At 36.5% G+C, this 70569-nt stretch overlaps 7 protein-coding genes across 7 annotated transcripts; 6 read left to right on the plus strand and 1 right to left on the minus strand.

Moving 5' to 3' along the window:
• The first annotated feature begins 4539 nt into the window (after window positions 1-4539).
• LOC143557899 (uncharacterized) lies at window positions 4540-10833 on the plus strand. Its single transcript, XM_077046861.1, has 10 exons — window positions 4540-4962; window positions 6250-6387; window positions 6956-7144; window positions 7231-7368; window positions 7717-7838; window positions 7928-8060; window positions 9124-9253; window positions 9323-9402; window positions 9482-9616; window positions 10358-10833. The coding sequence occupies exons 1-10, from the start codon at window positions 4540-4542 to the stop codon at window positions 10595-10597; spliced, it is 1728 nt and encodes a 575-aa protein (XP_076902976.1). The 3' UTR covers window positions 10598-10833.
• Window positions 10834-10918: 85 nt separating this feature from the next.
• On the minus strand, window positions 10919-25450 carry LOC143557908 (NAD(P)H-quinone oxidoreductase subunit L, chloroplastic-like). The gene is made up of 4 exons (XM_077046870.1): window positions 25238-25450; window positions 25047-25160; window positions 24863-24957; window positions 10919-11141 (listed from the first exon to the last, which is right to left on the minus strand). The coding sequence occupies exons 1-4, from the start codon at window positions 25448-25450 to the stop codon at window positions 10991-10993; spliced, it is 573 nt and encodes a 190-aa protein (XP_076902985.1). The 3' UTR covers window positions 10919-10990.
• A 2132-nt stretch (window positions 25451-27582) lies between these two features.
• LOC143557907 (uncharacterized) lies at window positions 27583-35020 on the plus strand. Its single transcript, XM_077046869.1, has 9 exons — window positions 27583-27865; window positions 28845-29189; window positions 29271-29486; window positions 31248-31900; window positions 32783-32879; window positions 32959-33012; window positions 33091-33167; window positions 33290-33498; window positions 34249-35020. Exons 1-9 carry the CDS (start codon window positions 27626-27628, stop codon window positions 34896-34898), a joined length of 2541 nt encoding a protein of 846 aa, XP_076902984.1. The 5' UTR covers window positions 27583-27625; the 3' UTR covers window positions 34899-35020.
• Window positions 35021-36792: 1772 nt separating this feature from the next.
• On the plus strand, window positions 36793-38896 carry LOC143557904 (putative NAD(P)H dehydrogenase subunit CRR3, chloroplastic). Its single transcript, XM_077046865.1, has 3 exons — window positions 36793-37031; window positions 37856-37995; window positions 38759-38896. Exons 1-3 carry the CDS (start codon window positions 36799-36801, stop codon window positions 38881-38883), a joined length of 498 nt encoding a protein of 165 aa, XP_076902980.1. The 5' UTR covers window positions 36793-36798; the 3' UTR covers window positions 38884-38896.
• A 2608-nt stretch (window positions 38897-41504) lies between these two features.
• On the plus strand, window positions 41505-46445 carry LOC143557909 (putative clathrin assembly protein At2g01600). Its single transcript, XM_077046871.1, has 14 exons — window positions 41505-41683; window positions 41807-41876; window positions 41957-42054; window positions 42540-42678; window positions 42755-42885; window positions 43725-43817; window positions 43904-44020; window positions 44117-44182; window positions 44271-44351; window positions 44448-44528; window positions 44605-44799; window positions 44879-44957; window positions 45032-45150; window positions 45775-46445. The coding sequence occupies exons 1-14, from the start codon at window positions 41594-41596 to the stop codon at window positions 46114-46116; spliced, it is 1701 nt and encodes a 566-aa protein (XP_076902986.1). The 5' UTR covers window positions 41505-41593; the 3' UTR covers window positions 46117-46445.
• A 5067-nt stretch (window positions 46446-51512) lies between these two features.
• LOC143557910 (myosin-binding protein 3-like) lies at window positions 51513-54593 on the plus strand. The gene is made up of 5 exons (XM_077046872.1): window positions 51513-52332; window positions 52737-52895; window positions 53031-53085; window positions 53166-53327; window positions 53415-54593. The coding sequence occupies exons 1-5, from the start codon at window positions 51601-51603 to the stop codon at window positions 54557-54559; spliced, it is 2253 nt and encodes a 750-aa protein (XP_076902987.1). The 5' UTR covers window positions 51513-51600; the 3' UTR covers window positions 54560-54593.
• An 8325-nt stretch (window positions 54594-62918) lies between these two features.
• On the plus strand, window positions 62919-63923 carry LOC143557900 (uncharacterized). Its single transcript, XM_077046862.1, has 3 exons — window positions 62919-62978; window positions 63054-63462; window positions 63694-63923. Exons 1-3 carry the CDS (start codon window positions 62919-62921, stop codon window positions 63921-63923), a joined length of 699 nt encoding a protein of 232 aa, XP_076902977.1.
• The last annotated feature ends 6646 nt before the right edge of the window (window positions 63924-70569 follow it).

Here is a 70569-nt window from a genome sequence, read left to right on the forward strand (position 1 = left end):
TTTAAATTGATAGGTCATAAAACTAAATTAATATTAGTGAAACATGGAAAAAGATGTATTAGGAACAAAAAATCATAATATATAAACATAATTTTAAGTAACAAACATATTAAAAATCATATTGATTAACCGATAATTTAAAAAAATGATACCTTTAAACCCTAAAAAGATTAAAACATAAATCGATTAATAGGAATATTAAAATATCAAATCTATTAATCGTTAGTATAAAAAATCATGCAGTTAAACCCTAAATCCAATAACAGTGAATCAAGTTGATGTTATTCTTCACAAAAATCGATTAAACACTAAAATATAAATCATACCTGATAATTGCAAACGATAAACATATTTGATGTTGTTTGGATTATGAAACCGACGAATCATGAAGAACCGGTTATAGATGAAACGAAGAATCTGGTTACAAACGATGGGGAGCGTTATGATTTTTGAACGAAGCATGTGCCTTTTAAAAAAGAAACGATGAACAATTTAAACCTAGTAAATTTAATAAGTTTTATAATTCTAACAATAATTAGGATAATTAATATCATAATTACATTAATAAGTTACAAAAATATGAAAGTTAATACCATTGATTAAAATTTTATTGTGAATACGTGGAAAATAGATTTATGGAAGGTTAAAGACATGGAAGACTATGTGGACAACTTAGGTGAAGGACATGTGGACAAAATTATGTTGCTTTAATATATTAGTTAGATTAGATTAGATGTGGTTCTTCACAAAAACTGATTAAACACTAAAATATAAATCATGCCTGATAATTGCAAACGATGAACATATTTGATGTTGTTTGGATTATGAAACCGATGAATCATGAAGAACCGGTTATAGATGAAACGAAGAATCTGGTTACAAACGATGGGGAGCGTTATGATTTTTGAACGAAGCATGTGCCTTTTAAAAAAGAAACGATGAACAATTTAAACTTAGTAAATTTAATAAGTTTTATAATTCTAACAATAATTAGGATAATTAATATCATAATTACATAAATAAGTTACAAAAATATAAAAGTCAATACCATTGATTCAAATTTTATTATGAATATGTGGAAAATAGATTTATGGAAGGTTAACTGACATGGGAGACTATGTGGACAACTTAGGTGAAGGACATGTAGACAAAATTATGTTGCTTTAATATATTAGTTAGATTAGATTAGATGTGGTTCTTCACAAAAACTGATTAAACACTAAAATATAAATCATGCCTGATAATTGCAAACGATGAACATATTTGATGTTGTTTGGATTATAAAATCGACAAATCATGAAGAACCGGTTATACATGAGGCGAAGAATCTTGTTACAAACGATGGGGAGCGTTATGTTTTTTGAACGAAGCATGTGCCTTTTAAAGAAGAAACGATGAAAAATTAAACCTAGTAAATTTAATAAGTTTTATAATTCTAACAATAATTAGAATAATTAATATCATAATTATATAAAGAAGTTACAAAAATATAAAAGTCAATACCATTGATTAAAATTTTATTATGAATATATGGAAAATAGATTTATGGAAGGTTAATGACATGAAAGACTATGTGGACAACTTAGATGAAGGACATGTGGACAAAATTATGTTGTTTTAATATATTAGTTAGATTAGATTAGATGTTGTTCTTCACAAAAATCGATTAAACACTAAAATATAAATCATCCCTGATAATTGCAAACGATGAACATATTTGATGTTGTTTGGATTATGAAACTGACAAATCATGAAGAACCGGTTATAGATGAGGCGAAGAATCTGGTTACCAACGATAGGGAGCGTTATATTTTTTGAACGAAGCATGTGTCTTTTAAAGAATAAACGATGAACAATTTAAACCTAGTAAATTTAATAAATTTTATAGCTCTAACAATAATTAGAATAATTAATATCATAATTACATAAATAAGTTACAAAAATATAAAAGTTAATACCATTTATTAAAATTTTATTGTGAATATGTTGAAAATAGATTTATGAAAGGTTAATGACATGAAAGACTACGTGGACAACTTAAAAGAATGACATGTGGATAAAATTATGTTGCTTTAATATATTATGGATATATATGATGCTACATGCGTGTAAGCAAAGAAGAAGGAAACTTAAAAGGAGTGACTTATCCTATTTATTGTATTAATTTATTATACTTTAGTAACGGATAGGAAATTTTGAATAATTCCTTTTTAGTGCTTGCGATGCTATGAGTGGTATGCAACAAACACATAAACCTTATGATTTCACCTTACTAATTTTGTTTAAGCTACAAAAAGGTAACATCATTATAAAACATTTTATGAAATTCACATATTTTATAAATTTTAGAGATCCAAACTTTGATTTAGAATTTTATTTTCAATCTCTTCAATTATGATGATAGCATATGGTACAGTAGAAACTCGATAAATTAATACTCGATTATTTAATAAACTCTCTAAGATAATATTTTTTGTCGGTCCCGACTCGGGGATAGGGTGCTAAATTAATAATTCGTTAAAATTATAAGATAATACATTTTTGATAATTTATTTAGACCCCACATAAAATATAAATTAATAATTCCTTATATATAGCATATTACATGAATGATTTATGAAGATTTCTTGAAAAATAACTAAATTGTCTTTTGTTTTTTATTGAAATCAATTTCTCCTTGAATCTCGTCTCTAATTTTCCTTAGCATGGTAAGAACTTCTGGTGTTGTTTTCTCATAGCTCAACAAGAAATTGTTCAATGTGATTGCCGCTTTAATAGCTTCGTTTCGCGAAGGGGGCTCCATTGTAGAACTTTCATCATCTTATTCATCGATATCATCTTTATTAATTCCAATAACGCTTTCAATAATTTATTCATCAGTCAACAACTGTGTAACTACATTTTCTTCTGGGTGAGTCAGAACATTCTACTATAAATTAATAAAATATTAATTAATAAATTTTGGTGGTCCCAAGTGTATTATTTTATAGAGTTTCTACTGTACTTGGTTTTATTTGTATTGAGATTGAACCTACCATTGTTTGGATAGGTCTACTTGTTTGCTCATTTTCATTCTATTTAAATAGCTATATACACATAATTTCAATAACCAAATGCATACCAATTACTAAATTACGCATCTCGCATCTTTATCCTACCTAGATCCGACTCCTTAAAGATCCGCACCCCATAAACATCAACAAAAGGCACGCCACACAACGTTTTACACTCTTCATTGACGTAACAATCACACATATGAAATAAAAATGAACACGACATCACAATGCGTACCATATTTCCCATGAAAACCTATTAACGATCATTAGAAACATGCCATTGCAAATAAACAACGAATTCCACATAAAACTCTAACAATTATTATTAGAAGATACATAGGCATGCTTACATCTTTACAAAGCCGTTGCCGACTAAAAAAATCACGTTTTTACGCTCCAAGCTACAACCATTCCTTGCATGTAGCTTGCAACTTGTGCGTGGCTATATCATATTTTGATTAATAACATCAACACTTAGTATTCTTACGTAAATAAGTTTTCATATATAACCCCATTTTTGTAACCCTATTTTAATCACAATCATCAACACATAGTCTTTGGATTTACTTCAACCGAACAAAGAACTAGGGATGAGCAAAAAATAGGTATTGGTACATATTTGATACCGTTAGTCACATTTCGAGTTTCGGCACTGGTACGATACATGCATTTCAATTCAGTACCAAGAAATTTCAAATTTCGGGATCATACCAGTTGGTAGTCGATACCAGTACCAGTATTTACCGAACATTTTGATATTGTTACCACGGATTTTCAAATTTCGGGATCGTATCGATCGATAACGTCCTAAATCCCAATACAAATAACCATAAACCCAATGCTTTTAAAACCGGACTGAACCGGGCATTTTGACAGGTGCGATCGGGATTCGATCCACTACCGGTCCGGTTTTGTGTAGTTTGTTCGGCTCCCGGAGAACCGGCCGGTCCAAACGAAAAACCAGACCGGTTGAGCTGGTTTACTATCAAAAAAATATTTTTTCTTGAAATTTTTTTTTCCCGCCATACACCAAAGTTGTTCGACCAGTCGCTTGTCCGATTTGTTGTCCGATCAGGTTACGAAACATCGCAAAAACCTTACAACACATATTGCAACTATGAATTCACACCTCAATTTCGTCCACAAACATCCCATCAAATGGTTTCCAAGCTTTTACAAACTGTATTACAATAAATTTCGTCTCAAGCACCACCAAATTAGTTATCAGATCAAAGTTACCATTACAATCACACACAAACACGCGTCTATCCATACCCAAAGTACACCTTCCTCTCCACAACGTACAAGTCCTCTCGCCAATCAACCACGACTGCCGCACCTAGCCACAGTCAACGACTAAACTCCATTCCGTCTATAAATTACTCTGAAAGCCCACCCATTGCATCACCTCCATCGTATTCACCGTCAAATAATAACAACAATAATAATATCCCGATCTCCCTCACCAACTAACCAACCAACCATGGACTCCGAATCCATCACCGAAGACATCAACAGCAATCACGGCTGGCAGAAGGTCAGTTACGCGAAGAAACAACGCAAAGCTCCGTCAAACAAGCACGTTCCGGCACCGGCTAACGGATCTTCAATCTCCGCCGGCGAGAGCGTGTTCACGGCGATAGAGAAGAAGGCGGAGGAACGGCGGAAGGCGATTGAGGCTGAGCGATTAGCGAATGCGGTGGTGGATCCGGTGGTTAGGTCAACGGCGAAGAGGAACGGCTACTCGGATTATGATGAGAGTGATGAGGAGGTTGGTGAGGCGAATGGAGCGGTGGTTGAGAAGAAGGTGAAGGCGAAGAAGGTGAAGAAGGTGAAGGTTACGGTGCAGGAAGAGGCGGTGAAGATTGACGCGGCGGATGTGGCTAGTTTTCTAGCGGATGTCACTGTGAGTGATTTTGATTTTAATATTAAATCGATCTGAATTGATTTATATAATTGTTAATTAGTGATTACTGTTTTGAATTTAGGTATTCTGTGTGATTGAATGTGATGATCTGTTTATACCTGTTATAACACTATTAACCTGTACAGTTAAGTTTAGGTTATATATGTGGATCTGTTTATTTGTGCATGCAGCTGATTCGGATAGGTTTTTTGCTGGTGTCACTGTGAGTGGTTTCGATTTGATGATTAATTGATCTGAATTGATTTGTGTTGTTATTAGTTAGCAATTAGTGATTGTTGTTTGAATATTGTGAAATGAGTTTTGGAGATTTGATTAGAGGTGGATTTAGGTATTCTGTGTGATTAAATTTGATGATCTGATTCTACTTGTATAATTTTAGGAATTTGATCTGGAATTGTGACTGTAAATCACATGCAGGGATTAGTTGATCTGAGTTGATTAGTTTGTTATTATTTGTATGATCTCATGAAATTGATCTGGAATTGTGGTTGTTTATAACAGGAAGGTACTGTTAGCTTGTACAGTTAGGTTTAGGTTATAGATTATGTTCTAATTAGTTGAGTTTTTTGTTGAAATTTTGGGAATATGTGGATCTGTTTATTTGTGCATGCAGCTGGTTTGGCTAGTTTTTTTTCTGTCTGATGTGACGGTGAGTGAATTATTGATATTTTGATTGGTAGTTTTAGCGAGCTGAATGGATTCTTATAATCATGAATTACTGATTATTGTTTTGAATTTTATGAAATGCGTTTTGGAGATATGATTAGAGCTGGATTTAGGTCTTCTGTGTGATTGAGTTTGATGATCCGTTACTACTTCTTATATAATTTCATGAAATTGATCTCGAATTGGGCTTAGTACATTACAGTATAACACTATTAGCCTGTACAGTTAAGTTTAGGTTATAGATTATGCTAAATATATATGTGGATCAGTTTATTTGTGCATGCAGCTGATTTGGCTAGTTTCCTGTTGGATGTGACGGTGAGTGAATTGTTTAATTTCGATTCGTAAATTCTAGCAATCTGAATGGATTCGTGTTACTATGAGTTACTGATTATTGTTTTGAGTTTTGTGAAATGCGTTATAGAGATCTGATCATCTGATTAGAGCTGTTGTCAACTTATTAGGTATTCTGTGTGATTGAACGCTATAATCTGGTCCTATTTGTATAATTTCAGGAAATTGATCTGGAATTGTGAGTTTATTTGTTGAATTTGTGGGAATAAATGCTCATTCATGTGGATTATTTATATATGCATGCAGGCTTCATATGAGACACAACAAGATATACAGTTAATGAGGTTTGCTGATTACTTTGGAAGAGCATTTTCTAAAGTCAGCGCTTCACAGTTTCCATGGGTGAAGTTATTAAGAGAATCTCCTGTTGCAAAAGTTGCAGATGTAAGTTCTTTTCAGATTAAAACTTACAACGAATCTGTATTTCCATTCGCAATTGTCTTATAAACTAGTTGTGAAATTTAAAGAACTGGTGTCTTTAGCATTTAAGTTCCCAAACTCTACTTTGATGCATAATATCTATCCAAACACAGTGCTCAATTTTTATATCTGATGTGACCGAGGGAGTGTGACAATAAAGATCTCTACGTGAATGCTAGAAAGAGCTTCAATAACATAAAGGGATAATATGTAGTTTGTTGCACTTACTGATATGGATGATGATGATTTGTGATAATGATAAAGATCTCTACTTGGATGTTATGGTTATCTTTGTTTTAATATATAATTTATGGTTTTTATCTTATTTTGTTTCTTCAATTGATTGAAAGTATGGTACATTTTACTTTTCATGTGCACTTGTAAACTTAAAACGAGGTTGCATTTTGTTTTAACCAAATGTATTTTGGAGCTTACTACTTCAGTACATTAACTTGCTTATAATCTGTGATCTGGTCCATTTGTGAAAGGTATCAATTTTGACTCAAAATTCATTTTTTGGTACATTTTGTAGAATCCAGTGTCACACATCCCTGAAGCTGTTTACAAGACGTCTGTTGATTGGATCAACAACAGATCTTTGGAATCCCTTGGATCTTTTGTTTTATGGTCCTTAGACAGCATTCTTGTTGACTTTGCAAGTCAACAAGGCCCTGCAAAGGGATCCAAAAAAGTTACCCCAAAACCATTCTCAAAATCCCAGGTAAGATTATGGGATCTCCCAACATCCTCTTTGACCCTGTACGTGATTCGAGTGATGAATATTATTAAACATAGAATTGCTTTCAGGTTGGTATCTTTGTAGCACTAGCAATGGTATTAAGAAGGAAACCAGATGCATTAATAAGTGTATTGCCAACCATAAGGGATACTTCCAAGTATCAAGGACAAGATAAGCTTCCAATTATTGTGTGGATGGTAGCTCAGGTGATTCCATCACCCGATAATCTTTTTTTCTTCCCAAAATGAAGCATTATATTTTTTTTGTTAAGGGTGTGCACGTGTCAGTTTGGGTTCAAACCGTACCAAAAACCGAAAATTCGGTTTTAGAGGTTTTGAAAAGTGTTTGGTTTCGGTTTGTCTTTTTTTGGTTTTACATTTGATTATCATACATATACATTTGAGCTAAAATATTTGTTTACTAAAACATAAAACCAAACCGTCGGTTTTTGTATGGGTTCGCTTATTTCAGTTTGTTATTTTCCTGTTATGCATCAGTATTTTGGTTTACACGTACACCAATTTATATGCTAAAATTAATTTTAATTTATATAGGCATCACATGGAGATCTGGCGGTTGGTTTGTATACATGGTCACATCTAATATTACCAATTGTTGGTGGCAAATCGGGATCTAATCCTCAAACCCGGGATCTAATATTGCAATCGGTCGAAAGGTTTATATGATTATTAGCCCTTTTTGTTTCTTGACTCTATTTTTACCGAACAAACGTGTGACATGTTTTTTATTTTTTGATTTTTTAAGAATACTATCGGCTCCAAAGGCTAGGACTTTTTTGGTAAATGGTGCGGTGCGGAAAGGAGAGCGGTTAATGCCACCATCAGCACTTGACCTGCTACTAAGAGTCACCTTTCCTTCATCTTCAGCTCGTGTTAAGGTAAAAGAAGCTAACAAACTTGAACGGAGCATATTCCTATTTGTTTCTTAATTTAACCGAACAGAGGATTGAATGTGAACAGTTAAACAAAGAGGGTTTTCTTGTTTAGTTGTTTGTGTTCATTTGTTAAGAAGATGAACGCGCGTTTATGTCTGTTCGTTAACTGTATAAACGAACTGTTCGCGAACGTAAACGGATGAGCATAGATGAACTGACATTAATTAAAACTAGAGTATGTTGTAATGGCAAAAAGCTTTAAATGATTATCTTATGAACAGCCTTAAACAAACATAGACCAAAGAACATAGTCTAATCTAGATGTATGAATGTAAAGGAACATTCACGAACATAAATGAACGAATGAGATGTGCTCATGTTCGTTTGTTAAAATGAATATTTTAACAGAAGAACTCGTACATACACACACAAACGATGATTATTTTAATGAACGATTTTAAACAAACATAAACCAACGAATTTAGACTAATTTAGATGTATGAACGTAAAGGAACATTCACGAACATAATAATGAGACGAGCTCATGTTCGTTTGCTAAAATGAATATTTTAACGGAAGAACTCAAAACATACATAAACTAACAAACACAAACAAACGAATTTGGATGTATGAATGCAAAGAAATGTTCAAGAACATAAATGAACGAACGAGACATGTGCTCATATTCGTTCATCTAAATGAATATTTTAACGAATATCTAAGGAAAATAAACGAGTTTAGATGAACAGACATAATTAAAGGAACATAAATGAGCGAAGTCATGAGCGACACATGTGTTCATGTTCGTTCCTTTTACTAAAGGAACACATTTTTTTGTTCATGCTTGTTTGTTTACTGAATAGACGAGCGTAAACAAACTTCCAACGAACAGTTCATGAATTCTTCATTGAACATCCAGTTCGTTTAAATCTAACGGTTGCAAGACAGATCAAGTTGGTTTGACCCAGGAAACATCTTTGTTGTTTAAAAAAACATTAAGAGCCGACTCGTTTGTAAATTAACGGGTTTAAAGTATGCTTAATTGCGTGATTGTGTTATGTTGCAGGCAACTGAAAGGTTTGAAGCTGTATATCCCACACTTAAGGAGGTGGCTCTTGCAGGGTCCACTGGAAGCAAAGCCATGAAACAGGTTTCTCAACAAATTTTGACCGTTGCTTTAAAAGCTTCTGGTGAAGGTAAACTTTTTAAAGTTAGTTAAAAATTTCAACTTCTAGAAGTTTCTAACAGATTCAGTTTTCTTGTAGGAATCCCTGAGCTATCAAAAGAAGCATCCGGTATCTTTGTTTGGTGCTTAACTGAAAATCCTGATTGTTATAAGCAATGGGTGAGTTTTGTTATCTGTTTTGTGTTTATTTAATTTTGGATAGGTTATATTTAATGTTTATAAGTGTATTTTATTTTAGGAAAAGGTGTATGTGGATAATCTAGAAGCAAGTGTTGTGGTTCTGAGAAGGCTTATGGATCAGTGGAAGGACGTGTCTGTAAAACAGTCTTCGCTTGATGCTCTCGGTGAAACTGTCAGGCGTTTCAAGAACTTGGTAATTTACATATCTACCTTACTTTCATGTACTAAGGGTGTAAGTGAGGCAAGCCGAGCCTGAGCTTTACTAGGCTTGAGCTTGGCTCGTTTTGAGCTCTATATTTAAAGTTTTAAACCTCGAGCTTGGCTTGTAAGTAGTTTTAAGCTTGACTCGTTTATTTTGTGATTAAATAATTTATGCACATCTATAATTATTAATTATAGTTTTTATGTATGGCGTAATATATATTTTTAGTTACTCTTATCATTACTTTATACATAATTTTAATAATTTTATAAATATACATTTAATATGTTATATAAAAGTTATATAAATAATAAGCTCGTAACTTATTTGGTCTTGCGAGCCAGCTCGACTTCGACAAATGAAGCTTGGGTTCAGGCTCATTTACTAAACAAGCTTATTTTTAAGCTCGAGCTTGTTTAAGTTCGGCTCAATTCAAGCTTTAGTGAGCCGATCTCGAGTCCCACAAATGGGTTGAGTCGTTTACAACTCTGTCTGATTATCCGAACACGTTTGTGCGAATCAAATCTTAGTGTAATAATTAATATATTACATAAACTTGACAAGTTATCTGTTGTATGTACTATGTAGAAATTGTTAGAAGTTAAAAGTTATTAAAACTATATAGTTGCTATTGATAATTTAAGTATGCCTTATAGGTGAATTTATTAATTTCATGTACAAATTTTATATTATTACAATAATAATGTGTTTTTTTTTAACGTTTGTGCACAGAATGAGAAAGCGCTGACAGGCGGAAAAATATCTGTTGGTGAACAATCAACCTACAAAGAAGCAGACAAATACTGTAAAGTGTTACTAGGAAGATTGTCACATGGTTGGGGATGTGTCAAAGGTTTGGGTCTGGTTCTCATCGCGATCGGTTTAGGAATCGCTTTAGTTCCTCCAACCGCATTGGAGTCTTTGGATTTGACCAAGTTAGCTGAATTAGTCAACTTCCCGCAATCCGTTTGAATAAACGGTTGGTTAGTTTGAATGAATCTCTAACATCCAGCTAGCTGACCAGTCAAAAGGGTTATAAGAAAGAGAATGTTTCAACTAAAAGTAGATGGTCTTTAAGCGGTTTTGTTTCTTGTTTTTTTTTTTCGCTTATTTTCGTTTTCGGATCTGTTTTCTTTTTCTTACTTTTTCGTTGAGATAATGTGATGGATGTTTTCGTTTAACTTTCGGGTTTATCCTTTGAGTTTATCAAGATTAAAAATATGTTATATTAAAATAATATAATTTTAGTATGCGACTGTTTAGCCGGTTAGATATAAACATAATCACAATCACAATCATTATATATCAAGGACAATGAAGCATGGCTTTGTGAATACAAGAGATGTGTAATGTGTTGTTTAGACTTTAGACTTCATAATCATCAATGGTAGCCCAAGGGAACTTTAGGTAAGAGTTGCGGATTTTCGAGGGATCTTCAGGGACAGACCAAGGGTACTTCATGTCTGGATCTCTTGGAAACTTTCTGAAGTTCAAAAATGGAGCCCAAAGCAGCACACTGCACAATACAAAATATCTGCCCTGTTAGTCTCTGTTATTTGTGCCTCGGATTGAACCGGGTAAAAATTTCTGCACAATCAAAACTGAAGACTGAACCAAAGATAGCGGGTTGGTGTTGTTGGTTCAAACCTATTATGAACTTTTAAGCTAAAATGTTTTATATTGTGGTTGCCTGGACCAAACCAGAATTCACCCTCAAAATTGAAGACATTAAAACCGAATATGCTTAATCGGTCCACTCTCGGGTTGTGTATTTGAGTCACCTTTGTCGGTTTAGTCTTGGGTTGGGTATCTAAGTTATCTGGTCCAACCTAAACCTGCTTAGCCCTACTTGTAAACTATTCGAAATTGGGTCGTTGCACGCTTATTAGATATTCAGGTCCGGTCTAAATCAACTTAGAAAGCTCATTTAATGGATAGGCTCGAGTTCATATTTAATATATTGAGCTTGGCTATAGCTTTGTAGTTGTTAAGTCTATAATTTATATAAATATAATGTCTTTACTTTACACAACAATTATATACTCACAATAAATATTATTGTCGAAACATGAAACGAATCTGACCTGATCCATGACGATGTTTCCACGGATTTCGAGATGAACGAACCACGTCTTGATCTTCGCCTCCAGCTGCTTGCGACCTGCAATGGCTTTTCGGGGGTGTGGAGGTGACTGCTAAGAAATCTCAAGGATCTCTTGTTTACAGACACAAAAATATGGTGGTGGCTCTTATTGAGCATGACCCCTTAACAAGGAGGTGGAGACCTCCTTATATAGAGAGCCTCATGGCCACCATCATGGTACCCTAATGGGCCTAGCCCAGTTAGGGTTACCTCCACAAAACCCACTCAGCCCAATAACATTGTATTAGTCCATATAATAAAATAAGCCAAACATAATAAATTTAGGGTCGTAAAACCGGGTTTAGTACCATACCCCTACAAGCCCCCCAAGTCCAGCGTTGCTCCTGGGCGCGCAAGCGTTTAGGTGGAGCGCTGGACTTTATGAGGTGTGTTAGGCCATGAGGCGGTTATTTCCCTTTTCTTCGGCCTTGTCTTTATTGTCTTTGAGTTTTGGGAGGTTTTCTTCATGATGGTGACATGTTGTGGTCCTTATGATAATGATGGTGCCCTGGCATGAATAAGATATAGCACGCATCATAACAATAGTGGCGCGAGGCCTGATAAAAGGTAGAGCGCGCATCTTAATAATAATGTAACATAACTTGCGCGCGAGGCAGCTTACGAGCTATGAGAATAATAAAGCCTGCGCGCGAGGCGGCTTACGGATCTATGAGAATAATAAAGCCTGCGCGCGAGGCGACTTACGGGCTATAAGAATAATAAAGCCTGCGCGCGAGGCGACTTACGGGCTATAAGAATAATAAAGCCTGCGCGCGAGAGGCGACTTACGAGCTATAAGAATAATGAAGCTTGCGCGCAAGGCGACTTACGAGCTATAAAAATAATGAAGCTTGTGCGTGAGGAAGCTTGTGCGTGAGGCGACTTACGAGCTATAAAAATAATGAAGCTTGCGCGTGAGGCGACTTACGAGCTATAAGAATAATGAAGCTTGCGCGTGAGGCGACTTACGAGCTATAAAAATAATGAAGCTTGCGCGAGTTGCGGCTTATGAGCTATAATATGATGATAATGACTGGCCCACAAGGGCCTCTTCTACGCAGGATGACTATCCCGGCTTGTCTTCAAAATAATAATGGAGGCACAAACAGCCAGATAGTAATAATGTTATAGGTGCTTGTGCGACTCGTAGCCGAACATTGGCGCGTGGCCGTTTGGGATATTGTTAGGCTCTCGCCCTAAGATTCGGATGTCTTCCATCGCAATAATGCAGTGGTGGTATACCACGATAGTCCCCTAGTTCATTGCTGCTAAATAAGGTTGTCCTTATCCTGATTTGGATTAGACTCCTCATTTGTTGTGTCGCTTGCGCATAGGCTTTGGCTTTGTGTCATGCGCCACGCGCAGTTGTTGCATGCGCGTGCGCGTAGGCTGTGCCATGCGCCACGCGCAGATGTTGCATGCGCGTGCGCGTAGGCTGTGCCATGCGCCACGCGCAGATGTTGCATGCGCGTGCGCGTAGGCTGTGCCATGCGCCACGCGCAGATGTTGCATGCGTGTGTGCGTAGGCTGTGTGTCATGCGCAGATGTTTCATGCGCTTGCGCATAGGCTTTGGCTTTGTGATGCGCAGATGTTTCATGCGCAGATGTGATATGCGCAAGCATATGTAATATGCGCCACGCGCGGATGCGATATACGTGAGCATATATGATGCGTGAGCATGTGATATGTGCCACGCGCAGATGTGATATGCGTGAGCATATATGGTGCGTGAGCATGTGATACGCGTGGGCATATGTGATATGCGTGAGCATGTGATGCGTAAGCATATGTAATATGCGTGAGCATATGTGGTGCATGAGCATGTGGTGCATGAGCATGTGGTGCATGAGAATGTGGTGCATGAGCATGTGATATGCGACTGCGCTCAAGCATCATGGTGGTGCGCATGTAGAATGGCGGAATGGTTGATCCGCGGTGGTGTGCATGTGACGTGGCTTGTGTTAATAGGTTTAATTATAACGGCGTTTTGAACGGAGCGGAGCCGCGTTCGGTCTTGTATTCGGCGCGAAGCCGTATGGGTTTATGAGGATTCCCAACCTTTAAGTTTGGCACTTGGCCTTATGGGTTTGAGGATTCCCAACCTTTAAGTTTGGCGCTTGGCCTTATGGGTTTATGAGGATTCCCAACCTTTAAGTTTGGCACTTGGCCTTATGGGTTTGAGGATTCCCAACCTTTAAGTTTGGCGCTTGGCCTGATGGGTTTATGAGGATTCCCAACCTTTAAGTTTGGCGCGTGGCCTTATGGGTTTATGAGGATTCCCAACCTTTAAGTTTGGCGCTTGGCCTGATGGGTTTATGAGGATTCCCAACCTTTAAGTTTGGCGCGTGGCCTTATGGGTTTATGAGGATTCCCAACCTTTAAGTTTGGCGCTTGGCCTGATGGGTTTATGAGGATTCCCAACCTTTAAGTTTGGCGCGTGGCCTTATGGGTTTATGAGGATTCCCAACCTTTAAGTTTGGCGCTTGGCCTGATGGGTTTATAAGGATTCCCAACCTTTAAGTTTGGCGCGTGGCCTTATGGGTTTATGAGGATTCCCAACCTTTAAGTTTGGCACTTGGCCTTATGGGTTTGAGGATTCCCAACCTTTAAGTTTGGCGCTTGGCCTGTGTGACATCTGCCCTGATCCGACCCGACCCAGGTACCCGTTTCTCTGACCCGATCTCTTTCTTTTATGATTTGATATTTATTTATACTTATATTTTACTTTTAATAATAATATATAATTTCCTTCCCGCCTCTTTCTCTCTCTTTCTTTCCCCCGTCCCGTCCCTCTCCTTCTCTCTTTCCGCCTTCTTTTCCCTCTTGTCGCCGTCCCGCCCTTAAGCCTTGAACCTCTGTCCTTTGTTCCTTCCCGCCTAAGGTTGTCTGCGCAGCTCCACGCGCCAGACTCTTTACAAGGAAGCCTGCGTGAAGACCACCTGTTACTGCGATACGCGAGACGAACTGTCCCCGCAGCGCGCTAAGGATTTTAGTTCTTCCCGCGGCGCGCTATGGATACTGTTCTTCCCGCGACGCGCTAAGGAATATAGTTCTTCTCGCGACGCGCTTAGAATTGAAGTTCTTCCCGCGGCGCGCTTAGAAATATAATTCTTCCCGCGACGCGTTAAGGTTGGTTCTGTCTGCCTTCGCGCTCGCGCACTTTTGCCTTCGCGCTCGATGCCTTCTCACGTTTAACCCTTTGAGTTTTCTTCTGTTTAATCTAGCCGTTTGCTTTTGTGTTGTCTTATCTTTTGTGCTGTTGACCTAATCTGCTTTATGTCTGAAAAGTTACTTTCGGCGCAGCATGCGCACCAACCCCATTGGTTGGCAGAAAAAGTGACTGACATTATCTTTTGAGATCTGCTTTTGCCATGCTTGACCAGTACCTTTATCTGATCCGCCCATGCTTTTTACTGTTCCCTGTCAGCTTTATCTTGCCCCCTGCAGCTGCCATATCTTTTGATATCTTTTGCTTTTGGAATCTTTTACTTTTTGAGATCTTTTTCCCCTTTTCTAGGGATTGTGTTCCCTAGGGTTTCTCTATAAATAATAATCTTATTTTTTCTTAACACTACACACACAAACACTTAATTTAACCTCCTCCTTCCTCTCTGCCTCCGTCTTCCTTTCTATTCTGCCCTGCTTTCCGGTAATATATATATTATATATAATAATTTACTTATGCAAACTTATAATCAAGACATTAAAACAAATCGTTAAAACAATAATCTTTAATTATAGGTTAACTTTGCTTGTTTGGTTCTTGCTTTACCTATCTTCACACCGATTATCAAGTGAGTAATCTCGTACCTAATCCCTTTTTTGCTTTTAATGTTTTGGGATGTTCATGTGTTCATACAAACTTAGAGTCTTAAACTTGTTTATGAACTTTAGTCGCGCAGTATCCCATGTGTTGAGGACGTAGACTTGGCTGTTTATTTGTATGTGTGGATCATTAACCGTCTTGTCGGTCTATTCCGCAGTTCTCATGGTACCATTAGATGAACACGGGAGAACTATCGTTTATGATTTTCTCTTTTGTTTACACATGCACAGTTTGTCTTGTTTGTGAGCTCAATTGTGAGCACTGGCAGTCTATGAATCTTAGAGTTGGTCCCGATCAGATTACACCCTTGTTGAAAACCAGACATACACATGTTGCGCGCAGATTTATTGTTATCTATGTATTAACTATTAAACTTGATTTCTCACCAACACGCAAGTGTTTGACGTTTATTTTAACACATGTTCAGGTTTGCAGTAGCTGTTTTGGAGCTTGTGGACACATAGGAAGTTTTCTTTATTTTGGACCTAGATTAAAATATATCAAGACAAGTTTTTGCTGTTCGAATATTATGATTTTTAATATATTGATTTATGATGATCTATGTTATCTTATGTCTACTTTGCGCGTGCGCGAATGAATGTATTTAATAAATATTGACACCCAATAGTGTCACGAGTAATGAAACAATATGTGGCGCCCCGATGTATAATCCGCCTTTGGTCGGGGTGTTACAGATTGGTATCAGAGCTCGTTGACTTTAGGATAGGTGGTTAGACGTAACGGCCTAGAATACCTAAGAGTCCCTTCTCGCGCATGAGAGAAATCTCATGTTTGTGCGCTTATTGTTAATTACTCGTTATTTATGAATATGCTCGCGCTTGCGCAGTATATGATTTTATGTTTTATTTCGCGATATTTCGATTTTTGTTGAATTTCGATTTTTATTGATTTTTCTTACATATTCGTTTGTTGGGTTTGAAAATCCGAAAAGTCATGGTGATACATGAATAGTTGATTTTCAATTTCCATTTACGATTATGTTCTGAGGTCGGAGACTTGAAAAGTCATGGTGATACATGAATTGTCAACCTCCAATACTCATTTTCTTGTGTATTTTATATTGAAGATTGAAAAGTCATGGTGATACATGAATCGTCAATCTCCAATACTCGTTTGCTCGTATATTTTAAATTGGGAATTCGGAAAGTCATGGTGATACATGAATTGTCGATTCTTGATTCGAATTTGTTACCTTTATTAAGTCTGCATTTAGGGTCATTTATTTTACTTTAACTTTTGACAGTAACTGACTCCGCGAAACCAAGCTTTATAAGATTAAAACTTTGCGCTAAAACCAAGATATTAACTAAAATTAAAATTTTTATAGAATGCCTCCGCTATCTCGCCGATTTCAGAGAAGAGAAGCCTCGCGCATGCGTAGACAGCAACGTTCCCAGGAAATGGCCGCCGCGATAGCCCAAGCCTTGAGCCAAAATAATACCTCCAGTTATAACATTAAATCCTTCAACGCGGGTAACCCTCCAAAGTTCACAGGTCTTGAAGGAGCCACCGTGATGCTCCAGTGGCTTGAGAAGATAGAAAACACTTTCCTCCACACCCAATGCCCCTCAGACAGACGAACCCTATATGCTTCCAGTGTCCTGGAATCCAGAGCGCTTACATGGTGGAATGGAGTAGCTCATGCGCGTGGCGCAGAGGCTGCTTCTAGCATGACATGGGAGGAATTCAAGGAAATTCTTACGCGAGAATTCTGCCCTCCCAACGAAGTTAAGCGCCTGGAGGAAGAATTCTGGAACTTGAAGCAATACAGCGGTGAAGCGCGCGAGTACGCGACGCGCTTCCATGAACTAAGCCTGCTTGTCCCTCACCTTGTTACCCCTTCCCGCCGAGCCATAGAGAAATTCCTTGGGGGTCTCCCCATGGAAATTCAAGATTCTGTATGGGCTAGAAACCCAGTTACCCTCTCTGACGCCATCGAGTTGGCCGCTGTGCTCAGCGACAACCATGTCAGAGCAGGAACCCTGTTCCTGCGGGGATCTGAGAAGACCAAACTCACCAAGACTGTCCCTGAACCAACAGAAACCAAACCAGAACCCTCAAACCATAACCAGAAACGTAGGCGCAGACAAGCTTACGCGCTTACCAGCCCACCCATAGTCCAGCAACCCGCATACCAACCTCCAGTTTATGCGCCTAACCCACTGTCAGCCTACCCAACACCTCCTGTAGTCCACAACTATGCCTTAACCAATCCAGCACTCCCTGCCCCGCCAACTAAGAAACCTTACACAGGAAACCACCCCTTTTGCCCAACCTGTAGACTCCACCACCCACCTCAAGTCCCATGTCGACTTTGTATCCGATGTGGCCGCGCTGGTCACCTTGCAGAAAACTGTAGAGTCCTTCCCGCCAATCCAATTGCGCCAACACCACCAGTCTACCCGCAAAACCCTCAACCAACCTACCAAAACCCACGACCCAGATCGTGCTTTAACTGCGGTGATCCCAGTCATTTCCGGAACGCGTGCCCGAGACTACAAGTGCAAATCACGCAAGCGAATCCGGTGAACCAGATTTCAAACCAAGTGACGCGTGGACGAGCTTTTAACATAACCGCGCACCAAGCGCAAGCGAATAATGACGTAGTGAATGGTACATTTTTGCTCAACGGATTTTATGCTTCTATACTTTTTGATACTGGCGCCGATCGAAGTTTTATCTCTCGCGCCTTCGAGCAGAAGCTTGCGCGACCGCGCAGCGACTTAAAAGAAAGTTTTTTCAGTTGAATTGGCTAACGGTGAAACTGTTTTAATTAACTCAGTGATTAAAGATTGCACGCTTAACCTTAACGAAAACGATTTTCTGATCGACCTCATCCCCATGCCTCTTGGGAGCTTTGATGTTATCATTGGTATGGACTGGCTCTCGCATAATCACGCCGAAGTTATTTGCGCCAAGAAGATGATTCGCATACCTCGAGAAAATGGTGATCTTCATATCTACGGCGAAAAACCCTCCAGTGGTCTTAAGCTTATGTCTTGCGCCGAAGCCCGAAGACTCATGCGAATAAGGTGTATTGCATTTTTAGCCCATGTGGTTAAACCTGCTGAAGAAAAGAAGAAGCTTCGCGATATCCCTGTTGTGCGTGATTTCCCTGAAGTTTTTCCTGATGATCTTCCTGGTATCCCTCCCGCTCGTGAAGTCGAGTTCCGTATTGATCTTGTCCCTGGTGCTTCCCCCGTAGCTAAATCCCCTTATCGTCTTGCACCCGCTGAGATGCAAGAATTGGCAAGCCAACTTCAAGAGTTGACAGCTAAAGGATTCATTCGCCCTAGCTCTTCGCCCTGGGGTGCTCCGGTGTTGTTCGTTAAAAAGAAAGATGGATCGTTTCGCATGTGTATTGATTACCGCGAGTTGAACAAACTCACCATTAAAAACCGGTATCCCTTACCGCGTATTGACGACCTCTTTGATCAACTCCAAGGTGCCTCTTGTTTCTCGAAGATTGATCTCCGCTCTGGCTATCACCAGTTGCGCATCCGCGATGAAGATGTTCCGAAGACTGCTTTTCGAACTCGTTATGGCCATTTTGAATTCTTGGTCATGTCCTTCGGTTTAACCAACGCACCCGCCGTTTTCATGGATCTAATGAATCGGGTGTGTAGGCCTTTCTTGGACCGTTTCGTGATTGTGTTTATCGATGATGTTCTGGTGTATTCTAAGACCAAGGCCGAGCATGAGCAACATCTCCGGTTGGTGTTGCAAAAGCTTCGAACCGAGCAGCTCTATGCTAAGCTTTCCAAGTGTGAATTCTGGTCGGATGAAGTACAGTTTCTTGGCCATGTTGTGAACAAGATGGGTATTCATGTCGACCCATCCAAAATTGAAGCAATCAAGAACTGGATTACGCCATCCTCTCCTTCCGAGATCCGTTCCTTTTTGGGCTTAGCTGGTTATTACCGGCGCTTCATTTCGAACTTCTCGAAGATCGCTTTGCCTTTAACAGCTCTAACGCACAAAGGTAAACCGTATATTTGGGGCTCGAAGCAAGAAGAAGCCTTTCTGACGCTCAAGCGTTTGTTGTGTGAAGCTCCTGTTCTTGCGCTACCTGAGGGTAATGATGATTTTGTCGTGTACTGCGATGCCTCCAACCAAGGTCTCGGTTGTGTTCTTATGCAACGAGGCAAGGTTATCGCTTACGCATCAAGGCAACTTAAGGTTCATGAAAGGAATTATACAACTCACGACCTCGAACTTGGTGCAGTTGTTTTTGCCTTGAAGATCTGGAGACACTACCTTTATGGTACTAAGTGTATCCTTTACACTGACCATAAAAGCCTTCAGCATATCTTTGATCAAAAGGAACTCAACATGAGGCAACGCCGATGGAACGAACTCATCAGCGATTACGATTGTGAGATCCGGTATCATCCTGGTAAGGCTAATGTGGTAGCCGATGCGCTCAGCCGAAAACCCTGCCAGCTTAACTGTATTTTGCCGCGCACGCATCTTCACTTTGCGCCGATTCAAAGCAACCTTGAATCGCGTATTCGTGACGCGCAGCGCGCATCCATCAGTAATGGTAACCTTCGCGCCGAGTTAGCGTGTGGCGCGGAAGCGCACTTTGTCCCTAATCTGAGTGGAATCTCTGCTATCTTAATCGCATCTGGATTCCTTGTGATGAGAATCTTCGCGCTGATATCCTGAGTGAAGCGCATAAATCTCGGTATTCCGTTCATCCCGGCGCTGATAAGATGTACAAGGATTTGCGCATTACTTATTGGTGGCTCGGTATGAAAAAGGATATTGCCGTGTTCGTAGCTAAATGTCTGACTTGTTCTAAAGTGAAAGCTGAACACCAACGCCCATCTGGTTTGCTCGAACAACCAGAAATTCCTACGTGGAAATGGGAATGTGTAGCGATGGACTTTATTACCAAGTTACCTTTGACAGCAAGCAAACATGATAGCATTTGGGTAATAGTGGATCGTTTGACTAAGTCTGCTCACTTTCTGCCCATTCGTGAAAACTACCGTGTTGAGCAACTCGCGCAGCTTTATGCAAGGAAATTGTCTGCCGCCATGGTACTCCTTTGAGCATCATATCCGATCGCGATGGCCGTTTTATATCTCGCTTTTGGAAATCTCTCCAATCTGCGCTAGGAACTCGCTTGGACATGAGTACGGCATATCATCCCCAGACTGACGGTCAGTCTGAGCGAACTATTCAAACTCTTGAGGATATGCTCCGATCTTGTGTTCTTGATTTTGGAGGTAATTGGGATTCGCACCTGCCTTTGATCGAGTTCTCTTATAATAACAGCTATCATTCCAGTATCGGTATGGCCCCATTTGAAGCACTTTACGGTCGTAAGTGCCGCTCCCCGATTTGTTGGAGCGAAGTGGGTGAAACTCAAATCACAGGACCCGAACTTGTTCAAGAGACAACCGATAAAATCGCCAAGATCCGTGATCATCTGCTGACTGCCCGAAGCCGACAGAAGAGTTACGCAGATCGTAGGCGGAAGCCTCTCGAATTTCAAGTTGGTGATCTTGTTCTTCTCAAAGTGTCGCCCTGGAAGGGTGTTGTCCGCTTTGGGAAGAAAGGTAAGCTTGCTCCTCGATATGTTGGACCATTTAAGATTCTCGCGCGTGTGGGAAAAGTTGCCTACAGACTTGACCTGCCGCCCGCGCTCAGTAATGTGCATCCAACGTTCCATGTATCCAATCTCAAGAAGTGTTTAGCTGACGAGAACCTTCACATTCCACTTGATGAAGTTCAAGTTGATGAAACTATGCATTTCGTTGAGAAGCCTGTTGAGATTATGGATCGCGAGGTAAAGCAAACCAAGCGCAGTCGTATCCCTATCGTGAAAGTTCGCTGGGAGTCCAAGCGCGGAGCCGAGTTTACATGGGAAAGGGAAGATCAAATGAAGATCAAGTACCCGCACCTGTTCTCTGCACAACCTACTTCGAGATAAATTTCGGGACGAAATTTCTTAAAGTAGGGGAGACTGTGACATCTGCCCTGATCCGACCCGACCCAGGTACCCGTTTCTCTGACCCGATCTCTTTCTTTTATGATTTGATATTTATTTATACTTATATTTTACTTTTAATAATAATATATAATTTCCTTCCCGCCTCTTTCTCTCTCTTTCTTTCCCCCGTCCCGTCCCTCTCCTTCTCTCTTTCCGCCTTCTTTTCCCTCTTGTCGCCGTCCCGCCCTTAAGCCTTGAACCTCTGTCCTTTGTTCCTTCCCGCCTAAGGTTGTCTGCGCAGCTCCACGCGCCAGACTCTTTACAAGGAAGCCTGCGTGAAGACCACCTGTTACTGCGATACGCGAGACGAACTGTCCCCGCAGCGCGCTAAGGATTTTAGTTCTTCCCGCGGCGCGCTATGGATACTGTTCTTCCCGCGACGCGCTAAGGAATATAGTTCTTCTCGCGACGCGCTTAGAATTGAAGTTCTTCCCGCGGCGCGCTTAGAAATATAATTCTTCCCGCGACGCGTTAAGGTTGGTTCTGTCTGCCTTCGCGCTCGCGCACTTTTGCCTTCGCGCTCGATGCCTTCTCACGTTTAACCCTTTGAGTTTTCTTCTGTTTAATCTAGCCGTTTGCTTTTGTGTTGTCTTATCTTTTGTGCTGTTGACCTAATCTGCTTTATGTCTGAAAAGTTACTTTCGGCGCAGCATGCGCACCAACCCCATTGGTTGGCAGAAAAAGTGACTGACATTATCTTTTGAGATCTGCTTTTGCCATGCTTGACCAGTACCTTTATCTGATCCGCCCATGCTTTTTACTGTTCCCTGTCAGCTTTATCTTGCCCCCTGCAGCTGCCATATCTTTTGATATCTTTTGCTTTTGGAATCTTTTACTTTTTGAGATCTTTTTCCCCTTTTCTAGGGATTGTGTTCCCTAGGGTTTCTCTATAAATAATAATCTTATTTTTTCTTAACACTACACACACAAACACTTAATTTAACCTCCTCCTTCCTCTCTGCCTCCGTCTTCCTTTCTATTCTGCCCTGCTTTCCGGTAATATATATATTATATATAATAATTTACTTATGCAAACTTATAATCAAGACATTAAAACAAATCGTTAAAACAATAATCTTTAATTATAGGTTAACTTTGCTTGTTTGGTTCTTGCTTTACCTATCTTCACACCGATTATCAAGTGAGTAATCTCGTACCTAATCCCTTTTTTGCTTTTAATGTTTTGGGATGTTCATGTGTTCATACAAACTTAGAGTCTTAAACTTGTTTATGAACTTTAGTCGCGCAGTATCCCATGTGTTGAGGACGTAGACTTGGCTGTTTATTTGTATGTGTGGATCATTAACCGTCTTGTCGGTCTATTCCGCAGTTCTCATGGTACCATTAGATGAACACGGGAGAACTATCGTTTATGATTTTCTCTTTTGTTTACACATGCACAGTTTGTCTTGTTTGTGAGCTCAATTGTGAGCACTGGCAGTCTATGAATCTTAGAGTTGGTCCCGATCAGATTACACCCTTGTTGAAAACCAGACATACACATGTTGCGCGCAGATTTATTGTTATCTATGTATTAACTATTAAACTTGATTTCTCACCAACACGCAAGTGTTTGACGTTTATTTTAACACATGTTCAGGTTTGCAGTAGCTGTTTTGGAGCTTGTGGACACATAGGAAGTTTTCTTTATTTTGGACCTAGATTAAAATATATCAAGACAAGTTTTTGCTGTTCGAATATTATGATTTTTAATATATTGATTTATGATGATCTATGTTATCTTATGTCTACTTTGCGCGTGCGCGAATGAATGTATTTAATAAATATTGACACCCAATAGTGTCACGAGTAATGAAACAATATGTGGCGCCCCGATGTATAATCCGCCTTTGGTCGGGGTGTTACAGCCTGATGGGTTTATGAGGATTCCCAACCTTTAAGTTTGGCGCGTGGCCTTATGGGTTTATGAGGATTCCCAACCTTTAAGTTTGGCGCTTGGCCTGATGGGTTTATGAGGATTCCCAACCTTTAAGTTTGGCGCGTGGCTTTATGGGTTTATGAGGATTCCCAACCTTTAAGTTTGGCGCTTGGCCTGATGGGTTTATGAGGATTCCCAACCTTTAAGTTTGGCGCGTGGCCTTATGGGTTTATGAGGATTCCCAACCTTTAAGTTTGGCACTTGGCCTTATGGGCGCATGCACGGCGACGGAGTGGTGACTCGCGGGCGCGCGTGCATGGTGGAGGTCTTTTGCGCGAAACCCACATGGTGGTTCCCGCGGCGGCACATGCATGGCTGCGGAGCGAGAATCCGCGGGCGAACGTACATGGCGGCGGAAGTCTGGTAATTTTTGGATCTGCAATTTGAGAGTTAGATCTGCAATTTTAAACCTAAAATCCAGGTCTGTAATCTAGATCTAGATCCGTAAATCAGATCTAGATAGATCTGAAGCTCAGAGCGGATTTAAAACCATCACAGATCAGGAGGCTTGATCATTTGAATCAGGTAGTTTCCTTTTGCACAGATCTGGAAGCCTCTTTTAGATCTATGGATCTTTTTGAGCTTTTATAGAACAAGCCTTGAAGCCTTTTTCTGTAAACTTCCAGATCTGGGTTTTTCCTGGGAGAGATCTGACAGCCGAGACGAAGATCGAAGGGTAGTTCGTTGCCGTCCCACGGATGGCGCCAATGTCGAAACATGAAACGAATCTGACCTGATCCATGACGATGTTTCCACGGATTTCGAGATGAACGAACCACGTCTTGATCTTCGCCTCCGGCTGCTTGCGACCTGCAATGGCTTTTCGGGGGTGTGGAGGTGACTGCTAAGAAATCTCAAGGATCTCTTGTTTACAGACACAAAAATATGGTGGTGGCTCTTATTGAGCATGACCCCTTAACAAGGAGGTGGAGACCTCCTTATATAGAGAGCCTCATGGCCACCATCATGGTACCCTAATGGGCCTAGCCCAGTTAGGGTTACCTCCACAAAACCCCCTCAGCCCAATAACATTGTATTAGTCCATATAATAAAATAAGCCAAACATAATAAATTTAGGGTCGTAAAACCGGGTTTAGTACCATACCCCTACAATTATTATATATAATTATGGTATAAAACAGTCAACATACACATATTATGCTACATATATATAATTTAACTATAATTATAATATGTACATATAGCAAACGACTTCGAGCTTGATATAAAAAGCTCGAAACGAGTCAAGTGTAACTATTAGGCTTGGTTCATAAAAAGTGGAATAAAAAGGAGGAATTGAACTAACCCTGGGAAGAACATGAAGACAAACATAAATTGCACATACATCTCCAAAAGATTTCTCTTATACCATCTTGTCCTCAGCCAATTCATGATGAATGGCTGCAAATTCATATCAACCATTCAAATCACTTATCCACAAGAACTGCCCAATTATTTTAATAAAGTAAAAACAAGTTTGTTTCACTCACTGGTGCCACTAGAAAATAGAAGAAAGCACAAATGGCTAACTGTATCAACACCCACACAATATCCTCTTCATCATTTACTCCTGTTACCGCCAAAGCTGGTTCGCTAATAACAACCTGTGCTTCTCAACCACATTCAAACAAGTTTATATATTATTGGTTAAATAAAGTAATATTGATAATCAACAACTTACACTACCCAAAAGTGCTCCCACTTGAATTGCCAAGTTCGGTTTGGTCACATGCGAGTCAAACCCGTCATCGTTCTTCTTCAAGTTAACGATGACGGGTTTGGAAAACTTGTGTGGATTGGAAATATGGGATTGTTTTCTAGTGAATGGAGTGGATAGAGGGTGAAATTTGGATTGAGGAAGAGAAGGCAATGCCTTTAGGATGTTGAAGCTCATTTCTATTTGTGACCATTTATGTGTTGTTTGTTTCTAGTCATATATATGCTCTTTTGTTATCCTTAATACTTGGATATCCATTGCTCTTAAATATTGAAAAGTTTTCATGAAATAAGAGTTTATTATAAGTCTGGAATGAGGTTGAGAAACTATAGACAACTAGCAACTTGGTTTGTACCCGTCATGTTGCGGTGGTGCATTAACGTACATTCGGTTGGTATGGGAGTTTGCTACGGTACTGACGTCTATCAACACAAAAAATAGCAGCAACACTTGTATAATTATACCAGCTTATGATGAAAGCCATACCTTCGCTGGTGTTAATTAGCTTCGTTACGATATTGACACTAAACCCAAAAATTAAATTAGTAAATGCCAAAAATAATAGTATGGCTTATAATACAATCATACAAAGAACTAACATATTTAAAACAACGTTTGATCAGTCGGTAAAACCCGAGCGTTGCGGCTACAAGTCGACACGAATTGGGTCGGTTTCAGTTGCGTTGGTTACGGTATTGTGTTCGTGTTCTTTTAACGTTAAAACACAGTATACTTCATTTAATTTTCAATTTCTAATTATTATTACATATAACAGTTAATAGATTTGCCAGTTTGGTGTTGTTAAGTCCTGATTGGGCCACTTGGTGACATCGTATTGGTCCTTGCCATTTTTTTAATTTAAGTATCATAACGAATATAACGGGAACCGACCAAATTCACGGACTCACAGCCTCAATGGCCGTTACCGACAACGTTTCGGTTTTCCATCGCCCGGGTTTACCAATAAATGTCGAATATTTTATTCTTTTATATGTTAATTTGACGAATTTATTTTTGGGTTTTAACGCTCAGTTTTACCAACGGATAATCTCCAAATTCGCGTCAACTCATTGCCTCAACGCTTGGGTTTATCGCCACCCGCGCTTTACCGATTTGCCCCGACGCAACACGCCAGATAAGACACGAGTTTATGATGATAACCGAGCTTTATTCGTTTGTCGTTAAAAAAAAGCCAGTGGTGCTTGTAGTCTATGGGTATGTTTAGCAAAGAGCTTTTATGAGCTTCTAGCTTTAAGCTTTTTAAAAAAAAACTCATATTCAATAAAAAACTTTGTTTGGTGGAAGAAGTTTCAAGCTTTTAACTTTGGAGAAAAAGCTCCATGTTTAAACTAGTAGCGTTTGAGAAAAGCGGGAAGCTTTTACTATTGAATTTATAAGTTTGGTAATTGAACTTTTATCAATTTTTGTTAATTTATATAATAGTTACATATTTTACCCTTATTCAAAACTAACTACCCCATGACTCTTTAAAAGACTATAACTTTTCCACGCGTTAATATTTTTTTAAACAAATTACATAATAAAAAAAGATCATTTTATTCTCTTTAATTTGAGTATCATATTGCTATAGTTTTTTAACTTTAAAAACTTAGTATATTACATAATTACCGGTTATGATTGACAACAAGTTGAGTCAGACGAGCTTGGGTCATGTGTAAGACCAAATTAGGGTCAGAACGAGTCGACACAAAAATGGTTAATTTAGTTTGGTTCGTGTCGATACGGTTTTGAGTCGAAATGGGGTAGGTCATAACATGCTTTAGATTAAAACGGTGCCGGGTCGGAAAGGGTTTCAGATCAAAAGAAGTTGGTTTAAAAAATTAATTATCTATTTGAAATTACTGTATATTTCAGTTTTGTTTCTTGATTTTCGCCAGCGGTTACACGCTTACTGCCTTTGCACGAATTAAGCGTCTGCATTCGGGTTATGTGTGCACTATTATCAAGTGAATCACATACCGACACTATTATGCGGTTGATGTCAGGTTGCGCGTGCACTCGGCCGCACAGCGTGAGCGCCCAACTAGTTTTATTAAAAGCTCCAGTTACTCTACCAAACACCTAAATATATCTAAAAAACTACACCTACCAGACAACAGCTTCCAGCTAACAGCCATCAGCTAGTTTTGAGGAGGCTTAAAGAAGATAACAAACAAACTTAAAGGGTCAAACTATACATTATCTAGAACCTTCAACTGTCATTACTATAACCAAAACCACTTCAACAACAACAACAACAATAATAATAATAATAATAATAATAATAATAATAATAAGGGCCTAATAATAATCTTCACTCAATCTCACTCAGTGAGTAAGCAGTCCACCACCATGTCATTAACCTCACCTCCATATTTCAAATTCAATCTCCCAATTCCACAAAACCCTAATCAATCATTCATACTTCAACTCCATTTCAAATCATCCTCAAAAACCAAAAGAATCCATATCCCGCTCACTTTGTATCCATTCAATTCAATAAACCCTAATTTACACTCTACATGTTCAAATGTCACAAGGGTCAGTAACAGTAGCAGCGAGTTTGATGACGTCACCTCACAAAAAGTATCTGTAAGTTGTTGAATTTGTTTTGGTTCAGTTGATTTGGGGTTTATGGAGGTGTAATTGCGATGGTTATGATGGTTGTGTAGTTGTGTGGTGGAGTTTGTGAGTGGTTTAGCTGGTTATTTGGTTTAGAGTATAGTGCACACCAGGTGTTTGTGGAAATGTCACAGATGGTTTTGATTTTTTAAGAAGCTAATTGTCGGTCACTTGGTTCGTGTGGCGGAAGGTTATGTGTTTTTGTATTAGTTTAAAGATAAGAGTATTGCACACCAAGTGTTTGTGGAAATGTTACAATGGTTTTAACTTTTAAGAAGCAAATTGTAACTCGCTTGTTTTACTTGATGGAAGATTATGCGTTTTGGAATTAGGTTAATTGGTATGTGTTCACTGGTCTTGGTTTAAAGTAGGGCTGTAAACAAACCGAACAAGGCCTTGTTCATGTCGTCCGCTAAGGTGTTACCGCACAAGAGAATGGTTCACGAAGGCCTAATCGGATTCGTGTTCTTGTTCTTGAATGGTTCACGGACATAAATGCACACAAACAATTTTTATCTGATTTGGCTAACCGAGAATGGTCATTGTCAACAGTGCGGTCCAGCTATCAAGTTTGTGTTGGTATTTTATTTTAACATTCACGTCCATTTGCTAATTTTACATATAAATTAATCACATAATACTCTATTCATTTTTGTTTAAAAGTTAATAATTTTGCTTTAATATATGGTAAGGTTAGAAAATTCATTAAAAAGTATTAGAAATTTGTTCGTGTTCATTCATTTAGTTAATCTGACAAGATCTATGTTATTGTTCGTTCAATTTGATAAATGAATGAACATAAACATATCTAGGTTAAAGTATTGCACGTCAAGTGTTTGTGAAATTGTCACACTTGTTTCAAGAATCAACGTAATATTCATTTGTTTCATGTGATGATAGATAATGTGTTTTTGAAGTACTTTAAACATTATGTGTTCTTAATTTGCAGGATTTTGAGGCGAGTAGGTCTGGTGATGGTTATGTTGGCTTGTTCATTAGGATGCTAGGGTTAGACAATGATCCTCTAGATAGAGAACAAGCAGTTGATGCATTATGGAAATACTCATTGGGTGGAAAAAAGTGTATTGATGACATCATGAAATCACGTGGCTCTGTGTTCCTCACTGTAAATCTTTTAAAATCTGACTCTAGCATTGCATGTGAAGCAGCTGCAGGCCTTTTAAGAATGATATCATCAGTTAACATTTACAGAGATTTGGTAGCACAAAGTGGTGCTATAGAAGAAATTACTAGTCTCCTAACACGATCTCCGTTGACTTCATTGACTTCTGAGGTATGAAATAGGATTGCTGTCTCCATAACCATGGTTATGTTAACTTGAGTTAGGTTAATTAACTTAGCATTGGTTGATTAGGTAAAGGAGCAAAGTTTATGCGTGTTATCAAACTTGTCTGTTGAAGAGAGATATCGGGTTCAGATTGCAAACTCTGATCTTCTGGTTTTACTTATTAAGTTGTTGGATGATGAAGACATGAAAGTTAAAGAGGCCGCTGGTGCGGTTTTGGCTAATTTAGCATTAAGTGACGTTAATCACAAAATCATGGTTGAAGCAGGTGTTATCCCGTCACTGGTGAGTAATTACTTTTTTGAGTAAGTTATATTTTCCGTCTTTTAACTGCAGTAAGTACAAAAAACTAATAACTATAGTATGTAGTTTAGGCTTAGTCGTTGGATCTCTATATATACACATGCACTCTGATCTATTGGGGAGATACAAAAATATACAATCTTTTATAGTATTAGAGCCTAAGTGCTCCTTACGTATCATTCTCATTTTGCTAACCTCTGCTAACCCTTCTCCCTCTAGAAGTCAAGTTCTGTTTTTCCTTGATTTGCTAATCTAAGAACGGGAACTGCACGACACTATGAGCACTTTTAACCTCGAAACCATATTTCGATCATAACAGCCTTAACCACACATCTGTACGAGAACGGAGGTGTGGTTAAGGATGCTTTGATTGGAATTTGTGTTCAAGGTTAATGGTTGATGATGCCGTGTAGTTCGGATAGTAGGTTAGCAGATCTAAGAAAAAATATATCGACCTTTAGAGAGAGGAGGGCTATCTAAGGTTTCTAGAAAGAGAAAGATAGGCATGGAGTACTTAGGTTCTGATACCATAAAAGATTATATATTTTTGTGTGGCGAAGAGGTCATGAAGGGTAGTGTTATCAAATTCTCCGCAGTGGTCACATCGGAAAGATTTATTTCTAGGTTAAATTGTGTTTGAACATAGGCATAGAAATGTAAAAATTTAGAGGTAGCATAATAAAAGATTGTATGCATGGAGTACTTAGGCCCTGATACCATAAAAGATTATATATATTTGTGTAGCAAAGAGGTCACGGAGGGTAGTGTTATCAAATTCTCTACCATGGTCACATTGGAAAGATTTTATCTCATGGTTAAATTGTGTTTGAACATAGACATAGAATTATAAAAATTTAGAGGTAGCATCTGATTTCTTGGGTAAAGGATAAAGCTAAAAAATGAGAAAAGTGATCTAGGTAGAGGATATAGTATTTAATACCACCAATACTCGCCACAGGGGATGCCACAAATCAGTGTGGATAATGTCAAAGGGAGACACAACGACTGAGAGATGGAAATATACAATATAATAAAAATCCCTCCGAGATTCATATGCTGTCACGCTTTTTTTTACTTTCCACTAACTGCTGTTACAAGCTCTTTTTAACTTTTTGCAAAATGACTATTTTGGCCTTACAATTTGTTATTATATATTTAGGGGGGTGTTTGGGTGAGCTTTTAAATTTTGCTTATTTGATTTTTGAAAAGCAAAAGGTATTTGGCAAAGCTCCTCCAAAAGCTTCAAAATGGAGCTTTTCAAAAGTGCTTTTGCTTTTCAAAAATCAAATAAGCAAGTTTGAAAAGCTCACCCAAGCACCCCTTTGTATTAGGGTTTAATTGTGTTTATTTATGGTTTCCTACATATTGAGGGTTCCACATGTCCTCCACTGTAAATATAGCCCATTAATTTTACATAACTTAAGGACATCTTAGTCATTTCACACACACTTAAACTGGACCATAGATATAATTTATCAAAGTTAAGGACCATACTTGCAAATTGCAATATGTCTATACTACAGGTTCCGTCCAAGTTACTAACTCTTCTTTTTGCTACTTTTTTATTTTATAAATTAAAAACCAAAACTACTAAAGGATTAAGACATTATGAATAGTTTACTTGATAAAGATACCTATATATAAAAGATACAAGACAGGTGCAGCTTTTGCTTGTACATAAATCTTATTTAGTTGTACCAGAACCTCTCTTGTTTTTTTAGAACTTTTAATTTTCCAATACAGGCAAAGTTTCTAAGAACTGAGACAGAAGCATCTAAAATCATCAAAAAAGAAGCACAAAATGCATTATTGTTGCTTGCAAAAGACAACTACTACAAAATCCTTATAATTGAAGAAGGCCTTGTTGTCGTTCCGTTAGTCGGTTCATCCGCGTACAAATCATTCAAACCATCATTACACTCATGGCCTTCTTTACCCGACGGGTCCGAGCTGAATGTTAAACAGACTTTAAACAGCCCATCACGGTTCGGTGCATCTGAGCTACTTCTAGGGTTACACGTAGAAGATGACAAAAATACAAAACTAGAAGAAGCTAAAAAGAATGCAATTGTTGGTAGAACACAACAGCGATTTCTTGCACGAATTGGAGCTATAGAAACGGAAGACGATAATAATAATACCGAGACGGGAAGTGGGAAATTTACGATTTTGCCATGGATTGATGGTGTTGCTCGGTTGGTTTTGATTCTTGAGTTAGAAGATGAGTCGGCTATTGCAAAAGCTGCAGAGGCTATTGCAGATGCTTCGATTAGTGAACATATGAGGACTTCGTTTAAGGAAGCGGGTGCGGTCAAGAATCTTGTTCGACTTATTGATTGTAATAATGAATCGGTTAAATTAGGTGTTGTTCGCGCGTTAGAACGGCTTTCGGTCAGGTGGGGTTGTTTTCTTTTTTATTATAGTTTTCTTTTAATCTTTTTGGTCAAAAGTGATTGGTATAGTTTCATATGGGTGGGATCCGGTACAAATAAAATTAACCTACTAAACATACAAATAACTAGAGCATTTAATATTTCTCTAAATTTTGAACTAGAGTAATTACACTACAAGTAATAAAGTAGAGTAATAATGGTTACTCTAGTTAAAATTAATTATTGATCTAGTGTTAGCATAATTGCTCTAGTTATTTATACACTTCTCTCGTTGAGAGTCGTTTATATTTGATCCAAACACTAGTTTCATTTATGGCTAAATTCGCTCTTGAGCAATTGAAAACCATTGTATTTCCGTTTTGGTTTTACCATTTGGGTTTGAAATTATCGGGCAGATTTTTTTTTTGTTGTTAGAAAGTAATGAAATTGGGTCTAAATCTTTTTGTTAGTAAATGAGTAACTGATTATTATACATTTGGGCTACACCATTTATGAGATTTTTATAAATTACAACCAAACTGAAAATTCTGTTTTTACGAAAATATACAACCAAACCGCAAATTTTTGTTTGGGTTTGGTTGTTTCAGTTATGGATTAGTATTTTATGAATTCTTTTTATATATATGACTTTTTGAAAGTAGTTTCAACTTGAAAAAAATAATTACTAAAATGTAACATAATTTCATATATGAAACTTAAGTGTTTTAAACTTTAGGGATGGAAATAGCAAATTTTAATATTCCCATTTTTATTTAATAGATGAAACTTGAGTGTTTTTTTTTGTCAGAAAAAAGTGAATAACTTAATATTCCCTTTTTTATTTAAAATTACTTATACGAAAATGTGAGTAACAATAAATGTATGTTTTGTTATGCGTAAATGCAGCAATGATGTTTGCCAGAAACTTGAAGCCGAGGGCGTATTGAACCCGTTAATAAGATTACTGAAAAATTCAGATGCTTCTGGAAGTTTATCTCATATGGTATAACAAATATTATACTTCACATTTTATATGCAATTTTTGTGTTCTAGTTGTATTCATGATATTATGAGAAATGCAGATCCTGAATATTCTTGGTCAGATTTTAGATCCCAGCAGAGAAATGAAATCAAAGGTCAGTATTGTAATTTTCCTTTTTACTCTTTGTTAGTTTCCTGAAGTCTTGAACGAACTTTTGTTGTGGTTTCAACAGTTCTATGATGCACCGGTCAATGGATCTAAAAAGGGTTGGAATGAAGCAAGAACTTCTAACTCAAGTTTGACTTTCAGGTTCGTTTGTTGACCTCAACAGTCAAACTTTCTTTTTTTAGTCATTTTATCTATTTAATTCTTGAATTTGATTATCTTTTTAGAAGAAATGAGTTAATGAATGTTGGTGTTAAATGTAACAGTTCGCAAACCGTTAAAGAGGAGGACGTATCGGATTCCACATTTTTATCTCGTCTAATTGAAATGTTGAAAGATTCTCCTCGGATTTTGCAAGCGAAAGCAGCTTTCATACTTGAATTCTTGACAGCTTTCGAGAGTTGCAGAGAGAGAATCATCTCACTTGATGTTGAATCTGCTTTAGATTCCGTTTTCAGACACAAGTTGTTCAGTGGTATGACTTGTGGTCTTCACTTGCTGAGTAATAAATGGATGTGTGTGTTTGGTCGAGCCGAAATTTCTGGAAAATTAAAACCAAGACCGGACTGATATTTTAAACGAGCCGAGCCGTTTACCTTTCGAGAACTCGAGTTAGCTCGTTTTAAGCTCTATTTCTAAAGCTCGAGCTCAACTCGTTTATTATCTGTTAATTAGTTTATATACATTTATAAATAGTTTTTACATATATTTATAATTATAACTTGTATATGTAAATAATATATATTTTAGTTATTTTTATCGCACTTTTGTATACCATAATAATTACTATATAAATATATATTAAATACATTAAATAGAATTTATTTATTGAATAGTCTCTTTTTGACTCGTGAGCTGGCTCGGCTTAACAAGTGAAGCTCTGGCTCGTTTATCAAACAAGCTTATTTAAGCTTGGGCTCGTTAAGCTTGGCTTGATTTGAGTTTTTTGCAAGCCAACCTTTAAGCTCAGCTTGCTTAAGTTTGACTTGTTTACACACCGGTCTTTTCAGCTGGCTTGGGCCAGGTCTGAATCTGGGTTGTTGGGCTTGTAAGTCTTAATTTTGGGAAGATTTTCCTGGGCCAAAATTTGAGATTATTTTGTGGACCAAAAAACAATTCATTGTTGAGTTAATTCCTAATTAGAAAAAACATAATTCCAATAGACACAATTCACAATTAGAAAAAAGTAATAACTTAAACATGCTGAGTTTTCAACAATTTTCAGGCAAAGAAGACATGGAAACCGAAGCTGAGTATCAAGAAATCGAACTACAAACCCTAGAACTCGAAGAAACTGGCCTTGCTGTATCTGCAGCATCTCGTCTCCTCACCCGTCTCCTCGACGCCGAACACTTCTGTCAAACCATAAACTCATCCCTACTCATTGACGCCCTCCGTAAAACCCTCACCTCGAAAATCCCGCTCCACTACAAAGACTGGGTCGCTGCGTGCCTCGTCAAACTCACCTCCTTATTGGGCCCCACCGACCTCGGCTCCGAAAATCCGATCAACACAGAAGTCATGCTCTACGAGACAATCCCGAGACTCATAGAACAAATCAAAGATTGTTACTCGTTTGAAGACCGTGAAACCGCGGTTTTAGAACTCAACCGGATAATATCCGAAGGGGTTGTGGATTCTACTCGGGCCGTGGTAGGTCAAGGCGGGATTTTCCCATTGGTGAAGTTGATTGAAGACGGGAATGATCGGGTGGTGGAAGCGGGTTTGGCTATATTGTATAATTTAAGTATGGATGTGGAGAACCACCCGGCTATTGTGGCGGCAGGGGCGGTGCCGACATTGAGGCGGATTGTGCTGTCGGAGAGGCCGCAGTGGGTTTGGGCTCTTCATTTGCTTAGAACATTGCCTACTTGAAAATGGAAATAGTGAAAAGAGCTTAAAGATGTTTTTGTAGGAAAATGTTGATCAAGTTTTCATGTGTAAACTAAATGAATTCAATAGAAATGATACTTTCCCACATAATTAATATACCACATATTGAATTAGTCATGGTATTTGCTTATCAATGAAAGGTCGTGTGGTTAGAGAATGGTGGTGGTAGAATAAGGTGGTGGACAGTGGTGGTGGTGGTGGATGATGGTGATATACGGTGGTGGTGGCGGGCAGTGGTGGTGGACAGTGGTGATGGCGGACGGTGGATGGTGGTGGTGGCGAACGGTGGGTGGTGGTGGCAGACAGCGGATGTTGGTAGGGTGTGATATTATTTTTAACTCTGCATGCGTTAGAAGCCTTAGAAGATCTCGGAAGTGAATGTTTCAAGTCTGCACCAAGAAGAGCTTGCACAAGTCTTCGAGAAAACGGTCTACAGATGGCAATGTTTTCGCGTGTTCTGCGCGGCAGACAAAAAAGCCTACGTAGACCTTTTCCGAAAAACAAACAACACGTAAGTGTGGGTGATAAGTTCTGAATATGAAGTCGATCCTCTAACCAATAAAGAATTTAATGATACGATAATTGCGAAATCATGTTCCTCATACACCACGAGGCTCTTCAACGTGGCACGTTTGCGGGTGTTAGCATTACGGATGTTCTTAAAACCATTAAACCACCAAAACGATCACGCATATAACACACTTACATAAAATTCCAAAATTTTAAATTAGAAAAGAAAGAAACAATAAACGTGACATGCTAGATGCATATGACGGTTTCAAGTATCAAACAACGAGCCAGAACATAAAACTCTCAAACCACCAGAACTTGAATCGTAACTAAACCACATTACTTTCAAGCTGACCAACCTGCTTCGGGTTACCCCGACCACAAGGTCAACAAAATTAAGAGCAACCACAACAGGCTACGCCCCCGAGGTCCGAAGGACGTGACCAAATAGCGGGAGGGAGGTTCGGCTTGGAAGGGTTTGTTGCTGATGGTGGATGAGCAGACAAGGAAGGTGGACCCGCTCTCTCAAGTCACATATATACGTACACGTTATATACTTAATTTGATATTTTCTTATGACTTTGTGGAAAGTTTGGAATAGGTATATTGGTTTTTATTAATCCTAACTATTGTCTTTTGGTCGCTGCCGGTCCCAACTAATGAATTGGCGGCTGACGGTCTCAACTTTTAACGTATTCGTTCCTAATGGTTCGAGACTAATAGAATCCTAACGTTGTTAGTTTCAGGTCGTCGGAAAAACTTTTTTGGAAAAGTCAAATTTGTTGCCGCCAAACACCACCTGAACACCGCAGCCACTACCAATTGACTCACCGCCAACCAACAACCACCACTTGAGCACCATCAACCGATTCCAACGATGGTTCTAGGGTTTCCAGCGACCTCAAGGTTTCTAAAGGTCTGATACAAAGTTACCAAGATGTTTGGGACGAAGATGTTGAGTTTTCGTAAAAAAAAATTGAGTTTTCCGGTCAAAAACGTTTTTCCGGAGACCTAAAACTAACGAAGTTAGGATTCTGTTAGTCCCGGACCGTTATGAACAAATACGTTAAAAGTTGTGACCGTTAGCAGTCAATTCGTTAGTTAGGACCGGCAGTGACCATAAGACGATAGTTAAGATTAATAAAAACCAATATACATTTGGAATATGACGTGACGATTGGCGTTAGTGGATGCTCTAACTCTTTTAACATGTTATTCTATTGTCATAAAAAACAAGGACTCGTTGGTCATTACATTAAACAATTGGACTTATATATGCTTTCCTCAAGATAATAACAAATAATAATAATAATATCTTCTTCTTCTTCTTCTTCACTTCAATTACCGTTATATTTCTGTTACTGGAACAGAGATGTTAGGGTTAGGGTTTACTTCAATCACCATTACCAGAACTCCAATTCTATCATCTCTTTCCGACCGGCGTAACCCGGAAACTAAACCGGAAGCTCGCCGGACCAACGCCACTCCGCCGCCGAAACCGTCGTCAGTTCCCGCCGGAAAAAAATTAAACGTGAAGAAACCCTCGGTTGCTGAAATTGAACGGGTTATCGGAGCTGGTATGTTCAAAGACCGTGATATTAACAGGTAAGTTAGTTTGTGATTATGAGTTACGAATTGCTGCTCGAGCTTGACTTGTTTTGACTTAAGACGGCTTGAGCTCGAGAGCTCAAGCTAAGCTATGTTTCTAAAGATTGAACTCGGAGCTCGGCTGTTTATTATTTGTTAATTATTTTATTTATATATTGTTACAATTACTTACATATATAATTATAATTATAAATATATTATATGTCATTAAATTTGTAGTTTAGTTAATTATTTTATCACTGTTTTATATTTACCAGCCTGAAAACCGAACCGGTTTGTAACCGATTATCGTAGGTTCGGAACCGGTTTGTAATTCTTCCTACGAAAATCAATTTCAAACCGGTTAGTAGTTAACCGAACCGAAACCGGTCAAAAATGATTGTAACCACTAACCAGTCAAGAAACCGGTTTCAGCCAGAAAGGAAACCAATCATAAACCGGTGGACTTTTGTTGACAAAACCGAACCGATTTCAACCCGAACCGGTTTAGGGCTTCAAACCGGTTCTAAGTAAAAGTTATATAAATAAAAAGCTCGTTTAGGCTCGGGAACTGGTTCGAGCTAGAAATGTGAAGCGCATGCTCGAGCTCGAGCTCTCTTATTAAATGAGACTCAGGCACTCGGTAAAAGTTCGAGTTTGGGCTCGAGCTCGTTCAAGCTTGGGTTGTTTTTAACGAGCTGATTTTGAGAAGCTCACGAGAGGGTTGGTTAGGTCTGTATTATGATGATTTTACTTTGTTCGTGATTCGAAGTTGTAGTAAGTTAATTATTTGATTGCTATTTGAATGATTTTATGAGATTGGGGTTTTTGATTTGGTGCAGGGAATCTGAGGAGGATAAGACTCTGTTTGATTATATTTTGTCGAATTCGATTGGGAAAACAGAAGGAGATATGGAGAAGAAGCTTCGAGAGACTGGTGAATGGATTATTGATCGGACTGAAGGCCCATCTCGTTCAACTGGTAAACCAATCTTTCATGTTTTCCGTCATTAGTAGGGCAGTAAACAAGCGTTTTGTTCGGCAGGAAGTTTATTTATGTTCGTTCGTTTAGTAAATGAACGAACATAAACAATGAATTTCGTTCAAGTAACTATATGAACGAACACGAACATAGGCTATGGTCGTTCAATTGTGTCCGTAAACGTTTGATAGGGTGTTCGTTTAAGTCCATTGTTTATGAAAGGTTTTGTATATATTTAATGACTTTTCTAACTTATCATATAGATTTAAGCAAAATTATTAATATAATACAAAAATATATATGAATATTATGTAATTAACTTATATGTACATTCAGTCATTAACATATGAATATGAATTTAAAAAAAAAAACAGCAACACAAAACTTGGTAGCTAGACCAAACCGTTGACACCGACCATTCTAGGTCAGCCAAATAAAATAAAACGTGGTCTATGTTCGTTTGTTGAACGTGAGCCGTTCACGAACAAGTTCACGTTCTTAAAGAACGAACACAAACAAGAAATTTCGTTCGGTTAGGTGTTCGTGAACCATTCGCCTGTCCAATAACAGCTTAACAGACGATCACGAACAAGGCCTTATTCAATTATGTGCATTTCCTTTACAGCCTTAGTAATTAGTTCAAATTGGATGGATTTCTTTAGTTAAAATGCAGCATTTGCATGCTTACTTGCATCTATGTTCATAATTAATCTTTTAGTCTCTAAAACGTTGAATTCATACACATTATTTTGTTGATTTTCAGGGAAGAACATTCTGAAGGCGGTGTTTATATGGATTCTTCCTATGTGGATCATATCATTTCTTGTGGCTTCTGGAGTCATAAAGCTACCATTTGTATCCCCATTTCTTGATGATTTGATCATGTGAACCATCTGGCGACGACTAACACAAAATGGTTAGTGCAAGTATATTGATCTTGTATAATGCCATACACAAAATGGTATATTGGTTCATTTCATTATGTGATGCCACATAAAACCAACTTGTTTGTATTGAGTCAATAAACCATCCAAAGGAATTAATGTAAATCTTGATTTAACAGTTTTTATTGTATGTATTATATTAATGGTTTCAAGGAATCTCAATCACCATCTATTTGAGATTATGTAATAATTTAATACACTGGCAATGTCAGTATTATATAATGTGTGTATATTTATATTTTATACACACGTGTGTATGTCATGGTGTGTTTTTAAATAAGAAAAAAAATGGCAAGAGGTAAAAATAATGGGTATTCAGGCATGTTGGTGTGTTTTTAGACCAATCAACTAGTATTTTGATGTATGATTTGTTTTACACATTTTATGTTTTTGTCCGCAACTTACCTTAAAGTTTTACTGTTGATTATCTTTATTTAATTGAAAATGTCTTGAATTGTTTACCCATAAAATCATCTAAAATTTTAATCCAATCCGGTTCTAGTTCGCGCAACTCGTCTGATCCAATCCGAGAATGCCAACACAACATGTGCTATAGATAGCAAACGGAAATCCACAATAAACGAATATTCAATAATATTGTGAAACACACATATGCTAAAAAGTGTCTTTGAATAAACCTTAGTCCAAAACTTAAGAATAAGCGCATGGCTAAAATTTAGTTACAATCAAACAATATTGAATTGTAATTTACTGTCATTTATAAATATAAACGCTTTAAAATTTACTTGTTATCTCTTAAAAATATGCTTATTCTATCAAAAATTTGAAGTTTACACGTATCACAAAGATATCCGTTTTATTAAAAATCTAAAATGTACTGCTCCGGACCTCCAACCTATTCAGCTTATTCATTTTCAAAAGACAGAATTACAAATTTTGTTCTTTAAAAAAAGCCAAATTACGGTTCGTGTCCTTTGTTAAGTTTCCTTGCAGGCGGTGAACTTTAAACATTTTTTTCCTACACGTTATGTCCTTTACGCTAACTGGGTTAGAAAAACCCAGTTAAGTATGACATGTGCCAGACATGTGATGGGCATAATTGTAATTTTGGTGTATCTTTAAATTAAAAAAAAAAGAAAATATATATAATCCCCTCATTTCTCTCTTCTTTCTCTCTAAGCCACCACCATCACCATAAACTCCGGCCACCATAAATTCCGGCCACCGCAAACGATCCCTATAACCCGAACCCGACCCATCCTTTTCCAAAACCCGTATCCCTATCACCCGAACCCGACCCATCCTTTTAAAAAATATTTATGGTTACATAAATTACTAATATCAACAAAATCATACAGTATCCTTAACAAATTCTTGATTCTAATAACAATTCACAAATTATTTTGGTTTCATAAATGAATCAGGTAATGATTGAAGTAAATTAGTAAATGAGTAGCTAACCTATTAAGTCCACAACATTAAGAAGTAGTCGTTCGCTATCGTTTCCGTGCCGGAGAATCATCAACCGGACCTAATATACAGCCTGTAACAACCAATTAAATATAAAAACCTAAAATTCGTAATTAACTAAAAAAAATAGACAAATTAAAACTCACAAAACTTATGGCGGTGGAAACGATGTCGCTTTATCCACCCATCAATTGGAATTGGATACCAAGACAACTAACCACTCTAAATATTTTCATGTAGTTGGATCTTGCAACAAAAAAAAACAGATGGCTTTGGATCTTCAACAAAATCGTCGATGTGAAATTACAAAATTAGGTTTTGGCTTCAGATTTCAAACATATATACGATCTGGTGTAGTTGGCGACATAATTAGGTTTTTTCTTGGCGAATTCCGGTTCTTCTTCATCAGAGGATGGTGACGTGGAGGTTGAATCTGTGATGGAGATCGAAGCTGCGGCTAGGGTTAGTATTTGGAAAAGGATGGGTCGGGTTCGGGTGATAGGGATACGGGTTTTGGAAAAGGATGGGTCGGGTTCGGGTGATAGGGATCGTTTGCGGTGGCCGGAATTTACGGTGGCCGGAGTTTATGGTGATGGTGGTGGCTTAGAGAGAAAGAAGAGAGAAATGAGGGGATTATATATATTTTCTTTTTTTTTTAATTTAAAGATACACCAAAATTACAATTATGCCCATCACATGTCTGGCACATGTCATACTTAACTGGGTTTTTATAACCCAGTTAGCGTAAAGGACATAACGTATAGAAAAAAATGTTTAAAGTACACCGCCTGCAAGGAAACTTAACAAAGGACACGAACCGTAATTTGGCTTTTTTTAAAGGACAAAATTTGTAATTCTGTCGTTTCAAAACTATAAACAGTTAGACCAAAACTTTCATGAAAACAAAACCAATCAAACTCAATAAAATAACAAACCCAAAGCAATAATAACATAGTTATTAGAAAAAGAATGGACCATTTGGCAAAGCCGCCATAGCCTACCAAGTTGACCATATTCTCCTAAACCAGAAACATAAACATAATAATAATAATAATAATAATAATAATAAAAAAACCCCTTTCCTTCGATTCCATTTCCATTTTTAACTTTGTTGGGTGTACAGCAGTTGTCTTCTTTCTTCTTCAGATCCCTTCATCACAGATCCAACACTCATCATCTCTATCTAAATCCACGCCGATCTATCATCTCCACCGTCTGATTCAATGGCCACGATGCAAACCTGGCGCAAAGCCTACGGCGCCCTCAAAGATCAAACCACCGTCGGATTAGCACACGTCAATAGCGACTTCAAGGTCTCCTATTCCACTCCTTCTATAATATAATAATATTATCATCATCATAATTACGGCTTTATTTCATTGAAATAACATAATAATTAGGGTTTTGGTTTTGTTGTTGTGTATATTTTTATATAGGATGTGGATGTGGCGATTGTGAAGGCGACTAATCATGTTGAGTGTCCGCCAAAAGAGAGGCATATTAGAAGTGAGTTTTTTTGTGTTTTATTACTGTTGGAATTGGTTTGGTGATTTGGGGGATATTATGAATGTTGGATTGTTTTGTAGAGATTCTGGCGTATACGTCTGCGATTCGGCCGAGAGCAGATGTGCAGTATTGTTTGCATGCTTTGGCGAGGCGATTGGCTAAGACGCGTAATTGGACGGTATGGTTTATAGATTGAAACTAGGTATTAATCAGGATTGCGTGTCATTTTTCAAATGTATACGTATAGGGATGCATTCATTTCAGAAAAAAACAAATGTTGTGAACTGCTAGAAATGCATAATGCATTATTACATGGTGAACTAGAAATATAAAGGTAGTGGGAGTTAGAATGCGTGGTGGACTGGCGGTTGTGTAAGTGTTTTATGTATGATAATCAAAGCACCAAGTACAAGAGTATTATGCAGTTCTTGCAGTTGTCATCATTTTCTCAGTTTCAATTGAACATTTTTAATTGAAGTTTGGCCAATTTTGATTGATTTTTGATCGATTTTGAGATTACTGAATAATTGGAGCGGTTTGGAACTCCAGTAGGCCAAACACCGATTTGGTATTAATTGTGGATTAACCGGCTTCTAGGCGCGATATTTACAACCCTCGGTTTGATCATTGATCAAATCTTATAATGTTTTGGTTTGAATTCAGGTGGCATTGAAGACACTGATTGTGATTCATAGGACACTAAGGGAGGGTGATCCTACTTTCAGAGAAGAGCTTTTGAATTTTCAACAAAGAGGGCGCGTTCTACAGTTGGCTAATTTCAAGGATGATTCAAGCCCAGTTGGTTGTCATCTTTTCTAATTTGTTTTGAACTACTTATAATGTTTCTGAGTACTTACGTATACAGTATCTTGTGACAGCTTGGGATTGTTCTGCTTGGGTGCGTACGTATGGACTGTTTTTGGAAGAACGACTCGAGTGCTTTAGAGTTTTGAAGTATGACATTGAAGCTGAGCGGATCCCGAGACCGGCTCAAGGTGAAGAAAATAAGGTATGCAGTGCACTTTGATGGACTTGCATTTTATTTGTGAATACATATATTAAGATGCTTATAACTAAAAATTCTAATAGTACATATTGGATTTTCTCAAAGTTAAACCACACAGTTAAATAGAACTTTCAAATAGTGCATCGATGTACATATAGATATAGTTCATGCCTTAATATTATCGTCATAGATACATATATTAAGAGTTTAAGACGAAAGTAACATATTAAAGACAAAATGGACTTAGTTACTAATCCCTAAAAGTCTAAAGTGTAAGCGCATCACTTAGCATTTTGTATATGAGACAAATGTTTGAATGTTCCAATAAGCCCCTCGAAAGCTTGATGCAAATAAAAGTATTCTTTTCTTGCATCTTTGAGTGGTATATCTTGGTCTAATTCAGGTCATTGGACAAATGAAACTTCAAAAATAAGTAATAGAGTTTTTGTTAATAATTAGTGTAACAAAGTAGTTTTGCAGAAAAAATGTCGACCTTGTGTTCATTAGGAAAATACTAAGCATATTGCTAAACGAAGTGATTTAGCAGTAATAATATTGATCTATATTGTGAGTGGCATTTGTATAATAGCATGAGCTGTTTTTTACATGCAAGTTTGATTATTGTTGATTGTATGTCATTTAATATGAGCACTTTGGTAGTCAAGGGCTTTGTAATGATACCTATTTGTTACAAAAATATATTCAGGTCATGAGATTAACTATATTGTTAATTACTATAAAGATTCTACTTTCTACATTAATGTTCTTACTTTATAATAAGGGGCAAATATGTCATTCATAATATATCAGGTAAATTAGGTCTATATTATTTGTAACTACAGGGCTATAGTAGAACAAGAAGTTTAGAAAGCGAAGAGTTATTGGAGCAACTGCCTTCTTTGCAGCAACTACTTTACCGTCTTATGGGATGCAGGGTAAGATACTTTAATTATTTTTTGTGGTATATGTGTTTTAATTTCTTATTAATTAATTAAAGTTTTATTTTTTATGTTTCCTGCAGCCTGAAGGTGCAGCCGTTGGCAATTATTTGATACAATACGCGCTGGCTTTGGTTCTTAAAGAGAGTTTTAAAATCTACTGTGCTGTTAATGATGGAATTATCAATCTTATTGATAGGGTAATTTATTATTATTTCTTCATAACATTATACTAGTTTTTATTTTTTTTTTTGTACTAATTTGTTCTTAACTTTTATCTGTATGATTGTATCCAGTTTTTTGAGATGCCAAGACATGAAGCTATCAAGGCTCTGGATATATACAAAAGAGCCGGTCAGCAGGTAACTGAATCAGATTATTATTTTGACCCGTTACATATGAACAGGTCGATTCATATTAATTATTGAAATAAAATATCGATTTATGCAGGCTGGGAGCCTTTCTGACTTCTATGATGTCTGCAAAAGGTTGGAACTTGCTAGAAACTTCCAGTTTCCTGTTTTGAGAGAGGTATGATTCAAAAGGACAAAATAGTAATTTCTACAAGCTGGTGTTTGTATCTATACATTTTCTTTAACACCATTTTTTTTTCTAAAATGTTTCCAGCCTCCGCAATCTTTTCTTGCAACAATGGAAGAGTACATAAGAGAGGCCCCACGGTTGGTCGCTGGGCCAGCACAACCATTAGTGAGTGTTGACCTTTTGACTCTGATTAAAACTCATAAGGACCAAAATTAATATACATTTGATTATTTATGTTCAGGAATTTCCAGAAAGACTTATGTTGACTTATAAACCAGAGGAAGATAATACACCTCAAGAAGAAGAGACTGAATCACTCGTTGATGAACCTAAACCGCAGCCTACAGTTGACCTTGTTGACTCTAACGACGTTCCTGAACCCACACAATCGCCACCACCACCGACTTTCAACAGCAGGGACCCGGATGATTTATTGGTATACTACTCAATGTTTTTTTTAATTATTATTTATTATATAAAAACACTCTTTTTTTGTTAATATGTAATATGCTTAGGGGTTGAATTTTGATGCACCTAATAATGGATCTGCTATTGAGGAAAGCAATGCTCTGGCTCTTGCCATTGTTCCATCTGGTAATTTTTAAAGTTGTTGAGGGTATTTTAGACGTTTGATGAATCTAAAACAGTTTATTTTCTTATTGTTTAAGATACTACTACGTCTTCTGGATCGGGTTTCCAAGCAAAAACTTTTGATCCAACTGGCTGGGAACTTGCTTTGGTTGAGACTCCTAGCACCAATATTTCATCTGTTCAAGAGAGGCAACTGGTAACTGTCGTAACTGTCGGCTAATGGATCTTGATTTGGGTGTGTTGGGTAACGGGTCAAAGTGGGTTGGTTTAAAAGAAAGCATTTCTCTTTAAAAACATGGCAAACAATCAAACTCAAACAGTCAAACCAACAAGGTTTTCTTGTTCATGTTCGTTCGCTAAGAAATGAGCATGTTCGTTTATTAACAGTATAATCAAACAGTTCATGAACATAAATGAACACAAACAAGCGTACGCTAGAAAATATAGATGAACCATAATCGAGCGAACGCATGTTAAAAGTAAACGTGAACATCAATCTGTTGGGCCCATAAAATTAATAAAACTAAACGATATTTTAATTTCATAACTTGTATTGGGCCTAAAAAGTTTAAAAGCATATATAAACCAACGAACTTGAACAAATGTTAACCAATGAACATAGTTGAATGTAAACGAATGTGCGTGAATGGGCGAATGGGATATGCGCTCATGTTTTTCTTTAACTAACGAACACATAGTTTTGTTCATGATAGCCGTTTAGTAAATAAACAGACAGCTAACTGAATGTTCGGTTTGTTGTTTTGAACAGAATCCCACGTTTAACAAATTTCTTAATCTTTTAATTATTTTGTGTCAACAGGCTGGCGGATTGGACTCGCTAACACTCAACAGTTTGTATGATGAAGGAGCATATAGGGCAGCCCAGCAGCCTGTGTATGGATCACCAGCACCTAACCCGTTTGAAGTATCTGACCCGTTTGTTATGTCAGGCCAACCCGTTCAAAGTCAAATGCCATCACCATATCAAGCTAACCCATTTGGCCCGTACCAACCTCCCGCCCCCTATGGACATCCACAGCCACAACCGAATCTGATGATGGCCCCGCCAAACCCGTTTATGGATTCCGGCTTTGGCCCGTTTCCAGTCAACAATAACAATCCTCATCCAACTACAAACCCTTTTGGAACAACTTTATTATGATACAATTGTGAACATACACGAGTCCTCTTATGGTCTATGGTCAGTGGTCAAACGGGCTGAAAAAAGAACTGAGTTCGTTGGTATATATTTGAAGGTGGATGAGAGTTGATACATTTGTTGGGTTTCACATTCGATCAAGATATGATGTGACATTGTTTTCTCAAGTCGTTTGTAGTTGTAATCGATGACTCGTGGTTGAAAATATTGGTCAAGTGATTTGGCTTGTAAACATTTTTATGGTTGTGCCTTAATTGTGTCATTTGTGGGAGCTTTTTATTGTTTTTTTGTTGTTTTAGTAGTTGGAAAGTGTGATAGAAAGTGATAGTTGAGGAGAGCATATTTCAGCTTTTTATTAGACCAGTTTTCTAGACTGAATCTTGGGATGCTGATATTGTGGCCCAACTTTTGGTTGTGGAATCGGGCAACAATGATGCATGGGCTCATTTTTTTCTGGCAGTTTCGTTTTTTTTGTAGGTTAAAATGTTTAAGTAGAGCGGATCGTGTAATTCTGTAATGCGCTTATGTCTAAACTGTTTGTGAGACCAAAGGTACAAAACCGAGCCTTTGCTAAACTGAAGTAGATAATGGATTTTCAGGTTTAAGGTTTTGAACTAAATCACGAACATCTTGAATTGTGTTAAACGTAAATTAGCCGTCGTGAACATCTTTAATTGTGTGAAATGTAAATCTAGTCGAGTGATTTGTTTGACTGCTGGTTATAAACTTATGGCATCCGCAAGGGAAGCCACGAGCATCCGTTGGTTGAGGTGGTGTTGAGGATAACACCTACGCGGGATGGACAAAGCAAACTAGTCGATTTTTAATGGTGAAAGAGTGTTTACCCGGACCAGTAGGAGAAACTATAACAGGAAAAGAGAAACTATTCAGCAGACTTTATGGCTGGTATTTCGCTTGAAGTGTTAAACCATCCATAGTTCGAATGGCTAAAAACCTCATAAACGCGCTCAGCTGTCACTTAAGATTTCATTAATTCTTCAAAATACTCATCCAGTAGCTAGAAGCTCATACCATGGTGCATTATTTTCATGGGCGAAAATAAAATTTTTTTTGGGTTTAAATACGTTGTATATTGTATTAATAGCCCTTAAGTGGATGGTATCTTTGAACCCACACAAATACAGAAGAGGTCCAATGATACACTCATTTAATTCAATTAGTGGTTTTGTTAAAGCCTTTTTTCTTGTGTTAATTTTTTATGATTAGTGTCTTCATTCCCAAATTTGTTTTTAAATATAGTGTTGTTAGTTTGATTCTTGATATTGTTATGATCAATTAATTAGTTTGAAAAATCAAAGTTATTTTAATCTTAAAGTAATGCCAATAAGATCGTTCAATGATGATTTATCCAATTTAGATTATTATTTTGAACTTTAGTGGGTGGTAAGGTGTCATTGTTGAAGCTGTCTATTCAAAAGCAACAATATGTGGAGCTGGCCTGCCATACATAAACAAAAAATTGTACAATTTAACTTTAGTCTTTCTTGAAAATACAGACACATATATATGGTATGTTTAATTAAGAGTCATAAATACTTTAAAATATACAGAAAAAAAATAGTATTTTTACATAATGCCATGATTCATTTTATCTAGTTGGTTGATTTTAATAAATAAAACTATTTTCTTTCTATATTCTCAAACTCTCATTTTTCTATCTTAGTCACGAGCCGGATTCAACCCGAACTAATCTCAACTTGTTAAAACAAAATTATTTTATTTTAAAGAAAACGGCATGAACTTTACCAATGTATATACATGCATTATATGTACATAAATATATATAGGTAGGATCATCTTGGGTAAGGTTAAAATGAAAACCCACTTAAGTTGTGAAAATCTACGAAACCCTATGTAACATCGTTTTTTTTTTGTTACATGTAATATATGTTGTAACATTTAATACAAAACATCGAAACATAAAAAAAAATGTTTTGCTATTTTTTAACATTTTTTACTAATTTTTATATATGTTTTCAGGAGAGAGAAAAATTATATTTATATTTACATTTTTTATTCACTTTAATTGTGGACCACAAGTTTTAAATATTAATTAAAAACATGTGATTGAGAATGAGTTTCTAGAGTTTTCACAACTTAAGTGGGTTTTCATTTTATAGTTAGCCGGATCAACTTTACCAATGTATATTTTATTTTATTTTGAATAAATTAAACTGAATAAAGTTGAATGATAAATAAAAATAAAAGAAAAGGCAAAACTAAAAGGGGTCTCATAAGCTGTAATAGTACTTTTTGAATAGCTTGGAGGCTCTTGGATCTCACAATCTTTTTTGCTTCATACTTTTGAACTTAAATAAAAATATCTGAATTTTGTATACCAAAGTAAAAATCATACAATATAGGGTATATGAAGAATAACTTAAAGATTTGGTTATTCTAGAACATCTTTTAGTAATTAAATTAATAAAGTTGGTTAAAAATATACATAAATTAAGGAAAAGAGATTGCATAAAGCAGAAAAATAACAATAAAAACTTAAATTACTGAACATGCTACAAGAGAGTGAACTTCACATTTAGCACTTTAAACTCAAGGATCATATTTTCTTTGATCTTAAAAATAAAATAACTAAAATGAAAATAGTATGGCTATATAAAATTAGATGATTTTTCTTGTATTTATAAATTTATCTATTTTCTGTCCTCTCTTTCTATTGTATATTTGTATTGAGTTTCTAACAATGTACAAATCTAATAGATTAAATAATCATAACAAATCCATGCGTATATCATGATGAAAGTCTATAATTCCTTGCATCATAGGTGTTCCGGAGTCTTGAAATCCTAATTGTCTATTGCATGTACATAACATCAATAAAAGTTTATTTAAATGTGGGTATGATATATTTTGAGTAGATATTTAATTATTTTGGAACCTAAAATTAAATCACGCGTCTGGAATGTTTTCAAGTTATAAAAAAATTTCTTCAGTCAAACGCAATCAAACTATATTCTTTTTAATTCTAACAAACTCATGTTTAATATATGATAGATATCACATACAAACCATTTTAATATTAAAAAAGACACAATTTTTTAAAGTATTCAAACCCAAGCCTATTAGACCGTCCATAGTCACAGAGTTATGGTGCCGTTTTGAGTGATTTTTTAGTAACGGCGTTTTGTATATAAAGTTGGTGTGACACGAGTTTTGAGGGACTTGTGAGAAAGAGAGGGAGAAGAGAGAGGCGTTTTGAAGGCATTTTCTCATTATACCCGGTTTTTGCAAAATACCCAAACACTGACTAGGCGTCACATGATACAAAATGCCAAGGTGTGTCTAGTTTTGATTACACATGGTCTTAGCCTAAGCCCAAATGAGTAACTAAAAAGATATTCTTGAGAAGGGAATAATAATTAATCTTTTCTTCAAATAGAAAAAAGGTTAAGAAGGTAACTTTAGAATACAAATGAAGAAAACGTATTCAGACACCATGTTTGGTTATTGACAAAACATAAGAAAAGGAAAACATGGGTATGTATGATTAGGTCCAACATATGCCATCTATGGTGGTACCCTAACCTTACTTTATATGTGGTCCACCTCCTTATGTTGTGTTCTTTCTTGGCCCCTCCATTTGATGCCCATCAACAAAAGGATTTCAAATCATATCCCTTAGTTGGGGTTTAACACATCCCTACTTTAAGAACCCAAGATCAAGATGAATCCAACTAGAATCTGTTTAGCAGAAATCATAAAACCCTTTTTTTTATTTGTTTCATGGAAAGTTGTGGCAATTTATTTTTCTAGATATCATAGAAAAAGAAAAGATTATGTTTACATAATCTTGAAATGAACACTACAATATGCACTTACATATAGTTGCTTTATTTTACTTTTAGAAAGTATTTAAAATTTCAAAAATTATTTAGCAATTATTCACCATAGTGTGAAGTTTGGTAAATTTTAGGTTTTCAACATTCAAGCGGTATAATGATATTCGTATAGCAGCCCTATTCACGAAACTATTGTTCAAATAACTTCAAGTACGCCCCGTAATTCACTTTGTCAAGTGCCGCATTTCAACAAATTATAAGCATATCCTTAGACTATCCAAATAACTTCAAAGACTATCCCATAGGACGGTTTTAGCCATGCGTGGCCATGTGCTGTTGTGACATTTATGTTGTTCTTCATCATTAAGAAACTCCCGTTTGTGGTAAGCCATTCAACCACATGAGCGTCAAGAATGGAAATTTGCTCATCGATACCATTTTGATGAGAAAGAAAACAATAATACATTTGTAAATGCCGTTTATTAAATTAAGTAAACATAATTCATTATCAAATTGCAAAGTAATTATTGTTGTTTACAACGAACTGTTTGTCTTAACTGAATAATGCAAATTAGTGTCCATTAGAAACAAGAATATGTGAAGAAATTTAGTTGTCTTTTTAGGGATATCATCATTGATATAAAATCATATACCCTTATTTATAAAAAAAAATCATTTTTATAACTTTGTAAATTGCAGTAGTAAGAATCGTCCCTCGTTGTTTTCATACAGAAAACATGACAAAAAAGTCACAAAAGTAACCAAAAATCAGCACATATTTCCTTTTCAGTTCTTTTAATTAAATAATAGTAAATAGTAAAATAAATAAATAATTGAAAAAATAAAGAATAATCCAGCATTTCCCATTGCTTTGTTAACCTAATTAGTTAATTATATGTTCTAAAAAAGCATCTTGATGGTAAGGTGTCTTCTTTTTATCAAAAAAGTCAATTGTTCAAACCCAGTAAAATATAGTATAGGTGATTTATTAGCGGTGAGTTATCCATTTCGAAAAAACATCTTCGTTCTAACATGCTTCTCTTGTATCTAAAACTTGATTATTTACCTTTTAAAAAGCAAAAGGTATTTTAGAAAGTTCATCAAAAAGCTTTAAATCAGAGCTTTTCAAAAATACCTTTACTTTTTAAAAACAAATAAGCAAGTTTTAGAAGTTCATCTAAACATCCCCATAATCATATAAGCAATGTTGTTGAAACCGAACCTGACTGACCGAGACAGGGTCCACCGACTGGTCCGGTTCGGTGTAGTTGCTCGGCTCTAGAGAACCAGCTGGTCCGACTGGAAACCAGATGGTTGAACCGGTTTCCTATGAAAAAGTATTTTTAAAAAAACCTTTTTTCCAGCCATACCCGTTATTTTTTACCAAAGTTGTTCTGCCGGTCCAACCGATTAAACCGGTGAACAGGTTACCCATCCCGTGCATATAAGTGATTTATTAGTTGTAGATTACGAGTAGATCAAAATATGAAAAAAAAAGAACTTAAAATCATGTTATTATTATAATAATAAATCAAAAGTAAAACATTAACAAATAATACTCTAATACCATTTTCCATTCATAAAGCTTGCTTAAACCTCAGTCAAACTCTCTCTTTCTTTTCTCTCTCTCTCTCTCTCTCACCAAAACAGAGCACCAACACCACCAACAATGGCTACAAACAAATTCGCATCAATTGTTCATAAACACACCAACATATTCACACTCATCCTCATCTACACTCTCCTCGAATGGACCCTCATCATCCTCCTTCTTCTCAACTCAATCTTCACCAATTTCACCATCAAATTCGCCCAATTCTTTGCCTTAAAACCCCCCTGTTCTTGGTGCATTCATATCAACACAAACCCGCATAGAGATCTATGCCAACGCCATTCCAAACAGATTTCTGATCTGGGTTTCTGCTCAAAACACTCCAAGTTAGCTAATTTTGATGATTTGTGTTCTGATTGTGCTAAAGAATCTAAATTAGGGTTTGATGATAAAAGTTTGAATTTGAAGTGTTCTTGTTGTGGGGTTGAGTTTAAGCGAAAAGGGTTTCATGATTCGGGTTATTTTGTGATTAATTCTTCTTGGGAGGTTCTCGGGTTTCCGAAAAATGGCGATTTTGGGGGAAATCAAGAAACAGGGGGAACAGAGGATTTGATTCAAATTGAAAAGGAGGAAGGGGTAAAATTGGAAACACCAACAAAAGATCTTGAGTTTTTGTTGGATTACAGTGGGAATCAGTTGGTACCGGTTGAATTAATTGAACCGGTTATTGATAGTTTGGAAGATGATTTGGAGGTTGATGAAGATCAAGAATTTGGGGAGTTTCAGAAAGCTCAGGATGTGTCAGAATCAAAAATTGAAACAGTGACAGATGAATTGGAGTTATTACAGGTAGGGTGTGTATGGGTCGGTTTTGTGCTAAAAGCGAACCAAAAACCTAAATTTTGGATTCTGGAATGCGCTTGGATTGGTTTGATTTTGCCATTTGAGCTTGAAAATTTTATGGCAATTTTTTTTTTGCCAAGATGATTAATTTGGGCCTAAATCAATTTGTTAATTATACAATTGAGTTCATATATCTGATGTACATATTTATTAAAGTCTTATAAATTAGTTATAATGGGAAAAATCTATAAATTCGGTTGGGTTTGGTTTTTCCGGTTTTTATTTCATGTAAAACCAAAACCGAACCGTAACTTTCGGTTTTTACGAAAACATAAAATCAAACCGTTGGTTTATGTTTCGGTTCGGTTACCAGTTTCGAATCAATTTTTATGGTTTATGCACACTCCCAGAATCAAGAAACACACTGTGTTCTTCAGGATGTAAAAACTGATGAATCATCCAAATTTATAGAGTTGGATTCAATGGATTTTGAAGAAACCGAAAATTCACTCGTTTTTCATGCGAATTCATGTGATTATTCTAATGAAAAACCAGCAATTTCTAAACCAGTTCAAGAAACAGAGGAGAGTGATTCAGGTATAAAGTTTCAAGCTTTAATAATCAATAATACTTTTTTATTAGTTTATTCTTAAAATTTTGTTAAAAAAAATGTAGGTAAGTATGCAGATAAGGTAGAAGCAGAGATTCAAGCTCCAACTGATTTCAAAGAAATACAAGAAACAGAGGAGTGTAATTCAGGTTAAAAAAAAAAACTTAAGTTTAAATAATCAAGTTTAGTTTTTATAAGTTTGATCTTGAGTTTGTAATTAATTATGCATATAATGAAGAAGCAGAGGTTTCAATTGGAACTGAGATTCCGGTTTTGGATACATGTGATGAGATTAAAGCTCAAGATAATTTCAATTTGTATAATTTATCACATGAAGAAGAAGAAGAAGCTTCATCAAATTCTCATGATTTGGATTTTAATCTTGAATATGGTAATTATTTCAATTCAACCCAAATTTTGTTTTTCTTATATTTTATCTAAAAATGTCAAATTTCAAGAAAATGTGACCCATTAACAGGATTTCAAGAAGCTCGAGAAGACAAAAAAACAGAGGATACAGCATTGGTGATTGAAAGAAAGGATTCAATGGTGGATGAGTCTTTTGATGGAAGTGAAATGGACGGTGGAGATCCGATTAACACAACCGAAAAGCTTAAATCGGCTTTGAGTGCCGAGAGGAAGGCGTTACAAGCGTTGTACACCGAGTTAGAAGAGGAACGAAGTGCGTCTGCGGTTGCTGCTAGCGAGACAATGGCAATGATAAATCGACTGCACGAAGAGAAAGCCGCAATGCAAATGGAAGCGTTGCATTATCAACGAATGATGGAAGAACAGTCGGAATACGATCAAGAAGCTTTGCAGTTATTAAATGAACTTATGATGAAAAAAGAGAAGGAATTGGAAGTGTATAGAAAGAAGGTTTTGGATTATGAAACAAAGGAAAAGGTTCGGTTTTTAACGAGTAGCGCGAAAAGTAACACTTGTTCGGCTTCGTGTAGTCATTCGGAAGACGGGGATGGAATGTGGGTCGATGTGAATCACGAGTTAAAAGATGAGGGAATCCGAAATGGGAATCAAGAGATCCCGAATCTTGACTCGTCATTTGTTGACTTCGAAGACGAACGCTTGTCGATTTTTGAACAACTTAAAGTTCTAGAGGAAAAGCTTTTCACTTTAAGCGATGAAGAAGATCGGCACTTCGATTACTTCAACGAGAACGGAAAACACTTAAACGGGAATCACGGGTACGATGGTCAAGAAGTCAACGGTCTCGATACTCGTTATCAAGACCGAAGAGTTATTGGTTCGACTGGAAAACGACTTCTTCCACTTTTTGATGCAATAGAAACCGAGACCGAGAGCAATGAGGGCGCGGTCGTGTCAAATGGGAACGGTAACGGATTCCATCCCGAGGTGGAAAATGTTGCGGTCACAAGATTTGAGTTGCAAAACAAGCGGATCGACATCGAAGAGGAAGTTGACCAACTTTATGTACGGTTACAAGCCCTCGAAGCCGATCGAGAGTTTTTAAAACACTGCATTGGATCGTTAAAGAAAGGCGATAAAGGAATGGAACTTCTTCAAGAAATCTTGCAACATTTACGCGATCTTAAACATGTGGATCTTCGAGAGAAAAGTTTCGCTGATGGGACTCTAGTATGATCGTCTTCGAGACTCCCTACGGTAAAGTTAAAAAAATTTTCTTTCGTCGTATTGTGTTAAGCGTGTATTACAATTATTTAAGGTGTAAACGAGTTAAGCCTGAGCTTTTTTTAGTTCGTGCTCAACTTGTTTAACGCAGTGCTTAAGCCAAAGCTTGTTCTATTAAAAGCTTGAGCTCGACCTATGTGTAGTTTTTCAAACTCGAGATCAGGTTTGGTCTTATTTGTTATATGTTAATTATTTAATTGTTTTCATATGCTTACATATATAATTATTTATATGTATAATTTGAAAATTTTTATATATAAACATAATATATATATTTTAAAGTTATTCCATAATTATGCGTATATCAGTATTTATTATGCAATTATATGTTTAATAATTATATATCAAATACGGAATATTCTATTTTATTTAAAAATAGGCTCATACATTCTAGTGAAGCTTATTCAAGCTCGCTAGACGAAACGAGCCAAGCTTCAGTTCAGACTCAAGCTCATTTGATTCGAGCTTTAATGAACTGATTTTAAATATCTCGCAAACAGCTCGGCTCGTGTACACTCCATAACTTTTAGATGAATATTCTCAATTCCCAAGTAATATTGTAATCTCTTAGGTCCACTTTTGTAATTTTATGTTTTTATTTTGCACATTTTATAGGTGAAATATTGGTGTGACTTGGCTTATGAAGTGCTCATATTTGTGGAGGCTAAGACACCAAACTTTTCTTCTTTTCTGAGTTTAATCATATTGTTTTGGGAAATTTATTATTTTATTTATAAAAAACCCATTTTTTTCTTGTGGGTTGGTGCAAGTTCATCTCTACCTTTTAAGGGGAAAAGGTTAATGATGAATTCATGTGTTTGTTTCTTTTAGGGAGTTAGGTGTAGGATTTTTATTTATTTATTTTTTTTGTATTTTTATTTTTATTTTATTTTATTTTATTTTTTAGTTTTTGAATTTGTTTTGGAGTGGTAAGAAAGGGATGGGACCCTATTCCTATCACTTCAAAGTGTAATTTGTATGTATGTAAAATGGTATTTTGTTTAGAGTTAAGTATTTTGTGTGAAATCATTTATTGTATTTATGTATTTATTTTTCATTCACCCATATGGCCATATGCTTATAATAATATAGAATTTCAATTCAATTAAATAAATAGTTAATTTAATAAAGAATGTGTAGGTTGTTTTATGTGAATTAAATATGGAATCAAGTTGGGTTTGTTAGGTTACATCCTAAATAATAAATCTTGGGCCCTAGGCCATTAGGCTTATCCTCTATTCAAGTTGGGCTTGTTAGGTTACATATCTATGTAAGAAGTAACAATATTTATAAAATATGAATTATTGATGAAGAAAAATTTGTTATTCTCAATATGGTGAGGTGATAAGATGGTTAAGTTACGAAATAAGAGGTCATTTATTCAAATCTAGTATACAAAAATTTAGTCGTTCAGTTAAAAAAATTGATGAAGAAAAATCTAAATGATTTAGGTTTGATGGCTTTCGTCTTGCTGTAATTAAGTGTTTTGTAATAAATTTGCCGTAAAACATCTTTGTGGCATCGGTTCATTTTCTAATATTTGTTTTTGTTGTTCACATAAGTACACGAATAAACTTTTAATAATATTTATAAGAGCATTCATATTGTAGCCTCTATATCCATACTTTAGTATAAAAATAGAGAAAACATCTAAAACACCACCTCATTGGATTATTTAAAATAGAGAAAAATTTAGAGAACCTAAAATGCACCTTTATATTTTTAGGTTCATAAAATAAGTTTTCATTTTGTTTGCTTAAGAATGAGAAAAGGTAATAAAATAATTGTTTACTAGTAAGATAGAAATAAAGATAAAGAGTTAGGATCACTTGGATGCAAGTGGTTTTTGAAACCAAACAAAATTTAAAGAAAATTATAATTTTTGTTTAAATTATAGAGTTTGAGATAAAGCCTTCAATGTGAATGCCTCAGGTGATGTGAAAAAACAAAAAAGGACCTCAAATAATTTTGGCCCAACATATCAGTCATCGCCATTCGTTTCCTACAGCCCAAACTTGTGTCTCCGTCTAGTGCCGTTCACGAGCTGAGCCGAAACGAGCGAAGGCTTGCTCGTTGCTTGGCTTGTTCACAACCGAACCGAACCGAATGGTTGAAATTCGAAGCGAACCAAAATCGAAACGAGCGAAAATCGAATCGAGCATTTTTCGATCGAACATCGAGCAATCGAGCATTATTTATTTTTTTCTCACTCTGAAAGTTTCAATAAGAAACAAGTTTGAATTGTATATAATATATTTTGTAAACAAATTAATAGTTTTTAGACAAACGTGTAATAAGTTGTAAATTTTTAGAAGTAATAAGTTAAAGTGAGATATAATTAACATGTAAACAAATGTCTAATATTCTGAAAACTTGAATGGGACTAATGAAACTATAAAATTGATGGAATAAGTTAAATTTAAAAGGGTTTAAAAAATTATATGCTTATATTTTATGTGTGTAGTCTATATATTTATATATTTGTTCATATATAATTATATATAAAATAAATTAAAAATATTCAAGCCGAACCGAACCGAACCGAGCAGACCTTTGCTTGTTGCTTGGCTCGTTTACAAACCGAACCGAGCAGAGCGGCTCGTTTACAATCGAGTGAAAAAACGAGCGAGCATTTTTCAAGCGAGCGACGAGCGAGTTTGAGTGAGGAACGGTTTGGACGGTCCTATCTCCTTCACACCATACCCAATTTGACATCCTGCTCCTTTATTTAACTTTTTTTTTCTATTTATAAATGGTTTTTTTTAGCAAACCTAGAGTTTTTAGGTTGTTTTCTTTCTAGTCTTTTCTAGGTTTAAGTATTAACTTTGCTTTAGGCTGTTGAATGTTTCTAATCATTATTCCGGGTTTTATTAAATATGTTAGGGCTTTTTCATATGTAGCTTTTTTTTTATATAATAGTTGTGTCTGTCTCTAAGAACTTGAAGAATTTTGCGTCCTTCAAATTAATAAAATATATTAGTTGAAATTCAAGAAGGATATAGTGAAATAAAATGGAATATGTAATAAAAAATAATACAGCATATCTAAAACGACTGATAAAGACATTAATAATATTTGTTATATTTAGTCACAACAAAAAAAAAGTATAAAATTCATTTTCAAACAAGTAATTAATAAGTAAATAAGAATATTTCCAAAGAGTCAACCTACTTTTTAAACCTCATTTAAAAATGTCAATTACATTTTCTTTTTTAAACAAACTATTTTCTTCTTCTTTTTTACATAGAAGGCCGCATCTAAAAGACTAAAGTCTAAAACCATAAGTTACTAAAGCATCACGTTGAAATTGATCTATGGAATACCTTTTATATTATATAAAACAAAAAGGGATGTGATCCTCATACACCACCCCTATTATGATTGCGCAAACCTATACGAGCCGCATAGTCTATGCATATGATTGACAAGTATATAAGAGGGGATAAAAAAAACAATTTTTTGCATCCTACACGGCCGTATAGACCTATACGAGCCGTATAGGTATTTAATTGCTCGTATAGCATCTGGTACACCATAAAACCTATGCGGGCTGTATAGGGCTATACGACCGTACAGAAAACTTTTGCACAAAAAGTTAGTCTGGCTTTGACTACTGTTAAGCGCAGCTTAAAACGACTTTACAGGCCTATACGAGCCATATAGGGCCATACGACCCGTATAGACAATGTATTTTAGGGTGCACTATTTACTTTTATGTATATGAACTACGTATTTAGAACATGATGTTTTTTAAGGTACACTTGCATTTTTATGTATGTGGACTAGAAGTTTATTATTATGGCCAAATGTTTTGTTATTTGCTAAACTATTGATTGATTATTGTGTATGGACTATTGTAAAACGTAGCATAATATAATCTTTAACGAATGTTCTCGAGGTACGACTACAAATCATTTAGTTGAGTATGTTATGTAAATTTAAATAGACAATTTGTCATATTATATTATTCAACCTTTCAGTATTTTATTTATCCTAAAAAATAAATAAATAAATTTTGTCTATACGGCCCCTATATGGCCCGTATAGGACTATATGAGGCACTATAAACAATGACCGGCAATGTTTGACACAAGCTGACACAACTCAAGTGCTATACAGCCCGTATAGCCTTATACGAGCCGCATATGAAAAATTGGTGTGTAAGGATCCATACTGGTGTATGAGGATCCTAAGCCAGTAAGAAACTATAAACCAATAAAATTTACACTTGATATGTGTAATGAAATAATCGAGCCATCGTTAGAACTCAACTAAGAAAAGAAGAGGGAAAATGTATTCATGCATGCGCGAAAGATAATAACAAATTATATAATGAAAAGGAAAGAAGAAAAAAAAAATAGAAAACGTAGAATAAAGTTGATAAGAATGAAAATAACAAACACAACAGTCATACATCATAAAAATATGTGTTGCATTTCGTAGTTGATATAGATTTATCGTAGTCAATTATTAATCAATAGTTTAAGTCTCTCATTTAGGTTATTATTTTTAATCGTTTTGCTATTTTATATTTTATCATGATTTGTTTTAATTTTTAACGTAATTTTGTTTTGATTTAATATGCGTATATTAGTTTGTTACGTTCGTTATATATTTCAACGTTTAGTCTCTTTCAATTGACATATATAGGATTTAAGATTTTTAACGAACGAATATAAACGAACACGAACATGTTGATTTTTTTTAAACGAACAAACATGAACAAAAATATTTGTCTTATGAAAAATGGGTGGTTGATGTAGCGTAGGTGACGATGGTGGTTGATGTTAGAGGGAGGTTGACGATAGTGGGTGGTAATTGGAAGTTAACCTAAGAGGATATACTGAAGAGAAATCAAATTTGGGTTTGATGATTAAGAAATTATTTCATAAATAAATGTGATGCAATAACTCATTTAAGGGTTGTCCGGATTTGGTTAAACCCATGACCTACAAAAGTTATTTTATATTAAAATGGTTTAACAAATAAATGAGATGTTATAACTCATTTAAAGGTTTCACATGAGAAACCTATATATAGAAGTGTTCAATTTTCTTCACCCAATATTCTTTGTTAGAAACGTTTAAATTTATTAAGATTTCCTTTAAACTTGTATATAAATTATTAGGTTCATTGTTAGAAATGATATAATAAATTTTATAGAAAAGTTTAAAACCTAAATCATATACATATAATGAAAAAAATTGGTTAGGTTGGATTGTAAATGAGAATGAAAAGTTGGACTAGAATGGGTTGTGTTACCTTGTAAACAAACCGAATATTCGGTGAACTGTTCGTGAACCGTTCCATAGGAAATTCGTTTATGTTCGTTTATCTAATAAACAAACGAACATGAACGAAAAATTTGTGTCCGTTTAATTGAACGAACGAACATGAACACGTGCTCCGTTCATTCATTTGTGTTCATTAACGTTCGTTTATGTTTGTTTGTTTATGTTTGTTTATGTGTTAATAGAAAATTAATTAAATATTATATGGATTACTATTTAATGGTTTTATATTTGTTAATTTTTGTTCATTTAATTGTGTTAATTTATGTTAGTTTATTCTTGTTTGTGTTCATTTATCTTTATTCAGTTAAGTTCGTTTAAATTTTAAACAAACGAACATAAACTGCATTTTTTTTAAATAAAAGACGTAAACTTAAATATTTATTCGATTAAGTGCCCGTGTTCGTTGAAAGTTAAAGGAACGAACACGAACATGCCTTGTTCATGTTTATTTGATTCATTTGCAGACTTTCATTATTCACGTTAATGAATACATTGGCCTCAATCTCTAGGCTCCGCCGATTTTATTTGTGTTCGTGAACCATTCGTGAACACATTCATTTCCTTAATAAACGAACACGAACAAAAAATCTCGTTCGATAAGTGTTCGTGAACACATTATTTCCTTAGCAAACGAACATGAACTCTTGTTCATGTTTGTTCGGATCATTTACAGCCTTAGGTTGAAGAGAGAAACTAATTGTTTATTAAAGCTGGGTTGGGTTGGGTTGGGTTGGGTTGGGTTGGGTTGAGAACGTGGGTAGTCTAAATAGTTTAAAAAAAATAATTAAAGATGTTGGATAATGCTAAAATTTTTTTTACATATTTTCACATCTGAGTTATTACACCTAAAATCACCTCCTAAACCTACCAAATATACAAAGAAACATGATCAGATAACATGTTGAGAAAGATGATCAGAAAGATATCGGAACAAAGCTCTCAAAGTTGCAACAGTTCATCATGTTCGTTTGTAGGGGTGTCAATAAACTAACTGTACCTGATCAAAGACACCATCCGACACAAAGGTATCAACATTTGTTCTCAATCCTTTTACGATTTAGATATTTCAAACCAAATCTGTAAATTTGAAAAGTTAAACAAGAACTCTCCAAATTAGCTTTTGCGTATATGCTTTAGTAAACTATATTGGCGTTATCCTACTAAATGTATGCTTACATTTTTTTTTCTTATTACTCTTGCACGAATGCATGTTTATCTTTTACTTGGCAGTTGGCCCGTTTGACCCGCTTTGACATGACTCGTTTGACATGACTGGTTATAACGCGACTTGTTTTGTTCTTATCAAATATTTGTTACACTGATAAGAAAAAATGAGAGAGAGAACCACAATTAATTGGCGGAGAGAGAGAGAGAGAGAACCACAATTAATTGGCCAAAATTGTTGATACTTTTACATGTTACAAAAGTCTTGTAGATAAAATTCATTTAGACCTCGGCCTACACAACAATTATTAGTTATAGGTAAAGTCCATGTATAATATTGACCACGACCCATTAATTTATTAATACATTTATAATTCTTAAGACGCTGTTGCATGAGAGAAGAATATTAGTGGAGAAAAATAGAAGTCCATCTCTATGGACAAAGCCCAAAGGAAAGAGAATGTGAGTGGGTTCTACACCACACACTATATCCATTTTATAATCAAACTTCCAAAAATTAGGTACATTTCATTTTTATAAGTTAACTTTTGTTTTAAGTAAAAAGCAAATTGTTATTACAAAGATAACTATTTATTAGAAATAGTTTTTTGACCAACTAAAAAAGTTTAGTTTGTAATATTTAATCTATAGTTTATGGTTTTTATAAATTATAAATGTTGTAGCCACTTTATAATATTAGCATTTTATGTATTATATGTCATAATAGTAAATAAAAAAATAGTTATAATGTTATATGCAGGGAGATTCATGCATAACTAAAAAAATATATATTAGAACTAAAGATACTACATTATCAAATATACATTTCGGTTCTGTGGTTATGACGTTATGAACCATTTCTTGCTTACCCATACTTATAAGTCACTTTCAAGTGATATTTAAATCATTAAAACAATTTCCACGCTAGAGAAAAAATCATAGATCAGCAAAGAGAGAAACGTTCCATTTTCTTCGTAGAATATAACAACCAATTTAATATAACCAGAAGATGTGGTAGCCTGCATTTTTATTGAGAATATGGAAACGCAGTCTCTACATAGACATAGATAGTGAATAAAAGATTAAGATAAGATGAATTTACTTAATATATAAATGATATATTTATTTAAAAAAAGAAGTTACTCTCTTTAAGTGGTGTTTTTTAAATAATTAAAGATTTTAGAAAGTGATAAAAAAAAGTTACTTATTGTACTTTAACGAGTTATTGCGCCTAAAATCACCTTCAAGTCTACCAAATCTTCAATGAAAATTGATGACCACCTTTTGTTTTCTTTCTCCTTGGGTTGTGATTTATTTGACAATAACTGAAATTGTAGCGTGTGGAGAAGAAGACGGGAGAAGATGTCCGGTGTTGGATTATTGTTGACTGAACCACCTGGAAATAGCCGTTGCAAGTGAAGACCAAGTTTGTAGGTGAAAACTGTTCCAGATGAATGTTAGAAGCCAGGAATAAAGGAGTTGTTGAAGACCGAGTATTTGGCTTAGTTTGTTATTTTATCTTCTATTTAAATGTTTCAGTATTTGTTTTTTATCATCGGTTTTCAATTAGTCGAAACTTATCCTTGTAAGCATTTGAGTACGACTCAATCATTTGATTATAATAAACATTCGACTGTTTATATTGTTCCTCTTTCTTTGATAAACCCTAATTTGCCTGATCCAAATCTTACATTTGGTATCAGAGCTTCAAGTTCTGATCTAACTGTATGCCCAAATACCTTTGTTTCAACACCATGTTAATCATCACAAACCCTAATTCCTCAAAAGAAACCTCAATCCCATTCCAATGTCCCACTCTCACACCTACGAACTATAACACCTGGTCAATTAAGATGGAAGCAATCATGGATGCCCACGGGTTGTGGGATGTCGTCGAGCCACCAACCGGAGTGGTTGTAGATGAGAAGAAATCTAAACAGTCTCGTGCTTTCATCTTTCAATATATACCAGAATAAGTCTTATCGCAGCCGTCGAAGAAGAAGACAGCAAAAGAAGTATTGGATTCATTGAAATCCCGGTACGCAGGGGCTGAACGAGTTCAGAAGGCAAGGTTGCGGATTCTGAAAAGTGAGTTTGAGGGGTTGCACGTGAAGGATGGAGAGAATATTGATGAATATGCTGGTAAGTTATCCGGTATGGCGTCGAAATTTACCAATGTTGGAGCTGTTTTGGAAGATGAAGAACTGGTCCGTAAATTGTTCGACACAGTCCAAGAAAGATTTATTAACCTAGTAGCTTCAATCGAACAAAGTTCGGATGTTGAATCTATGTCGTTTAAAGAAGCAATAGCCCATCTAAAGGCATATGAAGATAGGGTGAAGCTACGACAGTCACAGAAAACAAGTGAAGGTAGTTCGCTGTTCACAAAGTCAGAAGGTCAGTCGAACGGTAAGGGGTCGGCCAAAAGTTAGCAGGTTGACAACCAGAAATCAAGTGGACGAGGCAAGTCTGACCGGGGTGGTCGGCATGGTTTTCGGGGGCGTGGCCGTGGTAGGGGTAACCGTGGTGGACACGTTGGGAATCAAGATTAAAGGAACAGGTCGAGAAATAAAGACAAAAGGCATATTGAATGTTTCAATTGCCACGAACTTGGGCATTATGCTTCAGAGTGCAGAGAACCCAAGGAGAAACCTGACGAGGTGAATCTGAACCAAGTTAGAGGGGAGGAACCGGCCCTCTATCTGACCATACACGGTGAAGATACACCCAATATGGTCCTATTAAATGAAGATAGGGTTTTCCCAAGATCCAGTGAAACCAAGGAAGTATGGTATGTTGATAATGGTGCTAGTAACCATATAACTGGAATGAAAGAATCGTTTGCTGAGTTGGATTGAAATGTAACGGGTCAGGTTCATTTCGGAGATGGGTCCACGGTTCAAATAGAAGGGAAGGGGCCATTGGTGTTTGAAAGCAAGACCGGTGAGCATGTACTTATTCGGGATTGTATTATATTCCGGCCCTAACCAGCAACATTTTAAGTTTAGGGCAACTCACCGAGGAAGGCTATGATTCTCATATGCACGGAAACGTATTGAAGCTATATGACGAACATGAAAGACTCATTATGAAAATACAAAGGTCAGTAAATAGATTGTACAAGATAATTTTGAAAGTCACAAAACCTGTTTGTTTAGCAGCCCATATGAACGATGAAACATGGTTGTGGCATGCTCGAATGGGTCATGCCAATTTTGCTGTGCTCGAGTCGATGGCTCGAAATGAATTGGTTGCTGGAATGCCTCGATTAATTCACCCGAAGAAAGTTCGTGAAGGCTGTTTAGTGGTGAAACAGGTCTCAAAATAGACTCCAAAAGAAACACAGTGGAGATCAACCAAACCACTTGGCTTGATTCATGCACATCTATGTGGTCCGATCACACCACAAACCGCTGGAGGTAACCGGTATTTTTTATTGCTCGTTGATGATTTCACGAGATTTATGTGGGTTTATCTAATTAGTTCAAAGGATCAAGCATTCCAAATGTTTAAGGTATTCAAGGCTGAAGTTGAAAAGGAAAGTAAACAAAAAATTAAAATGTTGAGAACTGATCGTGGGGTGAGTTTACTTCACGAACTGTCACACCCCGACCAATGAAGGCGGAAACGTCGAGGCGCGACATGATTGCTCATTGCACAATGACACTATAAAGTTAGAATATTTAAACAACTCATTTAAATCCATATCATCATAAATAACACATCAATTGTTCATACAAAATGCCAAATAGATAGATAAACAAATAACTTGTTCTTTTATTTTCTAATATCCTAAAGCCAAGATAATAAGTTTCTTCAAGTAATCCAATCAAGCTAACATCAAACCTGTAACATTGCATAAAATAGAGTTTGTCAACACGAAGGTTGGTGAGCAATTTTCATAGTTTTGGACAATAAGTATATAGTATGAAATCCACAACTAGTATATGAAAACAATAAATAATAGCAACAATTTAGATAAATGAAACCGTCAATAAGAATACATTGACGAACCGTCAATAATAATACATTGACGACAATAATGAAATCGTCAATAAGAATACATTGACGACACCTTTCTATATGGGGATACCATATATACTCGGAATTAACGTATGATCATACTTTGATGAGGCTACCCGCCTTAGCATTCAAGAGGCTACCCGCCTTAGCATTCAAGAATTTGCACATAATCATGTAAAGCATATAACACCAAATCGAGCATTTATTTAAGTAAACGTATACAATACGTGTTGTGGTTTAAGACTCAAGTATAAATCATTTGAATTTGAATAAGTATGCAATGCTACCCCCAAAACGAAAGATGGAAAACGGGGGATGAAAACGTACTCACATTAACAAGTAACTTGAAAGATAGTGTCGTGAATAATCGGAGAGATCGGTTTAACGAGCAAGACCTATATTAAACGGGTCTTGTGTTAGTAAGTAGTCTTGGAAGGTTTAAAATAAAATACATGACAAATAAAGTAAATAAATAAAGTTTAGGATTTAAAATGTAAATATTTGAGAAATTAAAGAAACGAGTTTTGTAAAATAAGTTTACTCGAAATCGGGTCTCGGTATTCTATTCATTAGTTTTTTTCTTTTTTTTTACTCAACCTATGTTAAGTAATAAATGTGGGTTAAAATGCGATATTGCAAAACCTTTGGTTATAAGAATACCAAAACGAGGTTTAAACGAGTGTTCGGGTTTGTCGGTTCGAGACTTGATAATTGACCAAGCTCACAGTTAACTTCCCAAAATATTAAATGTTATGAGATAACTCAATAAAATCAAAATAGACTTAACCAAGTATGTAGTTCTATTGTGAAGAACCTTAACGTTCGTTAAGCGAGTATACGACCTTATCGGTTCGAACTTGTTATAAGATCAAGTTGGTTACCGACATGCCAAGTATGTTTAGAAATTAACTAAAATTGATTTAAAATATAATCTTGAAGAAAAATATGAGTATTGGTGGCTAAAAACACACTTGTGTGTCTTAAGCGAGTGAACTCGGTTTAGTTCGGTTTTTGGTTCGGTCCTTGACTCGGAATAAGACTGAGGATGGTTACCACATACCCAATTACCATGGAACTTGTAAAATAACTTATAAATAATAATACTCAAGTTTTACATTCAAAAAGTTAACAATAAAGCTTTTAAACAAAAGTTCGGTTTTTGGTTCGGTCCTTGACTCGGAATAAGACCGAGGATGGTTACCACATACCCAATTACCATGGAACTTGTAAAATAACTTATAAATAATAATACTCAATGTAAGGCCCCGAACCCGGTGACCCTACTTTAGCGTCGGATTTACTCATAAACACAGTTCTTCAAATCAGAGTTTATTAAAACTTTTCGCGGAATATAAAACATCAATCATTTGTTACAAAACATTAAATCTTTTCTTTGATACCATAACACAAAACTTTATATTTAAAACATCTTTACTTCTTTCTTCAGATGCCAGCTGTTCAATCCATGCCGTGTGTCATCCTCATGCTAACTCTATAATCAGCTCACCTGCGTGCATACTAAAAGTCAGCTACGCTGAGTGAGTTCTAGTTAATCAAGCAACTTATCATACAACCACTTCATACAATATATATATACGTATCCGAAGACACATAGTCCACTGTCTAACATGCCACTGCTTAACCACTTAATTACCCCTACAGCTTAGCCACTTAATTACAAAGGCACGTATAGGCTTTCCCTATCAAGCACTCACGCTATGCCACTTAATAACGAAGGCACGCATAGGCTTTCCCTATCACGCACTCACGCTATGCCACTTAATAACGAAGGCACGCATAGGCTTTCCCTATCACGCACTCACGCTATGCCACTTAATAACGAAGGCACGCATAGGCTTTCCCTATCACGCACTCACGCTATGCCACTTAATAACGAAGGCACGCATAGGCTTTCCCTATCACGCACTCACGCTATGCCACTTAATAACGAAGGCACGCATAGGCTTTCCCTATCACGCACTCACGCTATGCCACTTAATAACGAAGGCACGCATAGGCTTTCCCTATCACGCACTCACGCTATGCCACTTAATAACGAAGGCACGCATAGGCTTTCCCTATCACGCACTCACGCTATGCCACTTAATAACGAAGGCACGTATAGGCTTTCCCTATCACGCACTCACGCTATGCCACTAACACCCCTTACTAGACTCCTGCTACTTCTAACACACTCTACCTCAACCTGCCTTGGTCACACTCATATTAGTTTAGTATTTACGTAGTGAACAAGTCACATCACAACATTCATACCCACTATCAACCACTTGGCAATCACTATCCTTGGCGATACGTGCAATATCCGAAGATCGTTCACGTACCGACAAGCATTATAAATATATACCTCATATAACATCTATAGCGTACACTTACCACTTAAAGTAAGTGTATTCACACTTCACATCGAGTATTATTAGGGCTCGGTACCCTTTTCGTAACCATACAACCATACATTATCATTTCTTTCTTCTACTATCTCTATCATGTTCATACACATAAACATACATAACATACTTACCTTATACATAGCGTTACAACCTGTCAGTACGTGCAATATCCGAAGATCGTTCACGTACCATCAAGCAATCATTCATACATTTCACGTTATCCACATAAGGCATACACTTACCACTTAGGATAAGTGTATTAACAAACATATTGAGTATGCACACAGCCCCGAAAACGTAACTCATAAATGGGGCTAGAAACTCACCTGAATTCTGCTTCTTTTTCTGATAGCTGTAAATCCCTTCCTTAACTGAGCTCGGCCGACTGTACAAGTTACACGTATCAATACTCGTCTGATCTAATCTGGTGGCCTAGTATTAGCTTACTTTAACTTATCGCTTTTTAATTTATTTTCTAAACGAACTTCACTTCAGGCGAAGTTAAACCTTAGGCGAACTTGGCTTCAGGCGAAGTTATCCTTAGGCGAACTTGGCTTCAGGCGAAGTTAAACCTTAGGAGAACTTGGCTTCAGGCGAAGTTAAACCTTAGGCGAACTTGGCTTCAGGCGAAGTTATCCTTAGGCGAACTTGGCTCCAGGCGAAGTTATCCTTAGGCGAACTTGGCTTCAGGCGAAGTTATCCTTAGGCGAACTTGGCTTCAGGCGAAGTTATCCTTAGGCGAACTTACGCTTGAAGGCGAAGTTACGCTTGAAGGCGGAGTTCATCAGGCGAACTTAATCTTGCAGGCGAAGTTATCGCGCTGCAGATCTGTTTGCCCATAACTCCTTCGTTTCTTGGCCAAATAACTCGATTTTGGTACCCACGGAATCGTATGGTCGGCGCCTACAAATCCCAACCATCAAATCGGCCTAAAATCGACGTTTTAGGGGTCCGATTTGGGCAGTTTGGGTTTCGGGTCCGGTTAACCCATCCAATCCTAACCATTTTCAGTAATATTAGCTTTGTTGGATTTGTTCTTACCTTACCAACTCAGATCTATCAACAAAATCTCGGGTCTCGGCTTCGAATCTTGATCGGTTAGAATGTGTGTGTTTTGAGTGTGTGAAGAAAGAAGGTGGAAATGAAAGATTGGGTTTGGGATGGGATATTTATATCCCTCTAAGCCCACGGACCCGAGGCCCATTCTCATTTAACCCATCTCAATTAATCCAAGTCCATAACCCACGTCCATTACCCGACACTATCCCGACCCATACCAACTCCTATTCTTTTATTTATTTCCTGATAACCCGAGTAAACTTTCCCTCTATTATTTAGTAATATAATTAATATTACTTAGAAATTTCGGGATGTTACACTCAAGTTTTACATTCAAAAAGTTAACAATAATGCTTTTAAACAAAAGTTCGGTTTTTTGTTCGGTTCTCAACTCGGGATGAAACCGAGGCTAGTCACCACATACCCAATACCATGGAACTTGACAAATATGAAAAATAAACTAAAATATATAGAATTTAAGCAAGTATAACAAGTTATATGGTTAGATTTGTTAAATATATAAACAAGGACTACAAAGTCCTCCATGTAACCTTGCCTTACTAGTCCGACATTTCAACCGGCCGAGACCGGAGAAATGAAAGACCAAAGGTAAACAAGGAGTGTATATTATATATATGTTGTAACATCAAGCTTTAAGTATTGAGAAGTTAGTTAAAATGAAAGATTAGCTTATGAAGAACAACCTTAGAATTCAAGAATTTGAGAGAGAAATGAAGAAATGAGCAAGCACAAATGAAGAAGATGGGTGTGTATATATAGGGTAAGTTGAATGGGTCTTTCATAAAGGGTGTTTTATGAAAATGGGTTGGTTATAGACCCAAGAAAGCACAAACTACAAATGGGTCCTTCAAGTCTCCATTTTGGTAGTTTTAGTCCCTGGAGTTCGTTTTGAGCGTTTTCGGGGAATTTTAAGAACCGAAAAGGGTGTTTTTTTTATCCAACAACTATAAAACAAATATTTAACATACAATTCATCATTTTAATAATATCGAAAGGTTCGGGATACAAAACGGGTCGGGTTTACATTAAGAATACAAGTATAAAATAACCCGAAATTAACAAATGTCACACGAACTTTTAACGAGTTTTGCAGGAATGAAGGTGTAAAGAGACAACTGACAACCCCCTACACCCCTCATAAAAATGGGGTTGTGGAAAGACGAAATCACAGTTGTTGAAATGACTCGGTCGTTGTTAAAGTCTATGCAAGTACCAGAAGTGCCATGGGGGGAGGCGGTAAGCCATGCAGTCTACATCCTCAGCAGGGTGGCAACAAAAGGCTTAAAATCTGCAACACCATACCAGCTTTGGAAGGGTCACAAACCGAACAGTAGTCATCTGAGGGTGTTTGGTTGTGTGGCATATGTGAAGCACATGAAGAACCGCCTTACTAAACTCGAAGATCGAGCACAGATGATGGTATACTTGGGAAGTGAAGATGGAACTAAGGGATATCGGTTGCTAGATCCCATAAAGAATAAAGTCGTGGTTGCAAGATCAGTGGAGTTTATTGAAAACAAGAAATGGGCATGGGGAGAGCCTGAAGTTGAAAGACCTTTGACCAGCTGGGGTGGTGTACCGGTTACAAGCCCAGAAGCTGAAATACAAGAACCAAGTCATGTTGTGAATATTGATCAAAATCCTGGTACCCCAATTAATTATCAGTCACCTATGATTCGTGTTTCAGGTAATCGAAGACAGGAGATTAACTATGAGGCAAGTTTATCCAGACAAGAAAACAACACAGTTCCATTTGATGATACACCTTTTCAGGGGTTTCGATCAATTGGAGGTGCATATCGTGATTCAACTTCTATGACTGAAGAGGAAGTGAGAAACTTGTATGATCAGGAGTTGATGTTGATTGATGATGAACCCACGTCATATGATGAAGCCACAACTAAAGAAGAGTGGGTGAAAGCTATGAAAGTGGAACTTGATTCGATTACAAGAAATAATACCTGGACTTTAGCCCAATTGCCACCTGGTCATA

Source organism: Bidens hawaiensis, unplaced genomic scaffold, assembly GCF_021521415.1.
Source record: "Bidens hawaiensis isolate Kalapana, Puna unplaced genomic scaffold, B.hawaiensis_p1.1 tig00019226_1, whole genome shotgun sequence".
NCBI lineage: Eukaryota > Viridiplantae > Streptophyta > Magnoliopsida > Asterales > Asteraceae > Bidens > Bidens hawaiensis.

What these genes read in the sequence shown, in the direction of transcription:
- LOC143557899 (XM_077046861.1), top strand. Translation starts at nt 4,540, where the DNA reads ATGGACTCCGAATCCATCACCGAAGACATCAACAGCAATCACGGCTGG. An exon ending in AACCATTCTCAAAATCCCAG is followed by an intron (nt 7,145 to 7,230) that starts GTAAGATTATGG and finishes AATTGCTTTCAG; the next exon opens with GTTGGTATCTTTGTAGCACT. An exon ending in CATCTTCAGCTCGTGTTAAG is followed by an intron (nt 8,061 to 9,123) that starts GTAAAAGAAGCT and finishes GTTATGTTGCAG; the next exon opens with GCAACTGAAAGGTTTGAAGC.
- LOC143557908 (XM_077046870.1), bottom strand. Translation starts at nt 25,450, where the DNA reads ATGAGCTTCAACATCCTAAAGGCATTGCCTTCTCTTCCTCAATCCAAA. An exon ending in TGGGAGCACTTTTGGGTAGT is followed by an intron (nt 25,161 to 25,237) that starts GTAAGTTGTTGA and finishes TGAGAAGCACAG; the next exon opens with GTTGTTATTAGCGAACCAGC. An exon ending in TCTATTTTCTAGTGGCACCA is followed by an intron (nt 24,958 to 25,046) that starts GTGAGTGAAACA and finishes ATGAATTTGCAG; the next exon opens with CCATTCATCATGAATTGGCT.
- LOC143557907 (XM_077046869.1), top strand. Translation starts at nt 27,626, where the DNA reads ATGTCATTAACCTCACCTCCATATTTCAAATTCAATCTCCCAATTCCA. An exon ending in TGACTTCATTGACTTCTGAG is followed by an intron (nt 29,190 to 29,270) that starts GTATGAAATAGG and finishes TTGGTTGATTAG; the next exon opens with GTAAAGGAGCAAAGTTTATG. An exon ending in CAGACACAAGTTGTTCAGTG is followed by an intron (nt 33,499 to 34,248) that starts GTATGACTTGTG and finishes AACAATTTTCAG; the next exon opens with GCAAAGAAGACATGGAAACC.
- LOC143557904 (XM_077046865.1), top strand. Translation starts at nt 36,799, where the DNA reads ATGTTAGGGTTAGGGTTTACTTCAATCACCATTACCAGAACTCCAATT. An exon ending in AAAGACCGTGATATTAACAG is followed by an intron (nt 37,032 to 37,855) that starts GTAAGTTAGTTT and finishes GATTTGGTGCAG; the next exon opens with GGAATCTGAGGAGGATAAGA. An exon ending in AGGCCCATCTCGTTCAACTG is followed by an intron (nt 37,996 to 38,758) that starts GTAAACCAATCT and finishes GTTGATTTTCAG; the next exon opens with GGAAGAACATTCTGAAGGCG.
- LOC143557909 (XM_077046871.1), top strand. Translation starts at nt 41,594, where the DNA reads ATGGCCACGATGCAAACCTGGCGCAAAGCCTACGGCGCCCTCAAAGAT. An exon ending in CTAAGACGCGTAATTGGACG is followed by an intron (nt 42,055 to 42,539) that starts GTATGGTTTATA and finishes GTTTGAATTCAG; the next exon opens with GTGGCATTGAAGACACTGAT. An exon ending in TCTTGCCATTGTTCCATCTG is followed by an intron (nt 44,958 to 45,031) that starts GTAATTTTTAAA and finishes TTATTGTTTAAG; the next exon opens with ATACTACTACGTCTTCTGGA.
- LOC143557910 (XM_077046872.1), top strand. Translation starts at nt 51,601, where the DNA reads ATGGCTACAAACAAATTCGCATCAATTGTTCATAAACACACCAACATA. An exon ending in ATGAATTGGAGTTATTACAG is followed by an intron (nt 52,333 to 52,736) that starts GTAGGGTGTGTA and finishes GCACACTCCCAG; the next exon opens with AATCAAGAAACACACTGTGT. An exon ending in GGATTTTAATCTTGAATATG is followed by an intron (nt 53,328 to 53,414) that starts GTAATTATTTCA and finishes ACCCATTAACAG; the next exon opens with GATTTCAAGAAGCTCGAGAA.
- LOC143557900 (XM_077046862.1), top strand. Translation starts at nt 62,919, where the DNA reads ATGGAAGCAATCATGGATGCCCACGGGTTGTGGGATGTCGTCGAGCCA. An exon ending in TCGAGCCACCAACCGGAGTG is followed by an intron (nt 62,979 to 63,053) that starts GTTGTAGATGAG and finishes GTCTTATCGCAG; the next exon opens with CCGTCGAAGAAGAAGACAGC. An exon ending in GCTGTTCACAAAGTCAGAAG is followed by an intron (nt 63,463 to 63,693) that starts GTCAGTCGAACG and finishes ATTATGCTTCAG; the next exon opens with AGTGCAGAGAACCCAAGGAG.